The 70,303-nt window shown below is 35.5% G+C and overlaps 6 protein-coding genes and 1 pseudogene across 6 annotated transcripts; 5 read left to right on the top strand and 2 right to left on the bottom strand.

The window, feature by feature from the left end:
• The first annotated feature begins 552 nt into the window (after nt 1-552).
• On the top strand, nt 553-1,721 carry or92a1 (odorant receptor, family 92, subfamily A, member 1). The gene is made up of 2 exons (XM_056447071.1): nt 553-648; nt 747-1,721. Exon 2 carries the CDS (start codon nt 750-752, stop codon nt 1,719-1,721), a length of 972 nt encoding a protein of 323 aa, XP_056303046.1. The 5' UTR covers nt 553-648; nt 747-749.
• A 4,847-nt stretch (nt 1,722-6,568) lies between these two features.
• On the top strand, nt 6,569-7,536 carry LOC130215192 (odorant receptor 131-2-like; annotated as a pseudogene).
• Nucleotides 7,537-10,419: 2,883 nt separating this feature from the next.
• On the top strand, nt 10,420-11,388 carry LOC130215200 (odorant receptor 131-2-like). The gene has a single exon (XM_056447109.1). The coding sequence runs from the start codon at nt 10,420-10,422 to the stop codon at nt 11,386-11,388; it is 969 nt and encodes a 322-aa protein (XP_056303084.1).
• Nucleotides 11,389-18,166: 6,778 nt separating this feature from the next.
• LOC130215199 (odorant receptor 131-2-like) lies at nt 18,167-19,135 on the top strand. Its single transcript, XM_056447108.1, has one exon. The coding sequence runs from the start codon at nt 18,167-18,169 to the stop codon at nt 19,133-19,135; it is 969 nt and encodes a 322-aa protein (XP_056303083.1).
• An 8,397-nt stretch (nt 19,136-27,532) lies between these two features.
• or92a7 (odorant receptor, family 92, subfamily A, member 7) lies at nt 27,533-28,689 on the top strand. Its single transcript, XM_056446954.1, has 2 exons — nt 27,533-27,589; nt 27,718-28,689. The coding sequence occupies exon 2, from the start codon at nt 27,721-27,723 to the stop codon at nt 28,687-28,689; it is 969 nt and encodes a 322-aa protein (XP_056302929.1). The 5' UTR covers nt 27,533-27,589; nt 27,718-27,720.
• Nucleotides 28,690-32,980: 4,291 nt separating this feature from the next.
• Nucleotides 32,981-47,641, bottom strand: ppme1 (protein phosphatase methylesterase 1). Its single transcript, XM_056447025.1, has 14 exons — nt 47,382-47,641; nt 43,748-43,839; nt 43,558-43,652; nt 42,072-42,129; nt 40,593-40,644; nt 40,356-40,510; nt 40,154-40,244; nt 36,891-36,956; nt 36,653-36,779; nt 36,272-36,401; nt 36,153-36,197; nt 36,000-36,064; nt 35,834-35,901; nt 32,981-33,382 (listed from the first exon to the last, which is right to left on the bottom strand). Coding segments are annotated over exons 1-14 (1,128 nt in total). The 5' UTR covers nt 47,465-47,641; the 3' UTR covers nt 32,981-33,381.
• A 4,159-nt stretch (nt 47,642-51,800) lies between these two features.
• On the bottom strand, nt 51,801-68,735 carry sms (spermine synthase). Its single transcript, XM_056446880.1, has 11 exons — nt 68,560-68,735; nt 63,739-63,859; nt 63,058-63,145; nt 61,547-61,611; nt 60,563-60,738; nt 60,317-60,471; nt 60,142-60,231; nt 55,221-55,335; nt 54,784-54,863; nt 54,586-54,701; nt 51,801-52,647 (listed from the first exon to the last, which is right to left on the bottom strand). Exons 1-11 carry the CDS (start codon nt 68,603-68,605, stop codon nt 52,617-52,619), a joined length of 1,083 nt encoding a protein of 360 aa, XP_056302855.1. The 5' UTR covers nt 68,606-68,735; the 3' UTR covers nt 51,801-52,616.
• Nucleotides 68,736-70,303: the final 1,568 nt, after the last annotated feature.

Genomic DNA, 70,303 nt, shown 5'->3' with positions numbered 1-70,303 from the left:
TTATCCAGCATTTGTTTTACAAAGCGGATGCCCTTCCAGCTGCAACTCAGTACTGGGAAACACCCATACACTCTCATTCACACACATACACTACGGTCAATTTAGTTTATTCAATTGACCTATAGCGCATGTCTTTAGACTGTGGGGGAAACCGAAGCACCTGGAGGAAACCCAAGCGAAAATGGGGAGAACATACAGAGAAATACCAACTGACCCAGCCGGGACTCGAACCAGCGACCTTCTTGCTGTGAGGCGACAGTGCTAACCACTGAGCCACCATGTCGCCCCGTCATGTATACACTTTAAAATATTATTCCTATCATTCAGGCCTCCTTATTTTTTGACCCAATGTATGGGTCATAGAATGGAATTTAATACCCCTTACACTTAAAAATAGATAATATTTTCCTGCAAATGCAAATTTAGTAATCTGTAAAAGTTTGTATCTAAATCAAGGTGAACCAATTCAAACCTAATGAATTAGTAAAGTTGTATACAGTTTTGGTCTCAGAATGACACATCCTGATGCCCACCCACAAGTGCTTTTTGCCTCTTTCTGATCCATCCCTCCTATACGCTCATAACTATATAAATGAGGACCTGGAATAGACCCAGTCAAGTCAGAAAAGGAATACATTGGTGTCTGAGGTTTGTTATGTCTTGCATACTTTAACTCAGTTGTTAATTAACAAAAATACATTGCATGCAGATTTCAATAGCTTTGTTTCTCTGTTTTTGTCTTTCAGCTTATGGCGGGGTCCAATGGCACAAATGGTGATTTGCCTTTCACTCACCAGCAAGTCTTTAAGCTTGATATGGATGCTGGAACCAGCACTAAAACTGCAGTGGCTGTGTTAACATCTCTGTTTTTCTTTTCTGTAAATTGTATGATGCTCTCTGTTCTAAAAAGCAAGCGCATGTTCTATGAGACGCCACGCTATATACTGTTTGGTCACATGCTTATGAATGACTCTGTGCTTTTGCTGGTCACAACTGTAATGTACACTCTTGCACTCTGTTTTCTTCCAATACATAAATCCATATGTACTCTGTTAGTCTTGATTTCATACTGTACATTCTTTAATGCTCCTCTGACCCTAGCACTGATGTCTCTGGAGCGGTATGTGGCAATCTGCTTCCCTCTGAGACACTGCACCATCGCCACACCTAAAAGAACTGGAATCGCCATTGGAATCATCTGGTTTCTTAGTTCTGTAAATGTTGTGATTGATATTATTATTGCTTTAATTAATAACCCAAATTATTTAGCAGAAATTGCATTTTGCACACTAGAGAAATTGTTTATAGGCAAATGGCAGATAGATAAATCCCAAGGGTTTGATGTGCTTTATTTTGTGTCTGTTGCAGTGATCATTATATTCACATATATCAGCATTATGATCACAGCCAGGTCTGTTTCCGCTGATAAAGAATCTGCTAAAAAAGCCCTCAGAACAGTGATGTTGCACTTGATTCAGCTGGGACTGTGTCTCACCTCTTTTCTATATGCCACGATAGAGAGAACGCTATACATGGTGATAGGAAGTGGTTCTCCTCTCTTCATAAATCTGAGATATTTAAATTATATTATTGTTCTTATTCTACCACGTTGTTTGAGTCCTCTGATCTACGGCATGAGAGATGAAGCCGTGTGGCCCTTGTTCAAATATTTTGTATGCTATCGTTCAAGCAAAGTAAAGCCCTCTGTTAATGTACACTAACTGTAAAGTATGGAACGAAACAGTAATTTGATAAGCATATGGTAGTACTGATAAGATTTGAAAGTAAATATAAGTATTATTTATATTTCTGCAATTTTATTGTATGATGTTTTGTAATGTTATTGCAAACATAACTAATTCACCAAGTTCAAAGATTATAAACTATTGTACCCATATGTGTCCATTTGGTTCATAAACAGTTGCTGCAGAATGTTGCAGAATCACTATGAACTAATGCTTGACTCTAATGCATTAAAGCCCTGCTCTGTATAAAATATGACATGAGATGATAAACATGTTTTGAATACTCTGGAGTTCATATATACTATGATTTTGACTTGACAGAACACATGACTAAAACATGAGAGTACACAGTCTGGGCAGATCTGAAGCCAAACTGAAGCCAGATCTGGGCAAACCCCTACAAAGTGCATCATGACAAGTACAGTACAATAATGAATGATAGAGCTCTGTCACCAGAACATAAATAAACTAGACAAGATTTTTCAAGAGTCATCTGAACCGAAAATGCAGTGGATTGAGCAGCACTTGCAGGGTAAAGAGCTCAGTCAGAGCTGACAAATGGTTAAGTTCAAGACTTATTAATGGCTAGATTCAGATCCTGGAGTCAACACTGAACTGTGTTCAGGGGCTTGAGCCTCTATTGGACTGAAAGAGAAAGTGAGTGTGAGGATAGAGAGTAAGAACAATAGAGAAGATAGTGAGAAGATATAAGAGCATGTGGTCAAGATGGACCTTAAAATACTGCTAAGATTTTTCCATTTTTTTTTTCTTCAGAACAACCTCTTTCCCAACAATTTGATCTCTTACAAATGAGGGAACAAAACAATTATGATAATGCAAAAAATGAAAAATAAAATAAGAAAAATAATACAAAATAAATAAATAAAAAGTACTGACATTTTTAGGGGATACATTTGTTTAAGTTACATTATAGTTAGCTCAGATTACATTGGTAATTAATAGGTTAATTAACCTCTAAATGTACATATCTAAATATGATGTACTACTTTTCTACCTCTTCAACAAAATATTAGTTTTCCTTTGTAGACATGCAGTCATTTTTTTCCATTTCATACTGTAGACCTGCTTAAGTCTCTGAATCCACTGAGCCACCTTTGGAATACCTTCTTCCATCCAATGTACTGTTATCATTTTTTGCAACCAGTAATAATATCCTTAGAATAAAACCTATATTGTTTCTTTATTAAACATTTCTTTGAACAGTGCCCCTAATAAGCACACAGATATAGGGTAGGGTAATTCTATATCTAATATCTTATCTATTTCTTTTTTTAAACATTTTTCCAAAATTCTTAAATCTTAGGGCAGTCCCAAGAAATGTGGGTATGATCTCCTATTTTACCACATTTTCTCCAACACAAAGCAACAGATTGCCCTTTTACATATGTAGAAATTACAAAAGGAGTAATAAAGTACCTCATTTTTACTTCCCAATCAAATTCTTTCTATAATTGACTATTAATTACTTTATGACATCCTTCGCATAACTCAATCCAAACCCCATCCTCAATTATTGCATTTAGTTCTAGCTCCCATTTTTCTTTAACATCAGCTGTATTTTTGTACAGTGTTAGTTATTCATCTTTTTTATAAATGGGAGATGTGTCTTGTAGCTTGAATGAAACTTTGTGCTCTTACAAGAATTTGACTGCAAAAGGTACACATCCTAGGACCCCCAAAGGCATGCCCTACTAGTCTTCTGGTTCTTGAGTCATTCGTTCATCACGTGACAGAATGACTCAAACCCGAGGACTCAAAATCTCTTTCCAGCTCTAAATGCAGATGATTGGCCCGTGACGAACGAATGACTCGAATGACTGATTGGCTAGGCTTTAGTCTTTACTCAGACCCGATAGAGGACTCGAAAAATTAACTGATCTTCTCCCGCACTACACAACGTGCGCATGAGCGAATGAATGAATCACTTAGTTCATTCGAGTCATTTGTTCTTTTGTCCCATAACGTGAAAGAAAGCATAAGAGATGAGTAATTTAATAAATCAAATTGTCTTTGTGAACCGTTTTGTAACATATGATGCTGCAGGCATTAGAAACTTAAACGGTGTTTAATGGTTGTGTATTGTGTTATTATTATTATTATATATATATATATATATATATATATATATATATATATATATATATATATATATATATATATATATATATATATATATATATATATATATTTTTTTTTTTTTTTTTTTTTTTTTTTTTTACCAGAAAAGCTTTATAACAAAACAGATTACTTTAAAATCACAATAATAAAATCAAAAGAAAAGCAAAATAGTGCACATAAAGTTAGGCTTTTTAATAAATAAAAACAAGTAAGCTTTAAATTAAATAACACATTTGTGCCATAAAAGCTTTATATCAAATTGGTCAACTCTTCCCAATAGATTTTTTTATGAAACAGCAATTTAAGTGAAAGATAATACAAATAAAAAAATACAAAAGCCACAGAGCCTAATGAGCTTAACAAATTGACTTTAGATTATTAAAACAACAGTGCACAACAAGCTTGGCTTTTTTTAAATAATTAGAATTGAATAAGCTTTAAAACAACACTCTGTGGCTTTACTTGTTGGACTTGGCTAAAGGTTTGTTAGCATTCAAAAACACAAGCTCTGAACCTTTGATAGGCCGAGTCTGTTTCTTCTTTCTGATGATTTGAAGTGCTTCTTTTGTCATTACTTGTTGGTCTCAGGATAAAAGCTTCTGCTAAATGAGTAAATGCAAATGCAACCTTTCTTTATACAAATATTAGACCAATAGATAAAGTCTGCATAGAAAAACAATATTAAACAAAAAATGGGGTAAAAATGAACAAATTACAAATCACTTGTAATTGTAGAATTTGATTAATTTATTATTTATTAATTAGCCTAGTTTAGTGTTTGTTTTCTGATGGCTAGGCAGTGAATAGACAAACAATATATTTTTTAAAGCATGTTTCCATTTATTTGTAGAATAAAAAATAAATAAAACCTCATGACCAGCAGAAAAAAAAGTAACACAACTCAGTGCTAATAGGACAGACCTTTTTATTTCTAAGAAAATGCTTTTTAGGTGCATGCACATTGTTTGATGATTTTATGAAAAGTCTAAAATATGATCCATGATGCAACAAAAATTCTGTTTTACATATATATTACTGACTGAGGTTCTCGTTGCAGTGTACAGTGGAACTACAGTTTAAGATCAGAAATGCACATAATAATAATAATAGAATAATAATAGCAATAATAATAGAATAATTAATGATTATGACGCACCTGTCTTTAAAGAGGATTTGGAACCATTTACTAATTTCTACATCCAATTCTGCTGTAGTGTTAAGTCAAGTAAGAAAGACGAATGACTCTAACCCAACAGAGGACTCTAGAGATGAACGGATCAATTCTCTTTCCGGCTCTAAATGCATAAGATTGGCCCGTGATGAACGAATGACTCAAACCCGATAGAGGACTTGAGAGATGAACAAATCAATTCTCTTTCCGGCTCTAAATGCATATGATTGGCCCGTGATGAACGAATGACTCAAACCCAATAGAGGACTCGAGAGATGAATGGATCAATTCTCTTTCCGGCTCCAAATGCATATGATTGGCCCGTGATGAACGAATGACTTAAACCCGATAGAGGACTCGAGAGATGAACGGATCAATTCTCTTTCCGGCTCTAAACGCAAATGATTGGCTTCTGCCTTTCCGCGATGAACGACTCAAAAGACTTGAAATGAACGATACCACCTGCACAAATGTGCGCAGTCTGCGCACGTGCAGATGAACGAATCACTCCCTGAGAGGACTCGTAGTTCCCGAGTCATATTGAAGATTCGTTCAAAATGAACGAATCGTTCAAGAATGACCCATCACTATTGACCACCTGAACGGAGATTTGGGGGAGGTTAAGGCAGTCAGAGGTGCAGAGTGCTGGCAGAAATTGCGAATAAAACACTGGTAAAAATTGGCAAAGGCCAGAAACCTCTGCAGGGCCTTGTAGGAATCTGGGATTGGCCAATTTACCACAGCCTGAATCTTCTCTGGATACATATGCACCCCCCCAACTGACACAATGTGCCCTAGAAAAGGAACAGACTGTGCATAAAAAATGTATTTCTCAGCCTTGACATAAACTCCATTCTCTAGCAGCCTCTGAAGCACTTGCCTGACGTGTTGCACATGTTCCTGGAGAGAACGGGAAAATATTCAAATGTCATCCATCGCATGGAAGCGTTGGTAAGCCCGAAGGGAAGAACGCTATATTCAAAGTGCCCCCTGGGGGTATTAAAAGCAGTTTTCCATTCATCTCCTGCTCTTATGCCGACCAAATGATAAGCGTTGCGGAGATCTAATTTTGTGAAGGACGCCCCCTGCAGACGCTTAAAAGCTGAAGACATTAATGAAGGATAAGTATGCTTTACCCTAATGTTATTCAGCCCCTGATAATCAATGCATGGGCGAATTGAACGATCCTTCTTCTTCATGAAAAAGAACACCGCCCTCGCCGGTAAAAAAGAGAGACGGATGATCTTGTCTGCCATTTCCTCTGTAGAATTGTACTATACGTCAAAATTCAGACTGCACAGCACCTCCCATTTTTTCTTTTCTACCCTTGTTCCAGCCCTCACAGCTATATAAAGAGATAATCTTACAGAAATTCAAACCATAAAGGCTAACAAATGCCAAGTCAATATCTGCCAACAAAGCTGCTAAGCAGAAACATTTCTTTTGCAAGGATCATCAGTATAATTGCTTTATTTATCACTGTCTTGTTTGTCTGTTTCTTATTTTTCAGCTTATGGACTCCAATGGCACAAGTGGTGATGTGTCTTTCCTTTATCAGCAAGTATTTCAGCTGGATTGGGATCCTCTCACCATTTGTGAAACTATATTGGCTGTGTTAACATCTCTGTTTTCTTTTTTGTAAACTGCGTGATGTTCTTGGCTCTAAAAAGCAAGCACATATTCTTTGAGACGCCACGCTATATACTATTTGGCCACATGCTTATGAATGACTCTGTGCTTTTGCTGCTAACAACTGTCATGTTCATGTTAGCTCTGTGTTTTTATCCAATACCTAAATCCATATGCACTCTGTTAGTCTTCATCTCAACTCTTGCTTTCAATAACGCTCCTCTGACTTTAGCACTGATGTCTCTGGAGCGATATGTGGCAATCTGCTTCCCTCTGAGACACTGCACCATCGCCACACCTAAAAGAACTGGAATCGCCATTGGAATCATCTGGTTTCTAAGTACTATCAATGTTATCATAGATATTATTATTGCTTTAATTAATAACCCAAATTATTTAGCAGATATTGCATTTTGCACACTAGAGCAATTGTATATAGCTAAATGGCAGATGGATAAAGCTCAATGGTTTTCTGTGTTTTATTTTGTGTCTGTTGCAGTGATCATTATATTCACATATATCATGATTATGATCACAGCCAGGTCTGTTTCCTCTGATAAAGAATCTGCTAAAAAAGCCCTCAGGACAGTGATGTTGCACTTGATTCAGCTGGGACTGTGTCTCACCTCTTTTCTATATGCCACGATAGAGAGAACACTATACATAATGATAGGAAGTGGTTCTCCTCTCTTCATAAATCTGAGATATTTAAATTATTTTGTTGTTCTGATTCTACCACGTTGTTTGAGTCCTCTGATCTACGGCATGAGAGATGAAGCTGTGTGGCCCTTGTTCAAATATTTCTTTTGCTATCGTTCAGGCAGGGTAAAACCATCTGTTAATGTACATTAACTATATTGTATGAGACGATATGAAATAATTTGATAAATTTGATAAATAGTAATAACAATAAGATTTGAATTTAAATTGATAAAAAATAAGTATTATGTCATAGCTGTTATTTTTTGTTATATTTGATGTTATATAATAATACACTACCTGACAAAAGTCTTGTGTTCCATCCCAGTTGTAAGAGCAACAAATAATAACCTGACTTCTAGTTGATCATTTGGAAAAATGGCAGAAGGTTGATTTTCTGATGAATCATCTCTTGAACTGCATCCCAATCATAGCAAATACTGCAGAAGACCTACTGGAACCAGCATGGAGCCAAGAATCTCAAAGAAATCAGTCAAGTTTGGTGAAGGAAAAAAATCATGGTTTGGGGTTACATTCAGAATTGGGGTGCGCGAGAGATCTGCAGAGTGGATGGCAACATAAACAGCCTGAGGAATCAAGACATTTATGCTGCCCATTACATTACAAAACACAGGAGATGCTAATTTTTCAGCGGGATAGCACTGAAAGGATGAAGGAAGAGACATGAACATGAATCCAAAGAATTTTGATGAACTCTGTGAGTCCTGTAAGAACACTTTCTTTGCCATTACAGATGACTTTATTACAGGGGCTCCAGGACCATGTTTGCCCACCCTTGCTTTATTAGTAAGTTATTTGAGCCATTGCAGAGATGTATGGATGCAGTCCTACAGTCATACACACAATATTATTTTTTTTCCCACAGCACCATGACTTTATATTCTTTCCTGTACATTATTTCTGTCAAATGACAAAACTTTACTCTAGGCAAAGTCAGACCTTACTGTCCTAATTAAATAATTAAAAATCAAAGCATGTTCATATTTTATTTCTGTCACCAGTCTTGCTGTGTATATTGGTTCATAATCATCCTGATACATTGCACCACCTTCAGGATACAATGTTTTAACCATTGGATACACATGGTCTTTTAGTCTTTTAGAATAGTTTGGTAATCCTTGGCAGTGACACACCCAAGAAGTGCCATCGCAGCTTGTTCCAACTTTTGTATTTTCCATAAACATACAACCAATAGCGCAGCCACTGCACACAAACTCATAGAAAAAATGTTGCTCAACGAGGAATGCTTCTCATATATTGTGTGCCTCCCCTACAAGTCTTTAAAATCCTTCCTCAAGCAATCATACAGGAGCAGATGCATCTATACCAGATCTGCTACTCGACTCTCTAGTGCAGAGATGCCCAAAGTAGGGCTCGCGGGCCAAAGTTGACCCATTGTAACCTTTGATTTGGCCCACCATCCCATTTGAGAGGAGAGTGGGAATGATGGAGAGGGTTGGGGCGAATTCCTGTAACACAGAGATCATCATTTCTAATTTGACGTAGCCTTTGTTGTTTGTTTTATCGCTGAACTACAAAGTAAGCAAACTAAAATTAAATGCTTTAATTAGTGATGTTTTCTAAACAAATTTCGGGAGGAGCATGCACAGATGTTTCAGCAAATTCAAATACATCATTGACAATCATTCTATTATCTAATTAGAATTAGACCCTATAAATACCAAAAGTCATTCTACCTGCATTATCTCACAACTTTAGCATCCCTCCACCACCCCGATACCTCACCTCTTAAACATTATCTACATGGGGGGAGTGTTCTGGGCCCGGGTTAGAGACTTTGCTCAAACCCCAACTTCTCTTTCTTCTCCGTTAAGGGGAATAACACAAGTTGGTGTGTTTTCCCTGAGCTCAGAGCCCTCTCCCTGGACAGCACGCCAAATACGCTTTATTCTTAAAACATCTGTAAATGTCAACCTGTGAAAATGTTGTAAATACTGTCACTCGACGGATCGAGGACGAGAGCAAATCAAGGCAAACCCTAGTGTAATTGTGTTTTAAATGAGATAAGTTCATAATAAAATGTAAAAAAACAATACTGTATTGGTTAATATAAAGCAATCTTTTCTAGTCATCTTTAAATATTAATAAATAAATCAAGAAATTACCCATAGCAACTATATTTATCTTCGGCCCACAAGCCTCAATCAAGTTTGATTTTTGGTCATTCATAAGAAAATGTTTAGGCACTCCTACTCTAGTGTATACATGTGGCTAGTGTGTTCTCCTGTCTGAAGCTCTCAAAAGTTCACTTTGGTGAGGCATTTCAAATGACTAAATCAAACTCAAAAGTAACATTGTTTTGACCCAGTTTTGTTTGAAATGACATCATTTCGGTTTGTTCTATAAGTGTTGTCCACTTAGTGCTGGCCCTGCATAGGCAGCTCTCACCTAGCCCTCAAGAATCCCTCACTAGACCAACACTGGCCCTACATGGGCAGCCCACACTTAAGGACCAGCACAGGTGACCTGTTCTGGCTCACATTAGGCCTTCAAGGGATTAAGGCTGTCTTCAAGTGTGGGCTACTTACACAGAGCATGTGGTGAGCCTGCAAATGGGTCATATAACTAGATTTGGTGTGGACTGTCTGCAGGCCGCAAAAAGCCAGTATTCCGCAAAAACAAAGCCAGCATGGGCCCTGCAGGAGCATGTTTGCTGGAGCGATTCATCCTAGTCAGATGGAAAAACAAGCTTTTTTTTTTTACCTTTGGGCTAGGTCTTAATTATTTTAGGTAATATTTAGTCTGTAGAATTTCACTACACGTCAATATTCAGACTGCACAGCACCTCCCATTTTTTCTTTTCTACCCTTGTTCCAGCCCTCACAGCTATATAAAGAGATAATCTTACAGAAATTCAAACTATAAAGGCTAACAAATGCCAAGTCAATATCTGCCAACAAAGCTGCTAAGCAGAAACATTTCTTTTGCAAGGATCATCAGTATAATTGCTTTATTTATTACTGTATTGTTTGTCTGTTTCTTATTTTTCAGCTTATGGACTCCAATGGCACAAGTGGTGATGTGCCTTTCCTTCATCAGCAAGTATTTCAGCTGGATTGGGATCCTCTCACCATTTGTGAAACTATATTGGCTGTGTTAACATCTCTGTTTTTCTTTTTTGTAAACTGCGTTATGTTCTATGCTCTAAAAAGCAAGCACATATTCTTTGAGACGCCACGCTATATACTTTTTGGCCACATGCTTATGAATGACTCTGTGCTTTTGCTGCTAACAACTGTCATGTTCATGTTAGCTCTGTGTTTTTATCCAATACATAAATCCATATGCACTCTATTAGTCTTCATCTCAACTCTTGCTTTCAATAACGCTCCTCTGACTTTAGCACTGATGTCTCTGGAGCGATATGTGGCAATCTGCTTCCCTCTGAGACACTGCACCATCGCCACACCTAAAAGAACTGGAATCGCCATTGGAATCATCTGGTTTCTAAGTACTATCAATGTTATCATAGATATTATTATTGCTTTAATTAATAACCCAAATTATTTAGCAGATATTGCTTTTTGCACACTAGAGCAATTGTATATAGCCAAATGGCAGGTGGATAAAGCTCAATGGTTTTCTGTGTTTTATTTTGTGTCTGTTGCAGTGATCATTATATCGACATATATCAGCATTATGATCACAGCCAGATCTGTTTCCTCTGATAAAGATTCTGCTAAAAAAGCCCTCAGAACAGTGATGTTGCACTTGATTCAGCTGGGACTGTGTCTCACCTCTTTTTTATTTGCCACAATAGAGATAATACTATACATAATGATAGGAAGCACATCACCACTCTTCATTAATCTGAGATATTTAAATTATTTTGTTGTTCTGATTCTACCACGTTGTTTGAGTCCTCTGATCTACGGCATGAGAGATGAAGCCGTGTGGCCCTTGTTCAAATATTACTTCTGCTATCGTTCAGGCAAAGTAAAACCCTCAGTTAATGTGCATTAAATATTTGGTATGAGAGGATTTGAAATAACAATTTCAAATGTCAAATAAAACTAAATATATGTAAATAAGTATTATATGATATTTTATATTATATATGATGTTATATAATTACTTAATTCATTGTCAATCTTCAAAAATAATGAAATGATTAACTTAATATTATTTAATAATTAAATTGTTAACTAAGTTTAATATTTACACTTGAAATGTGGTAATAAACAGGTTAAGTTCTCTGTAGATCATATGTTTTCATAACTGCTTTTCAGGCTTAATTTGTGATGTGTCTTGAACATTTTAAAGCCCCCAGGAAAGTTTTTGAAAACATACAGTATTCTTTACCAAAACAATATTGGTTTACATTTTGAAAGGGCCGGTGATATACACATGCAAAAAATGATATTAGCTAAATGTTTTTTTTTATTATTTAGACTGTTCAATTTTCATGCTTTGATTTCATTTTTTTTTGTCATTTTTGTCATAGATGCTTTTAATGAAAAAATTCATTTTGCCCTGCTGCTAAAATTCAATTTGGCTTCCTTATACATTAGATAAGTGACAGACAGTTAAAGATTGCCGTGTTTTATTTTGTGTCTGTTGCATTTGTTGCATTGATCATTATATTTCCATATTTCAGCATTAAGATCACAGCCAGGTCTGTGTCCTCTGTTAATATATTGCTAAAAGCAATGATATTGCACTTGATTTAGCTGAGACCTTGTCGCACCTCTTATCTATTTGCCACAATAAAGTGAAGACTTTTCATAGTGATTGGAAGCACATCTCCAATCTTCATAAATATATTTAAATTATATTGTTGTTTTCATTCTACCACATTGTTTGTGTCCTCTGATCTACGGCATGAGAGATGAAGCCGTTTTTCCATAATCCTGGACCAGGCCGCATTCTGAGCAGCTGGTTATGGAGGAGTGGAGAGCATGAGACTGATTCCTGTAAGACCCCAGTGACAAACAAGTCTTCACATTAATCTTGAAGGGCCAGCCTGTACACCAAGCGGTGTTGAGCTCTGCACAAGAAATTTGGACATAGGAGAAATGGTCGTGCCCAACTGAGCCTGAATGAAAATGAATGAATGAATGTTTTATAAAATGCTGTAGAAAAATAAGATAATAATAGTATAAGCAAAAGAAATGTTTTGCTAATAAATAAAGGTTAAAAATAAGCATTTTCTCTAGACAATCATTCATTCAGTGAAATAGGTTGAGAACCCCTGCCCTAAATAATGCAGACTAACAATCCCTCAGATGATTTGAATTTCAAAAGCATTTGTGTTTTATATTGATGCTAATGCAAAGAGATGTGTCTTTAAACAACTTTTAAACTGACACAGTGTGTCTGCTTCCCGACTGTGCAAGGAAGGCTGTTCTAGAGTTTTGATGCCAGATATGAGAAAGATCTACCGCCTTCAGTTGATTTTGATATTCTGGAAATAATCAATTGTCCAGAATTAATTGAGCCCAGTGGAAGTGAGGGGCTATAATAAACTAGGAGCTCCCTCAAATACTGGGGAGCTAAGCTGTTCAGGGCTTTGTAGATAGTCAATAAAATGTACAAATTTATACAATATTTAATAGGGAGCCAATGCAATGATGAATGAACTGGAGTAATATGATCATATTTCTTTGTTCTAGAAAGCACTAGCAGCTGCATTTTGAACTAGCTGAAATTTGTTAATTAGGCAAACCGTCTAGTAATGCATTACAATAGTCTAACTGAGAGGTCATGGAAGCATGAATAAGCTTTTCTGCATCAGACATTGATAGCATATGTCAAAGTTTGGCAACATTTTTAAGATGAAAAATGCAGTTTTACAGATGATTGAAATCTGGCCTTTAAATGACAGGTTGCTATTAAAAATCACTCCCAAATTTTTGACTGCCAATGAGGACTGAACTAAGAATCCATCAAGGGTTAGACGATGTTCTAGGTTTTTGCGTGTGAGGTTTTTGGGTTCAATAAGCAAGTCCTCAGTTTTATCTGAATTTAGTAATAAGAAGTTATTAATCATCCAATTTTTCATATCAGCTATACAATCTGTTAATTTCATAAATTCATATGTATGATATGAGAGGATTTGAAATAATTTGAAAATTTTATTTTACATTTGATATAATATTATATATGATGTTAATGTCAAATTATGCATATACACATTCGTTCATTTTCTTTTCGACTCAGTCCCTCTATTAATCCAGGGTCGCCACAGCGGAATGAACTGCCAACTTATCCAGCACATGTTTTACGCAGCGGATGCCCTCATACACACTACAGACAATTTAGCCTACCCAATTCACCTGTACCGCATGATTTGGATTGTGGGGGAAACCGGAGCACCCGAAGGAAACCCACGTCAACGTAGAGAGACCATGCAAACTCCAGCATATGCACATAATTAAATATATTTTTATTTATGATTTATTGTGGCATGTTTACTTTTCATGCTTTGATTATTTGAATTCTAAAATGTAGAAGCTATTATTGACAATTTACATATTGCCTTGTGGCTTATATTACACACTGGGCCCTATCATACACCCAGTGCAATAAGGCGCTAGACGTATGTGCCCCGACGTGTTGCTATTTTCAGACCAATGCAACCCTAATTTTTCCAGTGTTCTGCAAAGTTGTTTAAATAGCAAATCCATTTGGTGTTCCGGTCCAGAAAAGAGGTGTGTTAAGGCTCATTGTTGGCGCGTTGCTATTTTGAGGAACTAAAATAGACTGTGCAATAGACCAGCTGAAAGCAGTTATATACTCTCTGCCTTGTGTTGGACGCAGTTTTCTTTTGTTCTGCGTCCTGTTACTAGTTTATTTTCATGATGACTAATTTATTTGCTCTGTTCCCTGTCTACCATGCCTTCTTCATCTCGGAGGCTTTTTCAGTTTATTCATGACAACTTGCTTTTGTATGTTTTTATTATTACTATTTATTATATGCATCTTTATATTTGTTTTATTAAAAACAAGCTTGTCCACCTGTCAGCTTTGTGTTTTGAGCCATATAGGATGTGCGTTTGGATAAAAATCCACTTTTTTGACCACACTTCGTTACTAATGTTCATTTATTAGTTTGCTGGAAATTAGAACTGAATGTAGAAATAGTTTTGAAACAAATCTGTGCATTTAACAAACAAAATTAATTATGTAAGCTAATGGATGTCTTCAGTGGAGTGCATACAACACCATTTCCTTATCCACGAAAGAGAGAAAGTGAAAGTAAAGGTTGATTGAAGGAGGCTGATTCTTTATCCTTGCACTGCAGATTAATTATTTTCTCGCTAGTGAAGAGTTCAGTTTTTACACGTACAAAGTTTGCCATGTAAATAGCAAATGTGCCATGGCACGATGCAACTGACTCTTGAAGGGAATAGGAGATGACACACCCATGATGCATTAAGTGAATAAGGTCAACCCTGTTAGACCATGTGCCACGGTGCAGTGTATTTTTCCATCCTTAAAATAGCAAAAGTGGATTCGGACACACCTTTAATGCTTTTGCGCCTAGATCGTTAAAATAGAGCCCACTTTGAATCTGTTGATTTATTAAAATGATCTAGTTTCCAACAGTATAATATGCATCACTTAGTACACAGTTACATGACAGCCTGTTGCACGAAGAAAGATGACAAACAATCAACATTGTCAGTGGTGAGGGATGCAAACAAATGTGACATTACTTGAGCCAGGCTGCAGTGCTGTCAGAGGTGAAAAAGTCATGCACGCCAACGCAACCAAGTTCAACTCAACGAACCAATTTGTCCTCAAGGAAATAAGTTGTACAACACTCAGCTTTACAACTGAAATATGGACCTCTAACCAGATGGAAGCTTACATGACCATCACTGCACATTTAATTTCTGAAGACTGAATTTATTTGTGTTGGAAGTAAAAGTGTTGGAGGTGTGCCACACAGCTGACAACATATCAGAGTGTCTTGATCATATAAAAACACTTGTCATATCAAGTGTTTTGATGAAGCAATACGAAACACCAGGAGGAAAGATGGTAGTAGTTGTCCGCAACAATGTCGCTAATAAGATCTAATTTCTGATAACTCATGCTGTCAAAGGTGTTCATTGTGCAGGACACACGTTGCAGTTGTGCATTAATGTGGCTCTGAAAACTGATCCGTCCTGTCCATTGCTGCCAGTAGACACCTTGTGGGACATTTTATGAAAAGTGTCAATAGCTTGGACAGATAAGTAGAAGAACTCATTCAAGATGTCTAGACATGAGAACTGCACAACATATGACTTCAGGATTGATCTCGCAATGTGTTCATCTTCAATAGTCACATCGCCGGATATGCAATGTTGAGTTTGAATTATAATTGATCAGCAAAAGAATGCAGATTTGTTTTGTATGTGTTTTAAAGGGATTTCAAGAGAGTTTAAAGTATTCAGACACAAAAATAACAACATCTGTAATGTTAATAAAGGATAATTTTATTTAATTATTAATACAATGAAGACTATACTGCATTATTTTACATTACATTTGATTATTCAAATTTTGTATCTGAATACTGTTTGACTCTACATAAAGCTGTTTATTTTACTTTTTTCTTTGCTCTCTTCAATTAATTTTGCTTGCAATTTGTTTATTATTTCTACATGACTGACTCTCCTACAAAACATCATCCCAATCAGTCTAAATGAATGATTTCTTTCCAAATAACGCCATATTCAAACCATCTAGTGAAATTGTATTTATATCGCAATATGTAGATGCAGAAAAACAAAGTATCGCGATGTCAGAATTTTTCAATATCGTGCAGGTCTATATGTACCTGATGCTGGAGTGCTTTCTGGAACAGAGATTGCCTGTTAAAGCTGAGCTTTCAGATGCTACCGAACAGTCAGAGCAAGATTTAGATCTCACAACTGCACAATAGCAGACAGCCCAGGACACTGTCTGTACTGAAACTTATGATTACTCTCACTGAACTGCTGTTGCAGGAAGACAATCCATGTCGTTCAGCCACACCGCCCATGTTAACAAATATGAACAAACTGTGCGATGACAGCCCAAGCAGTAAAACATTGAAAAATAAACTAAGAGAAGAAATAGGAATTGATACGGGAATATTACGAGCAGCTTACTGTATTATAACCATGCTGCCGTTTTAGACCCATGTTTTAAGAGCTTGTCATTGAGAAATAGCAACAATTTTGGATCTGGCTGAAAGTTTATCAGCAGATGCTGTACCAAAGAAGTATTTTGCTATTAGTAAGCCTACAAAGAAAAGTGAGACCACATGAAAAGGGAAAAAAATGGGAAAGCAGGTGGAGATATCGATATTAATGGCCACTGACATGAAGGAGGAGAGTAGACAAACTTGCATTCCCAACAATGCAGACAAACTCTTATTCATTCATTCATTTTCTTTTCGGCCTAGTCGAATTATTACTCTGGGGTCACCTGAGCGGAATGAACAGCCTTACCCAGCATTTGTTTTATGCAGTGGATGCCTTTCTAGCTGCAACCCATCCCTACGGACAATTTTAGCTTACCCAATTCCCCTATAGAGCATGTCTTTGGATTATGGGGGAAACCAGAGCACCCGGAGGAAACCCATGCGAACACAGGGAGAACTTGCAAACTCCACACAGAGAAATGCCAACTGACCCAGCCGAGGCTCGAACCAGCGACCTTCTTGCTGTGAGGCGATCGTGTAACTCTCATGATATGAAAAAAAATTTGATCAGAGGGAAAACATTTTCAACATTTCTCTTCAGCCTTTACAGTTTGATTTATATTTGCTGTGTTAATTTAAATAGCTAAATTTAGCTATTTATAGGCCTTTATTTAATTACAGAAATGTTTAATTGCTAATCATAGGCTGTTTTTGTTTTCACAAAAGAAGGTTTTCATGGGACTTTGTATGTTGGCCCACTATCAGAATTGCACTTTATATTTATTTCTTTTAGTTTCTTTACCAAACTGTGCTTTTTTATTGTTAGCAAGTTCGTAACTTGTGATTTGTGTGTTATCATTTATAATTAATTAATATTCTGGAATATTCCATGCTGTTTTTTTTTTCAAACACATTAAAATCATATCAATTGTTTTATCCATGCGCAAGCTCTTATAGTGACTATTTGAACCCATATTATTATGATTTAGTATTTCCGTACAAAACAATGTTACAAATGACATTCTTTCTCGGTTCTTAAACTCAAACCGTTTTTCCTCATATTTGCTTAGGTTATAGGTCTCAAACTGTATTTCTGGAGGGCCGCAGCTCTGCATAATTTTGCTCCAACCCTAATCAAACACAGCTGATCTAACTAGTCAAGGTGTTCAAGACCACTAGAAACTATTAAGCAGGTGTGAGATGGAGGTGGTATTGAGTTTTAGGCCATTGGATAATTTGATAATTAAGATAACATAATAAAATGAAAGAATACTGGTTGACTAGGAAAATTCAGAATCTGGGCAGCCCTAAAAATAAATATATTAGAAAAAGAGGAATAATGTGCAACATGTGACGCTTGGGGACTGGGCCTACAGTGCACTCTCTCCTCCTCTTTAGACTATCAGGCTTGAGAACCCATGAGACGCCATTTTTTATCTCTCTCACAGCTATATAAAGAGAGAATCTGGAGCAGAATTCACAGCAGAAAGACTTACTGCACAAATGTCACATTAATATCTAACTAACTAAACTGTGAAGCAGATACATTTCTTTAGGCAGGATCATCAGTATAACTGCTTAATTTATTACTGTCTTGCTTGTCTGTTTCTTGTTTTTCAGCTTATGGACTCCAATGGCACAAGTGGTGATGTGTCCTTCCTTCACCAGCAAGTATTTCAGCTGGATTGGGATCCTCTCACCATTAGTAAAACTATGTTGGCTGTGTTAACATCTCTGTTTTTCTTTTTTGTAAACTGCGTGATGTTCTATGCTCTAAAAAGCAAGCACATATTCTTTGAGACGCCACGCTATATACTATTTGGTCACATGCTTATGAATGACTCTGTGCTTTTGCTGCTAACAACTGTCACGTTCATGTTGGCTCTGTGTTTTTATCCAATACAAAAATCCATATGCACTCTGTTAGTCTTCATTACTCACTGTGCTTTCCGTAACGCTCCTCTGACTCTAGCACTGATGTCTCTGGAGCGATATGTGGCAATCTGCTTCCCTCTGAGACACTGCACCATCGCCACACCTAAAAGAACTGGAATCGCCATTGGAATCATCTGGTTTCTTAGTTCTATCAATGTTATCATAGATATTATTATTGCTTTAATTAATAACCCAAAATATTTAGCAGATATTGCATTTTGCACACTTGAGAAATTGTATATAGCTAAATGGCAGGTGGATAAAGCTCAGTGGTTTGATGTGCTTTATTTTGTGTCTGTTGCAGTGATCATTATATTCACATATATCATGATTATGATCACAGCCAGGTCTGTTTCATCTGATAAAGAATCTGCTAAAAAAGCCCTCAAAACAGTGATGTTGCACTTGATTCAGCTGGGACTGTGTCTCACCTCTTTTTTATTTGCCACAATAGAGATAATAATATACAAGATGATAGGAAGCACATCACCACTCTTCATTAATCTGAGATATTTAAATTTCTTTGTTGTTCTTATTATTCCACGATGTATGAGTCCTCTGATCTACGGCATGAGAGATGAAGCCGTGTGGCCCTTGTTCAAATATTACTTCTGCTATCGTTCAGGCAAAGTAAAGCCCTCTGTTAATGTGCATTAATCACATGCTCTGAGAAGATTAGAAATAATAATGTTAAATAAAATGACAGATACTTTATGTAACTTTATACTTTATGTAAGTATTATTTGACATTTAATATTAAGTTTGACTTTATAGAATATTATAATGTAAATGATTAATTGAGTCTTCAAATACATTCATTATTAACTTATGTGAATATTTTAATTTTGAATGTGGTTTTAAACATGTTTTGAGTTATCTGGAGTTCATAAATATCACAATTGTTTTTCAGGCTCAATTTATTTTTTGTCTTAAACATGTAAAGCACACAGGAAAGTGTTTGAAAGCATACAGTATTCTCTGCCAAAATATTTGTTTCAAAGCCAGTGATACATATGCAAATAATTGCGTATATTATTTTATTAATATTTTAATTTGGTCTGCTTACTTTTCATGTCTGTATTTCTCATTTTTGTCTTGTATAATATAGAGGCTGTTATTGAAAAAATAAAATAAAATTGTCTTGCTGCTAAAATAACATATTGTCTCTCTATAAGTACATTAGCCAGATGCCAGATTGTTGTTTTATTTTGTGTCTGTTAAATTGATCATTATATTCACATATATCAGCATTATGATCACAGCCAGATCTGTTTCTGCTTTAAAAAAGGCCTCAGAACTATGAGCTGGCCTATATTACACACTGTCCTTATGTGCGGCCTATTCACTCTGCCTTGTGTTTGACACCCTTTTCATTTTGTTCTGCATCCTGCCACTAGTACGTTTTCATGATGACTAATTTAGTTTGCTCTGTTTATTGTCTACTATTGTTTATACTTCGTGGACAGTTACCTTCACCACTGTTGATTTATTAAAATGATCTTGTTTTCTACTATTTAGTATAGTATGCATCACTTAGTACACAGTTACATGACAGCCTGTTGCACGAAGAAAGATTGTACACAAAAATGAATAATACATGTACAGGCCTTTGCCCTAAATTAATTCAGCAAAAGGTTATTTTTCCAGATACAATTTATGTTGTTTCTTAAACTTGAAGACCCAGAAAAAATGTCTTTGAGATTACAGTTTATTTTTGCTTGGGTATAATTATGTTTTTTATTCTGTAATTTAAAATCTGTTAATGGAAACCTTTGCATTGCCTTAGTGCTGAAACCATTGTGCCTCTATAAATGAATATCTATTAAATACTTCTATGTATAAACTGTTAACACAGTTTAAATAAAAGGATAAATAACCCAATAAGTTAAAAGGATGGATAACCCAAATATTAAAATACCCTGTTCATTTACTCACCCTCAGGTAACCCAACATATAATGTAGGTGACTTATTTTCTTGAGTAGAGCATTAAAGAATATTTTTTTTAATTGAATATGTGAGCTTTGGTGATTCATGGTAGTAAATGGCTCTCATTTTTTAAAGTTTAGCTAAAATAAATACATACAACAAGCTCAAATCAATAGCCATGGCTCCTGGTGACATGCACATGTCTTGTGAATCAAAACGATCAATTTGTGTAGGATATAGAAAATAATTGACTACTATTACATATTATTATTCACATATTAGTAAGGCTGTCCCTTAATAGTCGACTAATTGGTGGTCGACCAGAACAAGCTTTGTCGACTGAGGGTGTACTCACACTATGCTATCCGAACCTTGCCCAGGCCTGTTTCCCGGATCGTTTGAGAAGTGTGAGTGCTCTGAATCGGGTTCAAGCATGGTTCAGTTGGCCGGCCCTGGCCTGGTTGGAAGAGGTATACCAGAGCGCAGTTCACTTTGGCCAAAACTGAAGACGAGAAGTGACTTTTACAGGACTGTTTCATATGTATTTATTATCATTCTTATTGTTTAATGAACACAAACTGTCGTAGTTTATTAAAAACGCAAACCCCTCACTGCATGACAGCTGCACCTTTAGCAAACCTCATAATTCCGGCAGTGCGAGGACTTTATAATTGTTTATGAGCATCAAAAGTGGCTGATCTGTTCGGCGAAATATTTAACTGCGTGTCACTGCATATCTAATAACTAAAACGATATAACTAAAGTACTGAAGTCCACTGTAAAGTACTAAAGTCCACTGTGCTGAGCAAAAGCGCTTCTCTTCTGTTAAACTGAACAGCGCATCATTGATGACGTAAGCGTGCCTAGACGCAAATGCAATGTCAGTGCGGGCCGTCAGAGGAGACGGGAGGAGTGACAAGCGTGCTTCGACCCGGTTCAATGTAACTGTAGTGTGAGTACATTTTGTAATTAGAAAATTACAAAAAATCCACAGGAAGTGGCAAGGTCTGTGAGAGCTTGTTAAGCAGACCTGGCAAATCATTTAAACATCAGACATTAACACATGAAAAAAATTCTACATCATTCGTCAATACTGATCATGACTTAACATTTAAGACATATGAGTAGAATGGTTAGCCACTTATGTTTACATAGGCACTCATGTCAATAGTAGCTTAATTTGCGCCAGTATGCTGGCCGTGTATCCAAGTATTTGTACACAGCGAGTAAAATTTTAATGTTAAAACTTAAAAACATTTCTTTAAGCTCATCCAATATACTGCAAAGATGATGCATCATAAGATTCAACATCACGGCCGACCCTGACTCAGCAAAAAAACACTAAAACACTGAAAAGTAAGCTAACAGAAGAAATTGACAAAAGATGGGAATTGATGGGAAAATGGTTTTGGATCTGGCAGAGTTTATCTGCATATGCTGTTTCAGAAAGTGACTCTGCCATTATAGGCCTACAAAGGAACGTGAGCCCGCACCAAAAATGAAAAAAAGGAAAAGCAGACACTGAAAACTGACGGAAAGTAGCATAAAGAAGGAAAGAAGGATGAAATGTACTTGGAAGACATATCAAAACATAATTCGGGCTACTGACATGATGGCAAAAAAATAAAAAATTAGGTGCAGTCTCCCAAAGTCTCTAGATAAGCTATGCACCTGCACTCCATCCCTTCCACATTTACTTCTTCGAAGCATATTTTCTCTGAGGGCAGGTTCATTGTGAATAAGACATCGAACCCACTTGTTCAAAACAGTGTAGACACATTTGCGTTTATTCACATAGTATAAAAAAAATGAGAATTGAGGGATATCCTTTTCAACATTATTTCTCTTAAGCCTTTATATACAGGGGTTGGACAATGAAACTAAAACACTGGCCTCATAAAGCGCTTAAATTCTACTGGTGTTCAGGGACAGGCTCTACAATGGTTTAAGTAATACTTAATTGACCATTACCAGTTTGTAAATATAAAAGGACAGCTTTCACCGGTCAGACCAGGAAAGTATGGGGTGCTTCAAGGATAAGTTTTAGGTCCTTTGCTGTTTACAATATACATTCTACCCCTGGGAGACATTATAAGACACAGGATCAGCTTTCACTGCTATGCAGATGATACTCAATTATATTTTTCAACAAAACCTGATGAGACATCTGAACTAAGCTAACTGAATGTATTAAAGATGCTAAAGACTGGATGACCAACAATTTTCTTCTCTTAAACAAAACAGAATTATTACTTATTGGGCCTAAATCCTGTACACTGCAGATCTCACAACTTGATCTGCAATTAGAAAGACACACAGTTCTGGGTATTACATTAAAAGATCTGGGTATTATATTAGACAGCAACTTAACATTTGAAAATCATTTCACGAGTTCACACCACAATATTTGACTGAATAGAATATGCGTATTTGGCGTGCTGTCCGGGAGAGGGCTCTGAGCTCTGGAAGACACGCTAACTCGTATCAGGATAAAGAGAGATAGGGTCAGAGCGCAGTGTCTAGCCCGGCTCTAGAACGCTTCCCCCCAGATTTAAATAGGTATCTGGTTTAATAGTGTGGATTGGGGTGGTGGATGGACGCTGAAGTCAAGAAAAAACGGAGGTATGACTATTGACTATTTAGGGTTTTTCTTGAGCTGATTGGAGAATAGAATGATTGTGTGCGTGATGAATTAGCCTCGTCAAAGACTGATCGTACTCCTCCAGAAATTTGTTTAGAAAACATCACATCTCACATCAAAAAATCCGCATTCTTTCATATGAGAAATATTGCAAAGTTACGAAGCATGCTATCCATCTCAGATGCAGAAAAGCTAGTTCATGCTTTTTATGACTTTTTCAACGGGGTTTTAGAAATTAATGAGAAAATAAAGAGTTAACCAGATACAGTACAAATGGATACAAGTAATAAACACAATCAAATACATATTTGCAAGCTAGAGAAAACAAGGAGGCAACCATTTTAATCGCACTTACTTACACTTACTGAAATAGAGGTAGAAACTGATTCATGAACTGTGTATTGTAAAGTTCCTGTCAAGCTCTGACAAAGTCCCATATAGTCTTTTCTGATCCTTCCTTTAAAAAACGGCAGATGAATCCCCTGTTGTAAGCGTCTAGATTGCTGAAGCACTTGTCGGAAAAATGACGGGAACACAGCACAAGGCTGGGGCTATAATGCGGAGGTACTTTTGCAAAAATAAACTTCGACCACTGACTCTTCACAGCCTCATCTTTGGGTAGGGAAAGTAACATTAAATTTCCCTCACACTTCAGAGCACAGAGTCTTTGCAACTTGATTCAACCAGGATCTGCTACAGTGTTTGTGCTTTTTTTTGTTCTACAATGTTTGTGGGCAGGGCCGGGGGTTTCAATTTTCCCGGGTCTGCATGTGCAACAATGGCGGGGCTTGTTTCCATATCAACGTCACTGTTAAACTGTTAACACCTCAAACATTCTATTGTAACAGATGAGGCATGACAATAGGCCTGGAGATCAAAATGAAGCTTTATTAAAAGCATAGATAACCCAAACATAACCTAAACCCGCTAAAGACTCGTTACCGTGACGATTCGTTTTTTGTATATATATTATATATCAACAAATACTGTAAGCCTAACACCCTTACTAACATAAACATGAGAAAAACAAGTGCAAAAAGAAAATGGTCCGCCCTCTCTACCATCCTAATTGCAAAAAGCAAAAGCACTTAAAGATTCGATAACAATTAAAGCTGCAAGCATCAATAAACAATAATATTTGAGCTGATCTATACCCTCACCGGACACTTTATTAGGTACACCTTACTAGTATCCGTGTGGTTTTTCTGCTGCTGTAGTCCATCCGCCTAAAAGTTCAACATGCGATCAGAGATGCTCTTTTGGATACCTCGGTTGTAACGAGTGATTATTTGAGTTACAGTTGCCTTTCTATAAGCTCGAACCAGTCTGACCATTGGTCACTGGATATTTTCTCTTTTTCGGAGCATTCTCTTGTAAACTCTAGAGATGGTTGTGTGTGAAAATCCCAGTAGAAATCAGCAGTTTCTGAAATATTCAAACCAGCCTGTCTGGCATCAACAACCATGCCACATTCAAAGTCACTTAAATCACCTATCATCGCCATTCTGATGCTCGGTTTGAACTGCAGCAGATCGTCTTGACCATGTCTACATGCCTAAATGCATTGAGTTGATGCTATGTGATTGGCTAATTAGAAATTTGCATTAATGAGCTGTTGGACAGGTGTACCTAATAAACCAGTAAGTGTATGTATATAAACAAAAACTGAGAAAATCAGTTTTATGCCAAAATTCCTTCTGTCAGCAGGTGGCACTATGACTGAGTGTGACTCGATATTGACATGTTGATGTCTTTAGGAGAGGAATCTCATCGAAGCTCTGAATTTTTAGGCAAATCAGACATTGTGTGGCTGAGTTATAAGTACTTCCTCTTCCATGGCAAAACACTGAACTTTGTCAGTCACCACAGACACGCCCTTTGGCTAAAACTTTGGATCCTTCACAATTTCACATCACAAAGGCCTTGGATTATACTGAGAAAACTTGTAATCAATCTGATAACATTTCTAGGAGGAGTTTGTTACACTGTATTTCCTGTTACCAGCAGGTGGCGCTATAATTGTAACTGGATATTGGCATGTAAACGTGTTCAGGTCAGAACTGTTAATAAACGTGGATTTAAAACACACAGAAAGAGAGAGAGAGAAACAGAGAGAGAGAGAAAGAGAGAGAGAGAGAGAGAGAGAGAGAGAGAGAGAGAGAGAGAGAGAGAGAGAGAGAGAGAGAGAGAGAGAGAGAGAATATAACAGCGACAGTGGATAATCTCAGTCAGTTTAACCATGCAGTTGAAATTGATCACCCCGTCACCAGTCTGAACAGGGTAAAAATCTGTATATCTTGACATACATGGTGCTTTCCAAACAGGATATATTGCCCTCCAAAAGGCACATCAGAGTAAGAAAAATCATAGCCGCCGAATTAAAGTCTTGTTCCAAATTATTTTTAAATTGAATATACAGCAACATTCACATCTTAAAATAGAGAATGACAACAGATATATGTATAAACAATATGCCAAAAGACAGAACATTTTGCCAGGTGTATATAAAACTTTGGTTTATTACACCTGAGTTCAACTTCACTAGGGCTGGGACCTGATTACCGCCACACCTGTTCACAATCAAGAAGTCACTTAAATAGACCTGCCTGACAAAGTGAAGTAGACGAATGATCCTCAAAATATAAACCTCAAAAGCCTTAGTTAAGGTGAGTGTTCGTGATTCTACCATAAAAAGGAGACTGGACAAAAATGGTTTGCATGGCAGAGTTCCAAGATGAAAACCTCTGCTGAGAAAAAAGAACATCATCCCAGTTTTGCCAGCAATCATCTCAATGATCTTTTGAAAAATACTCTGTGGACTGACAAAACCAACGTTGAAACTTTTGGAAGGTGTGTGTCTCATTCTGTGTGATGAAGGTAACACAACATTTCAGAAAAAGAACACCAGAACCAAAAGTAAAATGTGGTGGTGTTGGTGTCATGGTCTGAGTTTTTTTTTTTTTCTTGCTTCGGGAGCTGGAAGACTTGCTGTGATAAATGGAACCATTAATTCTTTATGTACCAAAAATCCTGAAGGAGAATGTCCAGTCCTCTGTTACTGACCAGAAGCTGAAGCAAACTTGGTTCTGCAGGACAATGATCCAAAGCATACCACAAATCTATTTATAAATGGCTGAAGAAAAACAAAATGGAATGTCCTAGTTAAAGTCCTGACCTGAATCCAATTGAGAATCTGTACCCTCCAATGTGACTAAATTACAACAATTCTGCAAAGATGAGTGGGCAAAAGTCCTAAAAAAAAGTCCTAAAATTATTGAAAACACTTGATTGCAGTTGTTGCTGCTATTGACCCAACCAATTTTTAGGTTTGGAGGGAAACACTTTTCCACACAGGGCTTTGTAGTTTTTTATTTTGTTTTCCCTTAATAATAATAATGAAAACCTTCATTACAAAACTGCATGATGAGTTCACTTGTCTAATTGTTGACTAATATTTAAATTAGTTTGATGGTCTGAAACATTCAAGTGTGACAAAGAAATCACTAAGGGGCAAACACTTTTTCACACCACTGTATATATAACTATATACATATACAGTTGAAATCAGAATTATTAGACCCCCCCCCCCCCCCCCCCCCCCCCTGAATTATTAGCCCTCGTTTATTTTTTCCCTAGCTTAATGGAGAGAAGATTTTTTTTTCAGTGCATTTCTAAACATAATAGTTTTAATAACTTCTCTCATAACTGATTTATTTCATCTTTGCCATGATACAACAGTAAATAATATTTTACTAGATATTTTTCAAGACACTTCTATACAGTTTAAAGTGACATTTAAAGGCTTAGCTAGGTTAATTAGGTTAACTAGGCAGGTTAGGTTAATTAGGCAAGTTATTGTATAATTATGTTTTGTTCTGTAGACTACAGAAAAAATATCGCTTAAAGGGGCTAATAATTTTGACCTTAAAATGATTTATGAAAAATTAAAAGCTGCTTTTATTCTAGCCGAAATAAAACAAATAAGACTTTCTCCAGAGGAAAAAATAATATCAGACGTACTGTGAAAATGTCCTTGCTCTGTTAAACATAATTTGGGGAATATTTAAACAAGAAAAATAAATTCAAAGGGAGGGGAGGGGGTCTAATAATTCTGACTTCAACTGTAACTATGCTTGAGACAGTCCCACCATAAGACAGTTTTGAGATTTAGCACAACAGTTTTTTTATTATAAGTGGTCCATGGAATACAAAACAATGTTTAACCATTTACTGATTTTTAATTGATGTCAATACTAATTATTATTACAACCCATATTCATCTAAATGTTCCTCTCAGCAGTGAGATTCCATTTACTTCTAATCAAAGAGCAAAAAAAAAGCATTTTAATGATATAGGAGTAAATGAGAAGAAGCTCCCACCCACCGAGTGATGCACATGATGCAACTACGTGGTTTTGTCAGCCACTGTAATTGTTATAAAAGCTCAGGAGCACAAAGATTTGTGGATTATTGCAGCTGGAGCATACGAAAAGCTGATGTCTTGACTTATTCACTTTTGAATGTCAAAGCTTTGTGAAAAGAGGTCTGTTCTGTCTTTTGCAAACTTTTAATAATCTTTATTTCATCTAATGAAAAAACAGCGTAAGATTAAACTGGGTGTGTTTTTTTTGTAACATATTGCTCAAATCTGTCCTGTTTCTTGTCTTTCAGCTTATGGCAGGATCCAATGGCACAGCAGAGGACTCATCCTTCACTTATCAGCAAATCTTTAAATTAGACATGGATGTTGTCACCAGCACGAAAACTGCAGTGGCTGTGTTAACATCTCTGTTTTTCTTTTTTGTAAACTGCGTGATGTTCTTTGCTCTAAAAAGCAAGCACATATTCTTTGAGACACCGCGATATATACTTTTTGGTCACATGTTAATGAACGACTCTGTGCTTTTGCTGGTCACAACTGTTATGTATGTGGTGGCTCTGTGTTTCCTTCCAATACCTAAATCCATATGCACTCTGTTAGTCTTCATATCTCACTGCACTTTCCGTAACGCTCCTCTGACTCTAGCACTGATGTCTCTGGAGCGGTACGTGGCAGTCTGCTTCCCTCTGAGACACTGCACCATCGCCACACCTAAAAGGACTGGAATTGCCATTGGAATCATCTGGTTTCTAAGTACTATCAATATTATAACAGATATTATTTTGGTTTTAATTTTAAACCCCAATTTTGCTGACTTTATATTTTGCACCTTAGAAAAATTGTTTGTATTCAAATGGCAGATAGATAAAAATCAATGGTTTGATGTGCTCTATTTTGCGTCGGTTGCATTGATCATTATATTCACATATATCAGCATTATGATCACAGCCAGGTCTGTTTCCTCTGATAAAGAATCTGCTAAAAAAGCCCTCAGAACAGTGATGTTGCACTTGGTTCAGCTGGGACTGTGTCTTACCTCTTTTCTATATGTCACAATAGAAAGAGCACTATACATGATGACTGGAAGTGACTCTTCTCTTTTTATTAATCTGAGATACTTAAATTATATTATTGTTCTGATTCTACCACGTTGTTTGAGTCCTCTGATCTACGGCATGAGAGATGAAGCCGTGTGGCCCTTGTTCAAATATTTCTTCTGCTATCATTCAGGCAAAGTAAAGCCCATAGTTAATGTGCATTAACTGTAGATTTATTTAATAATATTGTGGCTAGTAAGTCGGGAGAGGTCGAAACAGTTTAAACTATAACAATTAAAATGTTTAACTTGTTTACAGAATTTTTATCAATTTATTACCTAACAAAATATTCAAAACTGTTACAACTTATAATATATTCTCTAATCAAACCTGTGCAATGTCTATTAATGCTCTTTTCAAGGTATATTTTTTATTTATGACCTGTTTCTTTTATTATTAGATGTATATATTAGTAAGAAATGAAACTTCTCCTCCCATTTAAGGAAAAATGAAAAAATTTGTAGTAGCATAATGAAGGAATTACATTGCTGTTGTACTGTATATGTTTACGCACAGATAATATACCAGAGTGAAAAGCCTTGGATGCATTTTCATTACTGATCTCAGGTCTTTGGGTGTCATGTTGCATTTTTAGAATGATCTTCTATCTCTGTGTAATGGTCCCACTCAAATTAATTGCTTGATTTACACTTTAGACACTAGTACTATTTCTCTGTTCCTTTTCTATCAGCTTATGGCTGGGCTAACAGACATCTCAGAATGTGTCTTTAATTTATTTACGGTGGACATGGATGCTGAATCAACACTAAAATTGCAGTGATTATGTTTGCTCTGAAAAGCAAGCACATATTTTATGAGACACTGCAGTGTATTCTTTTTTGGTTACATACTTTTGAATGTACTTATGTTGCTAACAACTACATGTATGCATTCTATCTGTACATTTTACCTTCAAGTAACCAGAACCGGTGCACTCTTTTAGTCTCATCTCAACTCTTGCGTTCAATAACGCTCCTCTGAATTTAGCACTGATGTCTCTGGAGCGGTACGTGGCAATCTGCTTCCCTCTGAGACACTACACCATCGCCACACCTTAAAGAACTGGAATCACCATTGGAATCATCTGGTTCCTTAGTAAAATATGTATTGAAAGTCATTACTTTTGTGTTAACTGCCAATATCAGTGTATTTGTATGATTTTTATTTTGTACTCAAGAGACGTAAAAAATACAGATCAAAATGCAAAGATAATATTGGTGAAAATAGACAATTAACAAAATATGTCAGTGGTTATACATAATGTCTTAGTTTAATTTTGTCCAATTTCAATTTTAGGGCCAGTAATCAAATTTAACAGGGTAGATAATAATTTGAGGAACAAGCCAAAAACCTTTATGTTTTCTTTTTAAAAGATGATAGAAAGTCACAGACAAACAGGAACTTGCTGTAACATGCTGTAAAATGTTTTACTAGACTATTATTTGAAACAAACATGAACTTTAAACGTCCTTAAGATTGAAAATATCACATTTACCATTTCGTAGCCAGAGGGTGATTCGAAAGACTAACCCCCCGCCAACCCAACACTGGGAAACATACATACAAACTCTTAAACACACATTCACTATTTTAGCATATTCAGCTCACCTATACAGCATGTCTTTGGACTGTGGGGGAAGGCAGAGCACCTGGAGGAAACCCACGCCAACATGCAAACTCAACATGCCAACGGACCCAGCTGAGGCTCGAACCAGTGAGATTCTTGCTGTGAGGCGATCATGCTACCCACAGCACACCGTAACGCCTGTCAATGCAAACAATTATTTTTCATAAGTCCAATATGACGCAAGAAGTCATCTTTCACTGATGACCTACTGTATTGTTAAATAGAGAAAACATTTTACAAGTGACTTTTATTCTAAATCTTGTACCTTAGTCTTAAAAGAAAAAAATGTAAAGCACCAAAAGTGGCCCATATAAAACTTAATTTTATTATTAATTAGTCTATTTATCCATTAATTTTCAAATGTACTTTTTTTTACAAGGTTAGGAAAAATCGTGAAGCTCTGCATTAATGTCATCATTATTTAATTTTTATTATTCAAATGGACTAATTCTGACTGAGGAAAGTTGAACGCGCTGGCCAGTTTGTTATTAACTTAATAAATGCTAGTTTTTAATTGAAAACTTTAACAGGTTCTTATATTTTTTCTAATGATATATGATGTAATACATTTGCATCTGACAAGCCAATCCAGTAATAAATAGCGTTTAAAATGTCACTAAAAGCAGTATTTAAACTTCATTTTAAAAACTCTTGCAAAAAGGTCCAAATTTTTGAGAGAACATATAACCATGGCTACGTGCCTAATTTATGTCAAAGTCAAATTTTAGCTAACGTTAATGCTAATGAAAATGTTAAGGTCTTCTTTACTTTCCTGTAGGCTACCAAATCTCAAGCATGATTTTGATGAGTTTAGAAAACCTAAAAAAATTGAGTGAAAAACACATCTCTAACATTGTTCAGTCACTGTTAAATTGCAAATTCTAACAGAATGACTTCATTTAAAACAAGAATAGTTAGTGTGTCACTACCTTGAAACCAGCAAAGGTGTGTTTTGATAATCATCCATGTTTCTTTGAGCCGAGGCGTTGAACGGTCGAACCACAGAATCAGCGTGGGTTGCAGCGCCCTCTGCTGGTAAATATAAAACTATACATGATCTTGAGTCCTTGAGTAAAACCACCAGCAGCAACTCGATAGATGAAGTATTTGCTCATTTCTAATAGTTTAAAACCTATTTCGGAAACACAGAGGTCGGTCGGGTAACTCTTATATGGTTATTAAAAATGACCATTGACTCACCACATGGTTCCATATAGCCTATACCTTTATGAGTTTCCTTTTTCTGTTGAACACAATATGTAACCATTGACTTCCATAGTAGATTAAACAAATATTATTAAGTAAATGTTACAGGTTCCCAACATTTTTCTAAATAACTTCGCTTGTGTGGAAAAAAAGAGAAACTTAAACAGGTTTGTTACTAGTAAAGGTTGGGTAAATGATGACAAAATTATCAGCTTTGGGTGAACTATGCCTTTAACAATTTGTAATGCTGTAAATTAGCTTCAGCAATCATAAGTCTGGTTTCAATAGCATATCAATAGCCATATTAAAGGGACATCCTCATTGACTCTCCCTCATGTCATGTGGTTTTAAACCTCTGAGTTTCTTTCTTCTGTTGAAAAACACACACGTAAAAGATATATTGAAGAACGCTTGTTGCTGGGACCCATTAACTTCTATATGTAACAGAGGCCAGCAAGTGAAGGGTTGCTGCTAGATCGGATATGGTTGCGGCTGGAAGTTAACAAGAATTATTTATATTTTTTATTAAATTTCCCATTTATTGTAATTTATTAACGTCTACCCCCACCCCAACCCCAACCGTTCACATAAAAACAGTAGTTGAACCGAGAATTATTTATATCTATTAAATTACCCAATAAATTGTATTTTTTAATGCCTACCCCCACCCCAACGTCACAGTACTGTAAAAATATAAATTATTGTTATACAGTGTCATTATAAAAAAAATGCTGCTATATTGATGTGCGCACTTCTGGTCAGCCGCGTATCCGATATAGACTTTACCATAGTAAAGTGTTATGCAGATAAACCTCACTCATTTGACCTCTAAAAGGGTGCTTCACCGACAAACACTAGGGGCCATGGTCTGTAGCCTCCTTGGTGGAGCAACCGACTCCCATGAAAAAAAATTGCCAGTTCAATCAAACTTGGAGCGGGTTGAGTGGTGTAGGACTGGCAGGGTTGCATTGGTGCCGTGACCTGGATGGGAGTGAGGTTTAGGGGGGGTGAGTATAGCGGAGGCCAGCTAAGTGCTGTGCAGGTAAACCTCACTCCTCTGACTTCTAAAAAGGTGCTCTAGCAAAAGACACTAGAGGCTATGGTCTTTAACCTTCTTGTTAGAGCAACCGACTCCCGTACAAAGACTCGCTGGTTTGATCCCAGCTCGGAGCAGGTTGGGTGGTGTAGGATCGGCGGGGATACACATAGTAAGGAAAAAAAACATCAGTGGTTGCCATCTTACAACATTTTTCAAAATATTTTCTTTTGTGTTCCACAATAGAAAGAAACACTAATAGGTTTTGTACAAGTGAAGGGTGAGAAAATATTAGAATTTTCATTTTGGGGTAACTTATAAACACGTTAAAAGTCATATTTGGTGAAAATAGGGGACAGTATGAAAAATATATCATGGTAGCACAAATAAAAAAAATATATTGTAAATCCTGTTTTTTTGCTACATTACCCATATTGTTTGTAGTAAAGCTGGCTATACAAAGAGCAATCAATGTGCATAAAACATGGTTACTGTGTAAAACTAAAACTATGGTTATTTTCCATAAACAGAGAAAAAGATTGATATTAAGACCATGTTAAAACAGAACAGAATGAATGAATGCAGACTGCTGAAACCTCACTTTATTATTTCCCTTGAAATCAGCAACGACCAACACTTTAAACACAACATAATGCAATCATCCTAATTACAACGACAAACAAGCAAAGGCATCAGAGGAAATGCAAAAGAAACCAATTCAGGGGAAAATAAAAATTTAAATATACATAATTTGAAATCATGAGTATTATTGTATTAATTATTTCCTGCCAAAATAGCCATATGACTTGTGATGACTACAGCAAACATACATAAAGTCATAGAAAACTGAATATAATTTAAGAATGAAGTGCTAAGAATGAGTTTGGCAGAAGGCGTCATCATGGTTTTGATTGTATTGTAGTCTCTGGTGGAGAGCAGAGAGGGATGACAGCGCTGGATGAAGACTACGAGTGGAGGCTACACATTGTCTGGTCAAGCAAACAAACACAGAAAAAAGACAAAAAATAACACAACATTAGAAAAAAAAACTAACATATTTTTTTAGCAGGAAATGAATGCATGATTTCAGGGGTCATATCAGCTTCAATTCCATGGCAAAAGAGGTCAAATGTCAATAACAATAATATTCATTCATTCATTTTACTTTGACTTGGTCCCTTTATAATCGGGAGTCGCCACAGCGGAATGAACCGCCAACTTATCCAGCATATATTTTACACAGCAGATGCCCTTCCAGCTGCAGCCTAGTACTGGGTAACACTCATACGCTCTCACATTCACACACACTGCAGCCAATTTAGTTTATTCAATTCACCTATAGCGCATGTGTTTGGATTGTGGGGGAAACCAGTATAGAGTCAATCTAGGGTCACATATACTTGCTAAATAAAAATTTTTGCAAAGAAAAAAAAAATATATATATATATATAAATAAATAAATAAATCAATCAATGCAAATCTACAAAAATTGCTAAGTGAAAACTGAATTTTTGAGAAATAAAAATGAAATTTGCAAACAAAAAAACAACGGCAATTTAAAAAAAATAAATAAATAAATAAATCAAGCAGTGCAAAAAAAATGTATAAATAAAATAAAATAAAAATATCTGCAATAAAAAAACTATATATATTTGCTAAATATTTTTTATAGCGTTGCCTTTACAAAACCCATCCAATCAATTGCAATGGCCCAGATTTGACAAGGGGGCGGACTTTCAAAGTTTTATGGTGGTTGGCAAGCAAATGATGACATTGCTTAAATGGAGGCAGGTCCAGGCCTACCGTAAACGCCCAAGTTTTGACTTCGCCCCCTTGTCAAATCAGGACCACAATGTGAAATGTGCAGAAATGTAAAGTGCAATATGAAAACAGAATCGCAAACTCAAGGTTGCCTAAAAAGCTAATCAAAATGAGCATTGCAATTGACTGGATGGGTTTTGTTAAGGCAATGCTATAAAAATGTTTAGCAAATATATTGTTTATATATATATATATATATATATATATATATATATATATATATATATATATATATATATATATATATATATATATATATATATATATATATATATAGAGCAAATATATTGTTTTTTGCAGTTCTTTTTTTGTTTGCGAATTCAATTTTTATTTCTCAAAACTTAATTTTCCCTTTGCAGTTCTTTATTTTTGTTAACAAAAAATATTTTTATTTCTCTAATTTTTGGAGATTTGCATTTATTTATTTTTTTGCTCAATAATTTATTTTTTTGTTTGCAAAACTTTCTTTTATATTTTAAGTATATATAGCCCTAGATTGACTCCATAAAACTATAACACCACGGAGCAACCGGAGAAAACCCACATGAACATGGGCAGAACATGCAAACTCCACACAAAAATTCCAACTGAAAAAATTTGTGTTTAGTTTCCTTTTGATAGAAACTGTACAATTTTTAATGGATCCACGTGTAAAAATATCCATATAAAAAGCATTTTAATCGAGCTACAATGCTTATTTTTACTGCTATTGAATTAAAATTAGGTTGATATAATTGAACCTGCTTTATACTAGAAGACAAACTAATCATGAGAGGAAAAACAACTTCAAAATTTAAATAAAAAAATTTTCATTGCTGTTTAAGGGTCAGTTCACCTAAAATGAAAAATTACTCACTTATTTACTCTCTCCCTCAAGTAAATCTTGAGTTTCTTTCTTCTGTTCGACACTAAAGAAGATATTTTGAAGAAAAAATCTTAAAACCCGCAACCAACCTGATTTCCGTAGTATATAAAAAAAAACAAATGCTAAAGAACTCAATGGTTACAGGTTTTCAGCTTTCTTCAAAATATCTTCTTTTCAGCTCAACAGAAAAAGAAAGTCAATCTGGTTTGGGACAACTAAAGGGTGAGTAAATGATGAGTTTTGGGTGAACAATTCATTTACTTACTCCCAGGGCTGTTTACATTGAAGTTGATATTTAGCCGCACCATGTTGGTGTTTCGTAACATCTCATTTTTTATGAGTTGGGTCATTAGGCCAACGCTCAACCTCAACCTGGAGGACCAGGACATACACTACAGACAATTTAGCTTACCCAATTCACCTACAGCACATGTCTTTGGACTGTTGGGGAAAACCGGAGCACCCGTGGAAATCCATGTAAACACGGAAAAAACATGCAAGCTCAGAAATGCTCAAACCAGCGACCTTCTTGCTGTGGGGCAACATTGCTACCCACTGTGCCACCATGCCGCCCAAACTATCCCTTTAAGGTTCTTAAATTACATCAATATCCACTGGATTTTTTTTTATTCTGACTTTTGTAATCAGGGTCAGGGAATTTAATATCGAGATGTGCATTTATCAGCCTCTATATCAGTTTTCAGCTTCCAAACATCAAGAGTTATCTGAATGTGCCAAAATTTCCATTTCTTACCAGGGGAAACCTTCCTTTAATTCAGTGAACCTGTGACGAACCATGAAGGTGGCTAAAGCATCAGCTACCTGAAAAAAAAAATATATATATATATATAGGGGATCAGAAACAAATGCATCAGACTGGATAATGTCCAAGCTTTGTTGAAAGTAGATGATAGAGATACTTTTTCTGGGGCATCTTCATGAACGGCATGGCCACATTGTGGCAGAACCTGCATCTGGAACTTTCCTATACAGAATTAAAAGAAAAAATAAATAAATTCATGATGGACGTTTTATAAAGTCTGTGTTGAATAGCAGGAATACCAACGCCTAACCTTGCATTTGTCCAATGGTAAGATCTTTGTCAAGCCTGTCAATACCTATGGGGCAAATATTACATATCAAGAGCTGTTTTTCACAGTAAGACTTGAACAAAATGTCCAAACATTCATACCAGCCAGCAGAAGTAGTTTTGGCACAGAGCAGCTGAGAAAGAGGAAAGACAGTCCTTTAAACCAGCCCTCCCAGTACTTCTCTGTCTTTGAGAGTTCAATACGCCAAGTGTACAGAGATTCCTTCTTAACCTGCCAAATGGATCAAAATCAAGAAACATCTGTACATAAAAAAGCTGTTCTCCTTAAAATGTGTGTGGAAAATGTAAGGAATTTTGGATTAATAAAAAAAGATACAAGCTTGCAAATGTATTTACTTCCACCTTTGAACAATTTAATATGTATTTGCTGATTATGTCTTCCAAACTTTGCGAACATCTCTTTTAAACAAAATAAATGTACAGACTTCCAGCTTTTAAACAGTACTGTACTGTCAGCATCACCTCTTGGTCATCTTCTTTCTTCCTTTTATGGTTGGATTCTCCTCCTTCTTCATCCTCCTCTTCTTCTTCAATGATGCCTTCACTGATGCTCTTGGAAACCCCTGGACTACTTAGTGGCTCCTCGCATCTAAACATCCAAACACATGCGATCAATGTAATATATACACACAACAGTCAATTATTTCTGCAATTCCTGGTGTCAGTGCTGTAGGGTAAACCAAACCTGGGAAAGACTTACTTTTTCACCTGTCCAACCATAGACACTCGTGCAGATTCAATATTCCTGATCTGGCCACTTTTCACACTGTTAAAAAAAAAAAAAAAATTAATTAATTAAATATATATATATATATATATATATATATATATATATATATATATATATATATATATATATATATATATATATATATATATATATCACACACATACACATCTTAAAAATAAAGATGCATACTGGTCTCAATTGAATTAATTATTTGAATTTTACAGCTTGGCGGTTCATTCCACTGTGGTGACCCCTGTTAAATAAAGGGACTAAGCCAAAGGAAAATGAATGAATGAATTTTACGGTTGGGAACAATGACAGTCATTTCAGTGATTAATTGTTCCAGCCTAAAGTGGCATTTTTAACTAATTGATTTATTACTTATAGTATTAAGTTAACGTACATTATAATATATCTAATGTTCTGTAAGTGTTCAAAAATTATTTCATAAAAAAAGCATGCTGTTTAGCTTGGTAACATTGAATGGATACATTTACTGATTTTATGATTTACTGATTCAGGGTATATACTGATTCAGGAATCAGAATATGTCAAAATCAATAGTTCTTAAGACCTTTTTAAGGACTCCTTCCATACATTTAAAGACCTCATTGCTATTTTAGGTTTCAACAGTAATATTAGAGACATTTTAACTTGCAGTATATTTACTAAATACTGATTGTAATTAACTAAAACATTATTCATTAAATAGATGAATATATATGCTAATCCAGCAGGTGGCGCCTATAGAACAGTTGTCTTGGTTACTGCAGTAAACAAAGCAGCGTGAAGTCAAATCTAGCATATTAGGATTGGATATTATACTAGGATATTATTGATTCTATAAACTACACAGCATGCCAATATTTGCTGATTAAATCCAGACTATTAAATCCAAACTATTGCATACAACTATACACTGCACACTCAAAAACAATACAAAATTTATTGTCAAGTAAAATAGCATTTAAGGAGGCACTCACACTAGGCTATCCGAACTGTGCCCGTTCGCAATTCAGTTGGCCGGTTGGAAGTGGTGTGCCAGAGTTGCCATGGTTCAATTGGGCTTTGGCGGTATGTTTGAGTGCAAAGCGTGCCTGAGCACGAAATTGAAGACGCAATTTCACTTTTAAGGGACCGTTTCATATGGATTTATTAATCATTTTTACTTTGCAATGAACACGATCTGTCATAGTTTATTAAAGATGCAAACCCATCGGCTGCCACCTTCAGTAAACCACCTAATACCTGCAGCACGATGACTTTCATTTATGACATTTATGAGCGTCAAAAGTGGTAGATCTGTTTAGCAAAATATTTGACTGTGTGTCATCGCATGCCAAATGTATTAAAATAATACAAAACAATATAACTAAAGCAATCTCCACTGTGCTTCCCTTCAATATTGAATAGTAGCATCATCGATGACCCAAACGTGCTCAGGACTCGAAAGGTAAAATTGCAGTGAGAGTGCAGTCTGAGGGGAGGGGGAGGTGGACAATCACGCTTGGGCATGGTTCAAGACAACCATGCCTAGTGTGAGTACACCCTAAGACTTTTTAATACATTTTAAGGGCCTTAAGTTATTCTAAATTGATTTATCAACGTTATACTTTTTAAGACCCCACGGCAAGGGTGTAGATTTGCACTTGACATTGGTGGGGACAGGTGAATCAAACAACTCCCAGCCCCCACCCCCAAAGAATGAATATCATTTTATATAGATGTATAAAGCTGCTATTAAATATGTAACTGCTATTACAATATATTATTAATTAATCCTCGCTTTATACAATTTATTAAGCTAAATTAAATAATCTAGCCCGTAGCCAAGGGGGGTTCGGGTGGTTTTAAAGACCAAAAGTTGAATTATTATTAATATTATGTTTGAAATTTTCTTATTATTTAAATGGCCAAATTCTGACTGAGGAAAGTTGAATGTACTGGCCAGTTTGTTATTTGCCTATAGGCTCCAGTTTTTAATTTAAAATAAGTTTTAAAAGATTTCTAAAAAAAAAATTAAAAAGTAATAATAGATGACAATAAATTTGTATTTTAAAATTAAGTATCTTTTCAGATATTTTTTTTAATAAATGTTTATTATTTTTATAAAACTGTAATATAAAACGCACAGTTTAAATGCACATTTGTAAATAAACCCTTAAATATTATGGTAAGCAATATGACAAAATGATTGGAAATATTTTTTGGTACATCAAAAAGTGTGGTTATAACCATCCGACAAGATAATCCAGGAAAAATTAAAATGTTACTAAAATGCAATATTTATACCTCATAGTTAAATAGAAAATCAGGCGAATAACTGCAAAACAAATAACCACACCTTTCAATAAGCTGGCCTGATAGTATAATGTTAAAAAAATGTTTATTACCTGATAAAGAGAAAGTTTAATAAAGACTTCGGTTTATTTTAGCCATAGTGCAAATGACAGTCATTGATCAGTATTAATAAAAGATGAAGGCTGTAGTTTTTCTGACAAATAGTTTCAACAGAAATTGGACATGCTACTCTGAGAGATCAGGAGAACTGGCAGGGATCATACACTTTTACATGTAGCTGTTTATTCTGCAGTTAGTTCTCAGAGCATATTATGCATAGACTATATCAGTCTGCTATATCGTTAGACTTTGCGTTAAACCGGGGGGGAGCCACAAGCATTAACAGCATTATCATGATGGACTCATTCACTAGCGAATTTTTCATTAAAAAAAAGCTCCTTATGTCCACATTTTTTTGCTGCCACTGTCCTCACTTGTGTGTGTCACACACCTCACACCTTATTCTTGCACAAGACATTCTCCTTCGCTGTTTTGGCACTGCTACATCTGAACGCAGCTACAGCCTCTCACACGACAGCAGGGAAAGGCACAGCTAATCACAATGTTCATTTGTGTTTGGGGGGTGGTGCGACTTGAGGACAGATGAGATTTAACCCTTTCTGCATGTCGAGGTTAATGTTGACAGCGTGATTTTTTTTTAAAGTGAATTAAATTATTGAGGGGGACATTTGAATAGTTGGTGTATACTGATGGGGACACAGGGCACCCTGTGATTGTGAAAATATTTTTATTAATTATTATTATTATTATTATTTAAATGGAATAATGTTAGAGATAAAGAAATAAAGACATCTGTGCGATAAACAAACACATTTTTTAAAGATGCCCCTAGTTATTATTGTCAACAAAACACTCAATGCTGTGTACTGTACCTCCATTCAATTGCATTCTCCACTGATTTAAATGTTTTTGGCCGACTTCTCAGAAAGTTCTGCATGCTGTTCAAGGCATCCATTGCTGTGCCTGAGAAATGAGCAATAAACATCAATACATGCATACACATAATCAACAGTCACATCCAAACTCAATGGAAATCAGTGACAAGCATACACTGTTGATAGCAGAAAAACATACCTTCCACAACATCGATAACACAAAGACCAAGCAGAGATGGCACATGATTGGACGCAGCTGTGTGAACTGCTATAGCTCCACCCATGCTGTGACCAATAATCATGATTGGAGGTGGATTTTCACCATACAGTGCCTCCACCACTTTTCCAATATCCCTGAAGAAAAGGTAACATTTATGTTAAATACTGAAAAAAAAAATCTCTATTATGCAGATTTTGAAAAGGAGCATGTACTCACTTGGCCATTGTTTCAGCAGAGAGGTCGTCCGGGTTCTTTACTTTACTATCACCTGAATTCAATGAGAAGATGTGACATTTGAAATCTGGTATATTTAGCTATATTATATTAATGATGTAGGCATGGGATGATAACTGTTTTCAAGGTATACCGCAGTTTGGAAAAGTAAAGGTTTACTTCTGATATACCGTTCCTAAGGTATGTGTAAGATTTTTTTTATTAATTAATTAATTTATTTATTTAGGACAACAGTATCTCCAACAGAAAAGATATCTAAAGATGCCGTTTTAAATTGTACAGAAGTCTGTGTTTTTGAAACTAATAAAGACAGCAGAAGTCAATGATTCATTTGAATTATTTAGCCTGACATGTTTACTGCTAATAATATATAACATTTGCTCTGATCATTAATATTCGTCATGCTTTAATCTAGTCATTAATGTGTAACATCTGATTAGTAATATCAGAAGACTCATCTGTAATGTGTCACTTTTAATTATTAAAAATGGACACATGTTGATCTGATTTGTAATGACATATAATCCGATCAGTGGTATCAGACACGTTTTAGTCTTTATATTAATAACATCTGTTTCTGTTCTAATCAATAATATTGGTCATTAATCCATAACATCTGATCAGTAATATCAAAAACACTCTGATCTGTAATGTATAAGTTTTAAATAATAAAACTAAATACACATTGATCTGATTTATAAGCTTTAATTAGACCAGCGATATCAGACACGTTGTAGTCTTATTTTGAATAACATCTGTACTAATCAATAATATTGGTTATTAATGTATAACATCTGATCAGTAATATCAGAAACACTCTGTGTCTGATATGTAACAAGTAACTTTAAATTATTAAAAATAGACACACATTGATCTGATTTGTAATGACATAATCCGAGCAGCAATTTCAGACAGGTTTCAGGCTTGTCTTTATTTGAATAACATCTGTACTAATCAATAATATTGGTTCTTAATGTATAACATCTGATCAGTAATATCAGAAACACTCTGTGTCTGATATGTAACGTGTAACTTTATATTATTAAAAAAAGACACACATTGATCTGATTTGTAATGACATAATCCGATCAGCAATTTCAGACAGGTTTCAGGCTTGTCTTTATTTGAATAACATCTGTACTAATCAATAATATTGGTTATTAATGTATAACATCTGAACAATAATATCTGTCAAATAATATATATAAAGTGTTCTTCAAAATAAAATATATTGTGTTCAAAACGGAAAAAATAGTTTTTTTACCCAGACTTTTATAACTAATATATTTTAGAGCAGTAATCACAATACCATGAAACCGTGATATTTTTATCCAAGGTTATCATACCGTCAGAATCTTATACCGGCCCATGCCTAGAATGATGTTGACATATGATACACACATGATATTTTCAGCTAATTAAGTGATGATTTCTAAAATAAAGGGTTTAAAAATCAACTACCATGTCCTCTGAGGTCCATCGCTACAACTCTGCAAGTGATCCTGCTGCAAATAACAGACTGAAAATACAAACATTGCACAATATCAGACAACATAAACTAGCATCAATTTTATGAATGAAATGTAATATTATTATCCAGCTCTGAAAATTATGACGAGACTATGTTTAGATTATTGCCACTTTTCTGGATTTGTTATTAATATGTATGCATTTCAATTAAAATGTGTATTTGTGTTTTATTTTATAAAGCATGAATATTAGGTCTACCAACTTTAAAATAGGAATATTATCACTTAGTGTTTACTTGCATGAAATGTCAATAGGTCAATATAATATGTTCAATGTTTACAGACCTTAAAAATTGGACATAGAAAAATGTACTACAAATACATTTTTCTATTATAAAAAAGCTTTAAATAATAATATTAATATTTTAATTTTAATTAATATTTTTAAGCATAGATTAACATTAATTTTCACATTTGTTTTAACTCAAAACACATTGTATATACATACATGCACATGTAAAAACACATATAAATACACACTATAGCATACTTTATTTGATTAAAAAAGCAAAAATAGTATTTTATTGTTATTATATTTTTATTAATAATATAACAGATTTTTATCTACAGCAAAATAAAAATAAAATATCCCCTGCAAAAAAGTAGAATGTTTAGCATCATTATTTTGATCTTCAATGTCACTTGATCCTTCAGATGTCATTTAAATATCCTGATTATCAATACTGAATCGCTGCTTTGTGGAAACTGTCAGGTTTGATCAGGTTCTTTTCTTTACCCTCTCATTCGATAAACTTAATGCTTTATAGCTAAATAAAGCTTTTAAAAAGTAAATAATAAAATGTTAAATAAAAAAATAACTGATTTTAAAATATTTGAACAACAATATACAGTTAAAGTCATTGCAATGATTAGCCCTCCTGTGTATTTTGCTTTCTTTATCAAATATTTCACAAACGCTGTTTATCAGAGCATCAAAAATTTCACAGTATGTCTGATAATATTTTTTCTTCTGGAGAAAGTCTTATTTGTTTTATTTCGGCTAGAGTAAAAGCAGCTTTGAATTTTTTAAAACCATTTTAAGGTCAAAACTATTGTCTACAGAATAAACCACTGTTATACAATGATTTGCCTAATTACCTTAACCTGTCTATTTAACCTAATTAACCTACTGTAGTTAAGCCTTTAAATGGCACTTTAAGCTGAAGACTAGTGTCTTGAAAAATACCTAGTAAAATATGTACTGTCATCATGGCAAAATTAAAAGACATCAATTATTAGAAATGAGTTATTAAAACTATTATGTTTATAGATGTGTTGAAAATAAATTTTTCAATTAAATAGAAATTTGGCAAAAAAATATACAGGGGGCTAATAATTCAGGAGGGCTAATATTTCTGACTACAACTGTATATTATGGTTGTATTAATGTGCGGCTTTGAGAGACGTATTAAACTCACAGTAAAGACGGCCCAGGACAGTGCAGAGTGACCTCCTCCATGCAGAAGCAACAGGACTGGACCATGAGAGCCGCTGCTGTAAATTCTGAATGTGTACACAGGAGTTAAGGGATGCTTCACAAAACAAAATGGAAACATCTGAATAATAAATAGCATAATTTGCTAATAGTCAATAAAACAAAGGATATGTCTTTGCTGTTGTCATTTTCCACCTCCACGTCCTCCATGGTTTCAAAGTAATGACTCCAGGGAAGGGGAGAAAAATCTCGTTTTCTTCCTGGTCTGCATTGAAAAAAAATGTAGTCATTACCATCTGAGTGCTCCTGTGGATATTATATGTACTGTATATCCTTGTATCGATGCAGTTTAAATGACTGACCAACTGGATATAAAGCACAAGCAAAATTGTAGAACAAATTGGAGAAGCAATTTCAAACAAAATCTGGCCTAAATGAAGATGACATCAAGTTGATTTTAGAGGAAACAGCTTGCCATTGCAAATTTTTCTAAAGTACTGGCTTCTGCTGGTGAACAATCTTCTAACTCCCATTAGTCTGCGGCGGTAATAAAACAGGTAGATGTTGGTTTGATATTAACAACAGGGAGTCTTTAACCTAAACTTTTTCACATACCGTTTTTGTTAAACTTATTAATCCAATATTTTGCATCATGATTAACTTTTTAATCGTCTCAAGTCAAGTTTTAGAGGTGTAACAATACATTGATATTGAGATTGATCAACCAAATGCCTATTATTATGTGTCAAATGTTAAAATATCAACATCATTTTTTAATGGTTTTATTTTTGTGCTACACCTCTCATCTTTCATTTGCAGCAAACTAATGTTATATATATATATTATTTTTATTTTTAATTTTTTTTTGACTTAGTCATTAATAGGCATGGGACGATAACAGTTTTCAAGGTATACCATGGTTCAGAAAAGTAAAGGTTTTAAAACCACCAAAATTTTCTGTAATACCATAGCTATGGAATGTGTAATATTTTTATTTATGTTTTTTTTTTTAGGACAACAGTGTCCCCAGCAGAAAAGATGCCACTTTAAATTCAAATGATTCATTTGAATTATTTAGCCTGACACGTTTACAAAATATATTAAATGTTTCTCAAAATAAAATATATTGAAGTTTTCAGTTTTTACCCATACATTTAAAAAGAATATATTTTAGAGCAGTAATCACAATATCGTGAAACTGTGATATTTTTATCCAACGTTATCATACCATCACAATGCTATACTGGCCCATGCCTAGTGGCAATAATATAACAGGTAGATGTTGGTTTGATATTAACAACAGAGAGTCTTTACTCTCTACTTTTCCCCTTACTGTTTGTGTTAAACTGATTAATCTAATATTTGCATCATGATGCAAGATTAAAATGTTTTTTTTAACTATCTTGGTCAAGTATTAGAGGTATAACAATACATTGACATTGATCAGTACATCAACCAAATTACTATTATTATGTGTCACTGTTAAAATTTCAACAACATAAACATTTTCAGAGACACCTTTATTTGGTGATATAGGCATGGGCCAGTATGACCATATGATAACCTTGGATAAAAACATCACAATTTCCCGGTATTGTGATTACTGCTCTAAAATATATTCTTTTTAAATTTCTGGGTAAAAAAAACACAACTTTTTTTACTTTGAACACAATGGCTGCTTCCCAAATCACATACTTACATACTGTATAGTACGCTAAAAACAGTATGCGAGCCAAGTTGTATGTCCGAATTCATAGAATTTGAGAAAAAAAAAACTGTATAGTCAAGTATGAATATAGTCAAGTAATATATTCAAATTCAAATGCAATACCTACTGACTAGTAGGCGATTTTGGACACAGCCAATATATTTTATTTTGAGAAACATTTAAAATGTTTTGGAACAGTAAACATTCATACAATCATCCATTCATTCATTTTCTTTTCAGCTCAGTCCCTTTAATAATCTGGGGTCGCCACAGCAGAATGAACCACCAACTTATCCAGCACATGTTTTTTTTATGCAGCGGATGCCCTTCCAGCTGCAGCCCATCTCTGGGAAACATCCATACACACTCATACACTCCAGACAATTTAGCCTACCCAATTCACCTGTACCACATGTCTTTGGACTGTGGGGGAAACCAGAGCACCCGGAGGAAACCCACGCGAACGCGGGGAGAACATGCAAACTCCACAGAGTCCACACAGAAACGCCAACTGACCCAGCCGAGGCTCGAACCAGCGCCTTCTTGCTGTGAGGCGACAGCACTACCTACTGCGCCACTGTGTCGCCAACAGTAAACATGTCAGGCAAAATAATTCTAAACAATCATTGACTTCTGCTGTCTTCATTAGTTTCAAAAACACAAAATGGCATATTTGGATATCTTTTCTGCTGGAGATACTGTTGTCCTAAAAAACCTAACATATACCGTAGGAACGGTATAACAGAAAATTTTGGTGGTTTTAAAACCTTGACTTTTCCAAACCGCGGTATACCTTGAAAATGGATATCGTCCCATGCCTAGTCACATATGTTAGTTTGCATTTGGAAGTGAAATCTAAATTTCTGTGTACGATACAAATATACACAAGTAAGGTGTGAGGTTTTATTATTGTGCTCTCATCTTTCATTTGTAGCAAACTAATGGTTGGAGGGGCGTGGCTAAACATATTTTGTCCTAGACGTCATACTAACGTCATCAGAGACGAACTACCATTCCAGACCAGAAGGAAATATTTAGATTTTTTCTGTGGAATAATTTAGCACAAATTAATTTCTTGCTTTAAGACTAACAATGCGCACTAATAAAACAAGCATTGTACATTTTGATTTCACACTTAGTATAATGATATACCACTAAATACCACTAAATCGTATCTTAATCACATAACAGAACTTTGTGAGACATCGGCACAAACCGAATCAATTTCAGATCATATCTGCTTGTTAAGTTGTGACGTATCAGTGACATGAAATACTGTTTCCAGGTCCAAGCCGCTACTCATTTGAATTGTGAAAATTGTTTTTATGACTATTTTTTTTGTCATATCACACATTAAAGTAAATTTTATATAAAATCATGCAGTACACAACAGCCTCGGGAATTTCTGCATGTATATATATATATATATATATATATATATATATATATATATATATATATATATATATATATATATATATATATATATATATATATATATATAGATATAGATATAGATATAGATTTTCACTGACAGACCAAACTTAGCCTTGTTTTAGCCAAGACGACTTTGTTTAGACGTCTATTAGACATCTATTAAAAATAAAAAAAATGCTTGCTGGGAGGCCATGGGACAGGGTTTGTGAATGGCTATAAAGCGACGATACCGACGCTAGTAGGTCAGGTGACAATCACAACACAGTGAACGTACTTCCAAATAACATTAATAGTGGAACGCACTAGTGCCCAATCGAGCATTAGAAAAGATCCGGTTCAGGAGAATGACTCGATCATCGCAATCAAGTGAGTCGTGATCGTGCTAGTTGGATGAGAAACAGGACGCAGAAGGAGACACACAGATTCAGAGGGGCAAAATTAAACCGCACACTGCTTTTAGTACAACCAAGAGAGGATTGAGAGATATCGAAGCAGTTACACATGAAAATAATCAACAGATCTTTAGAACTGTTACGACTCGTGACTCACGAATGTAGATCGTGACAGCAATCGGCCATCAGCGATATTGGGTCGCTCTAACACCCTGATTAATATGTAAGAATTACATTATGGTTAAACATGATATTAAAGTGTAAACTCACCCCATTCTTAATTTAGATCCCGACTGCAAACCTGCCATTGGGGGCTTGGAGGCTAGCAAATTCAAATGCAACTGTTTCTCCATGATGTGAGGAAAACAAAATCCTTTGAGCACCTAAATCGTCTAGCTTTCTTTGCACCATACGAGTCGCCTTCTATACACACTGCAATTGCACACTTAATACAAATGAACGATAAATCGGACTAGCTCAGCAGACAGGTACAGAAATCTATGTTCGCACGAGAAGTCTCCGCCCACCAACACTTTTGCCCGGAGTGCATTATGGTAAATGTAGTCATGTAACTGGTTTTCAATGCTGGCACTGACGTCAGAGCGCATGGAAAGAACTACAACTAACAGCAAACACCAGTTTGGGCTTCTCGGCACGTAAACCAGCCTAAAAACTATGACGTAATGTAATACAAAGGATGATGGATTGATTATCGCCAGTCTCCTGAGTGTCTGAATGTGTTAACATGTATTGTAATGTTGTTGTAATCTTTTTATTGCATACAAAAAAACATCGTAAGTTTCAGCTTATTTAATAATATCAAACGATACGTACATCCTTTTCTAAAACATTTGACCACATCTGCACAATGGTTATTTCGACTAAATTAAATATATAATTAATGAATAGATAATTGATTAATAATAAATGAATACTTTTCACCCCAATTCCATATTCTTTATCAGATTAATACACACACACACACGCACACACGCACGCACAGAATTATTAGCCCTTTTTTGATTTTCTTTCTTTTTTAAATATTTCCCAAATGATGTTTAACAGAGCAAAGAAATTTTCACAGTATGTCTGATAATATTTTTTCTTCTGGATAAAGTCTTATTTGTTTTATTTTGGCTAGAATGAAAGCAGTTTTTAGGTTTTTAAATACCATTTTAAGGTCAACATTTTTTAGCCCCTTTAAGCGATATTTTTTTCAATTGTCTACAGAACAAACCATCATTATACAATAACTTGCCTAATTGTCCTAACCTGCCTAGTTAACCTAATTAACCTAGTTAAGCTTTTAAATGTCACTTTAAGCTGTATAGAAGTGACTTAAAATATCTAGTCAAATATTATTTACTGTCATCATGGCAAAGATAAAAGAAATCAGTTATTAGAAATGAGTTATTAAAACTATTCTGTTTAGAAATGTGTTGTAAAAATCTTCTATCCGTTAAACAGAAATAAACAGGGGGGGGGGGGCTTATAACTCAGAGGGGCTAATAATTCTGACTTCAACTGTATATATATGTGTTATAGTGAAGTATGGTGTAATGTAAAATATGCAGTGAGCAAAAAGGTAAATATAACATTTACTATTGTAAACCTCAGGCTTGTGTTGAGAATAATTTCTAAAAGGTGCATGAGGTACTGTTTATAAAATAATGCTGTTACTTTTTGTTTCAGCAAGTTGCCAAGAAAGTGTTTTGTATTAAACTAATTTAACTTAAACTTATATAAATACAAATAAAAATAAATAAAAATAAAACAATAAAAAATTATATCACTAATATATTTTATAAATAATAAAAAATGTATTCAAACTTCAGTAGCTACTCAGTACTACCCGATAATAATATAACTTTGAAATGAAATACAATGTTAACATTTTACAGTTATTATCAATTTTATTTATATAACGCTATAATATATAAAAATTATCATTCCAAAGCAGCTTTACACATTATTACAATACAATCAAAAGAGAGTTAAGAGAGAGAGACAGATGGCATGTATAGATAAATGTGTTATCTTTATATTACTGGATTAAATATTTATATATTTAATGGGTATAACTGTTTATTTTAACTTTTGCTTAAACACACCAAATAATAATAATAATATATATATATATATATATATATATATATATATATATATATATATATATATATATATATATATATATATATATATATATATATATATTATATTAACTGAGAAATGGATTAAATATTCATTTTCAAAAGGGGTGTACTCATTTATCATTTATAATCTTTAATTATTTTTGTTTTTGAAGACAAATAATGAATATACACTCACTCATTATGTACACCTGTCCAGCTTGTTAACGCAAATTTCTAATCAGCCAATCACATGGCAGCAACTCAATGCTTTTGATGGCTACTTCCAGCTGGAGAACACGCCATGTCATAAAGCAAGAATCATCTCAGACTGGTTTCTTGAACATGACAATGAGTTTACTGACTGTACTCAAATGGCCTCCACAGTCACCAGAACTCAATCCAATAGAGCACCTTTGGGATGTGGTGGAATGGGAGATTCGAGTCATGGATGTGCAGTCGACCAATGAATCTGTAGCAACTGCGTGATGTTATCATCTTAATATGGACCAAAATCTCTGTGGAGTATTTCCAGTACCTTACTGACATTGAATCCATGCTATTAGGAATTAAGGCTGCTCTGAAGGCAAAAGGGGGTCCAATAGTTAGATGTACCTAATAAAGTGGCCAATTAAGGGAACAAGCGTCAATACATTCCCAAATAACAATATTTAACAGTTTCCCCTTTTGACCAATAGGTGATGCTGTTGCTAAACTGATTTTGTGAGGTGATGACGCACCAAGTTAAGTGTCAGATTTAAAGAGATACAACCTGAGATGGAGTTTAGCATCGGGTATCAAATTTGTTGAAAACAAAAACTCACCCATCAATAGTAAGTTCATAACTTTATGCTGAATGACAATCTGAGTAAATTAGGAGAATCAAAAATGAGGGATTTGGAGAACAAATAAGTCAGACAAAAAGTTCAGCCAATAATGGCATTACTAGTATCAATGTTCAAGGCAAACAAGACCAGTTTCATGATAATAGGCAAAACTAAACAAACATAATTAGCATATTTAAAAATATATATATAATTTAACAACCAGTTGCTGCTATGAAAGTTTTGAGTATCTTCAGGGCATGGTGTTTACATTTTGTATCGTTATGTCAATGTGTTTGAAAAATATAGCATTTTACAGCAATTTTCAAAATGAGTAAAAATTACATATCAACCAACTCTGTATTCTTCCCCTTAAACCAGTCTTGTGATTTTAGAAGTCAAAAGCAAAAAGAGAAATGTTCATACTTCCTGACCACTAGGTGGCACTGTGAAAAAGAAAACTGTAACTTTAACACAAAGTGTGTCATAACCATAATCACAGCACACACCCATTTTCTAAATACACAAAAGTGTATATTTCACTTCAGCAAGCTTTTTGTTAAATTAATTTGAATGTTACTCAATCCGGATTCTAAGAGTTCAAAGAAAAGTAATTACAAATAAGTACTTCAAAATGGCTGAACATTTTGAAAATAAACCAATCATTTAGCCTTTACAGTTTAATAATTAATAGGATCAACATAAATACATATTTGGACAGGTTGGGATAGTTAGACAATACACTGACTGGCCACTTTATTAGGTACACCTTACTAGTAAAGCGTCTGCTAAATGACTAAATGTAAATGTAGTACCATGTTGGACTACCTTTCGCCTTCAGAACTGCCTTTATCCTTCATGGCATAGATTCAACAAGGTACTGGAAATATTCCTTGCAGTTGCTGCAGATTTGTCTCGTTCCACCACATCCCAAAGCTGCTCTATTGGATTGATTTCTGGTGACTGTAGAGGCCATTTGAGTACATTGAACTCATTGTCATGTTCAACAAACTAGTCTGAGGTGAGTCGCACTTTGACAAGGTGCACTATTCTGCAGGAAGTGGACATCAGAAGATGATACTCTGTGGTCATAAAGGGATGGACATGGTCAGCAACAATACTCAGGTAGGTTGTGGCCTTGACACGATGCTCAATTGGTAATAATGGGCCCTAAGTGTGCAGAGAAAATATCCCCCACACCATTACACCACTAACAACCACCCGAACCACTGATAGGATCCATGCTTTTATGTTGTTGATGCCAAATTCTGACCATACCATCTGAATGTCACAGCAGAAATTGACTCATCAGACCAGGCAACATTTTTCATATCTTCTATTGTCCAATTTTGGTGAGCCTGTGTGAATTGTAGCCTCAGTTTCCTGTTCTTAGCTAACAGGAGTGACACCTGGTGTGGTCTTCTGCTGCTGTAGTCCATCCATGTCTACATGCCAAAATGTATTAAGTTGCTGTCATGTGATTGGCTGATTAGAAATGTGTCATGAGCAGTGGACAGGTGTACCTAATAAAGTGGCAATTGAATGTAAATGTTGTGGTTAATCTGTGGGGCAAAATTCACATCTTATTACCGTACAGTCCACTAGGCTGCCATAGACTTCAGGAGAGGGAAAAAAATAAAGACTACCTTTTGTGCTTGACCCCTAATAATAAAAACAATAATAATGGTGTACAGTATTTTTATAGAACGATATCAGACACAAGACCAAACATAGACTTATCATTTTCTCCTCGTATGCTTTAATAGATGATTCTCACTCTCATTAACAGGAGTTACTTTTCAGGGCAGGATCAATGGCATAAGGTGAAATAAAATCAAATAAATAATATCAACGAAGCACCACAATATGAATAAAAGGCATGAATCTAAGTGGCCTACATTCAGTAAAACCTTCTTTCTTTATATTTATATATATATAAAAAATGATGCAAAAACATCAAGCAGGGAAACCTACTCTGGACCTAATTATAAAATAAAAAAAGTTAACATTCACAGTTCAGCGAAAAATAAAACAAAAATGAAAATTGCCACAGCAAGGACTTTGTTTTCCCTTTTAAGACATATTTGGGGGCTTCAATTATAGACTATTCGGTGAACTCCCAGAATGCAACACTGCCTGTGAACTCCCTGTGAAGCACCATAAATCAAATCACGCTCAAGCCACATTTACAATATGTTGCAAAAAAAAAAAAGCAGAGCTACACTAAAACACAAAGAGCAATGTAAAATCTGAATCATAAGAGCAAATCTTCAAAGGCCAGGGTCAGAAAATGCGTCTGGATGCTTCGTCGTCCTCCAGGCTTCAGTATCATCACACACGGCACCACAGCGCTCTCTGGAGGAGCCCACTCAAAACAACATCGGACCAACAAAACCGAGAGCTCGGGAAACTTCAAACACAACAAAAACAAAGAGCCGAACGAAGGGAAGGCTGATTTGTGGACGTGGAGGGACAGCAGAAACGGAGAGATATGTGCACGTCTCCCCTCAGTGCATCAGGGGGTCTTCACATTGCGGCAGGAGGAAGAGACATTACTTCTTCCAGATGGTGTAAAACACCCATCTGAGGCAGCAGGTTAAGGAGATGATGTTAATTCAGGTGAGGTCAATCCAGATTTCAGTCGACAACAGAAAATTCATACATTTTAAGTTCATGTATGATCAAAACTGTTGACGTGGGGGAAAACTAACTGCTATTTATAATTTCATAATTCTCCATCAAGTGTTTATTGCATTATGGTTTCTTAATTTCTTTCTTTCTTTTAAGCTTAGTCCCTTTATTGATGTGGGGTCACCACAGCGAGATGAACCGCCGACTTATCAAGCACATGTTTTATGCAGCTGCAACCCAGCACTGGGAAACATCCATACACAATCACACACATACACTACGGCCAATTTAGCTTACCCAATTCACCTACTGTATAGCGTATGTCTTTGGACTGTGAGGGAAACCGGAGCACCCAGAGGAATATTATGGTTTCCTACATGATTCTAATAATTTTATAAGTATTACAATTTAACGAATAAGAAAAATAAATGTTCACAAATTAAAAAACAAAGTGATTTTATAATCATTTTAAACAATAATAAATGCACTTTATATAAAATTCAATACCATTTTAACTTAAAAATAATTATTAATGGGATGGTGGTTATGAGCATTTCTGTATTTCCTCAACAATGATAACTGTTAAAATATATTTGTTTATTTGGTTTGTTTATATTTAATTAAACTATTAACTAGGGCTGCACAATATACTGTTTCAGCATCGATATTGCAATGTGCGCATTCACAATAGTCACATCGCAAAGATATGCAATGTCCAGTCTATATTATAGATGACCAGGAGCCACAGAATTGTATTTATCACTGTATTTATATGTAATTTATATGATTTATGCAAAAAACATTTCTCACTTAAAATTTTTTGCTTGTTTCTAGTCTAAATATCTACATTTCAAAGCAAAAACTTATCCCATTTTACTTACCCCACTGGCAGATCATTTCCTCAAAACAAGCAAATAAAAAACCTTAATTTACACTCATTTCTTCTGACAGTGAAAACTAAACAAAAAACTAACATTTTACTTGGTCTAAGATGTTTTTTTATATTTAAACTAGAAAACAAAAAGTAAGAAAAGCTTTTTTTTTTGCATTGTGATTATTCAATTTCTGTACCTGAATACTGTTCGACTCCCCTGAAAACCGTCAAATAGAGCTATTCATCTTCTGAAACTGTAGTCGCAATATTTATCGCAGAAAAATAAAATATCGCAATATCAGATTTTTTCCAATATCGTGCAGCCCTACTATTAACCATTTAACATTTTAAATAATTAGTAACATGATAACAGCTGTGTTTTAGGGTTGGGTTGATAGACGATGCTATCTGACAATGACATCATGATGCTGAGCCGGCATCGCGATCCTCCGCCTCGCGCCCGCTCGCGAAAATGCACACTTAGATCCCGTTTACACTAATATGTCTTTTTAATGGAATTTTAGAACTAAAACTATCCACACTGGCGTAAATATATCTGTGTGTGTATATATATATATATATATATATATATATATATATATATATATATGGCTATTTCATGGCAAGATTGATACACATAAAAACATTAGATAAGAACAACTTCATATTTCAATAAGAGATGATGCACAAACAAATATATAAATAAATAAATTAATTAATTAATTAATTTCACCAAAAATTATTTTAAAAGTTAAATAAATTTTTTTAGTTCAAATTCTAGCTGATAATACCTTTATAAAAACATCTAAGTGTTCTTATTATAATAATCTTGTCCAATGTTACTTAAACTTTCACATTCTAATAAAATGTTTTATGGTGACAGCAGCTTGGTCAAACAAACAAATTAAAAAAAATAATTTAGAATAAGCTAAAAAAACAGATATTTATGCTTTCGCTGACATATTTCTTCTAAAAAATTATTTCACAATAAGAGAGAATCATTTCAAAAAGGATACAGCTCCATATAGGAGGGAACACACACCACCTCTTTGGAAAAGTCGACTTTGCACGAAAGTCTCCCCAAAAGCTTTTCATATTCGCTGAGCGCATCAGTCAGGTTCACACAGTTACCCTGCAGGCAGAAAACATCATGAACACAATAAACAAATACACAATTACAACATTCCCAAACAAATATAAAACGGCCCTCTCACCTGTGTGAAATACTTCCCACCCGGCCGCAAAACTCTGATCGAGAGGTCAAGGATGAGTCTCAGGAACTCCCAAGTTGAATCTACAGAAGCAAACAAGTCAACAATTTAACTGATTTAAAGGGACAGTGCACCCACAAAAAAAGAAAACTCTCAAATCATCTACTCACCATCCATTTCCAAACTAGTTTTAATTTATTTCTTCTGTTGAACACAAAAGAAGATATTCTGAAGAATGCTGGAAACCTGTAACCGATAACTTCCATAGTATTTGTTTTTTCATACTATGAAAGTTAACGGTTCCCTGTTTCCCAACATTGTTCAAAATATCTTTGTGTTCAACAGAAAAAACAAACAAACACTTGGAATCCCTTGAGGGGAAGCAAACGGTGAGTAAATGTGTATTTATGTGTGTGGCTTGTAAAGACATACACACTAACCCTCCTCAGGTGCTGTGGAAATAGGGACTGCTGTCAAGTCATTGATGACATAGTCAAACGTCCTCCCCTGCTCGGCAAACTTTTTCAGTACAGGAACGCAATCTTGTACCAAAATCTGAAAGAAGAGGAGGAAACATAAAGGTGATATTCATGATGAGAAACAAAGCGTCATATTGTTAGACATAAAAACTGGCAGTTGCCCAGAATTTGGGTAATTTCCCTCAACTGTCTGCATAGCACTCATTTCAAAAGCAGGAAAGGGGCCGCATTGTAACGTCAAGCTAAAAAAAATTAAGTAACTGATTACGAGACAAAACAGGATAAAGAAATGTGAATGTATAATACAGTGTTATGTACCATGCAGTTTAAAAGTTCCCAGCCAGTTAAAAATGATCATAAAGATAATTCTTTCATATAGCAAGATATTAATTATAGTAGACACATTACAAGTGGATTTTCAAAAAATAACCGCTGTAATTCTGACCTTTACATTCATCCTGAAAATCCACACAAAGATTAAGCAGCAAAACTGGTTTTCAACAGCGATTCTCAGAAATGTTTGAGCAGCAAATCAACATATTAAAATGATTTCTGATGGATCATGTGATATTGAAGACTGGAGTAATCCATTTTGGGGAAAATAAGTCACAGCAATATTGCATTGTTGAGAGAGAAAATAAAAAAGACGTATGTCTGGTCCATAACTGGTCACATTTTATCATTACCTCCAGTAATAATAGACCAGTCCTAAATAAAACCAAAAACAAACCCAAACATGTATTTTAGCTAGCCCTCACACCATGAGAAACATTTCAATGTGCAAGTCATATGGATATCCCTATTGGCACAGGACATCAACATGACATCAGATTGACGTTGTACCCCATCATCGTAGGATGTCGCATTTTGGGTGGAAATGAAAATCGGGTTGACGTGAGAACCCAATGTCAAACCAACGTCAGTATCCAATGTTTGGTCACTTTCCAACGCAACCTAAAATCAACATCTAATTATGTTACAGCTTGACGTTGTGTGGACGTTACCACTATGTCTATCTGACGTTGGATTTTGGTTGCCATACCTGACGAATAAATGTCAGTATCTGACGTCAATAAGACGTTGGTTTAAGATGTTGGCTCGACGTTGGATTCTGGTAATTTTCCAACACAACCTAAAATCGACCAAATATCCCCGTAATTGGAAATCGTAAGTGGACATCAAAATAACGTTGTCACCCAACATCAGGACCTAAATATAACCTAATAATAACATCTTATGACGTTGTGTGCCTGCTAGGATGGGACAACATGAGTGAAGTTTTACATTCAGACAAACAATTTTTTTTATGTAACATTCCTAAGATACTGCACGTTGAGCTAAATCGATCTTTAATCTGAGTAAACTAAAGCCTAGTTCCCACTACAGGATTTTAATGTAGTGTAGTGTCAATGTAGTGACGAGCTGCAGTCAATGAGAGAGCATATCAGCATGAGCTGAATGGCCGTTGTGCTCAAGAGTTCAACAGAAACGTTTGTGATAGGCCAGAATGGGCATCGATGCACTTGCTTCATTCTGCGTTAACACGGACATGAGAGTCGGCTATATTAACAGTGGAAATAGATTTCTGTAACTATTAGAATTACCATACTGGTCATTCTGACCATTCTCATTTAAACATCATATTCTCACGTCATATTTACATTCAAAGCATCTATTGAGATATTAAAATTCAGCTTTGAATGTCTGTCATCATATTTTATGACACCATTACCCTGAAAAATATTATCATTTTGGTAATACTTAAGATACTAGAACACGCACAGACACAGACGATGCCTGGGCACAGAATATGCTGTTTTGAAAGATATATCTGAAGTAAATGTATGTTTTGCTATCAGAAAGTTATGTTTATGTGAGGAGGAAGTTGCTAGGCATAAAAAGCATGCATATTTAAAGTCACAGCGAAAAGTAGCAGACATCCATGCAGTCATTTTTGACCAATATGATAATTAAAGGTAGAAATACTCAGCTCTTTACTGTTTTGTAATAATAATAATTAAAAAAAAAACAATGTTAAAAAGAAATACACAGATATTTAGAAAACGTCAGGGTGTTATAGATGTTAGTTTTATTTCAGAGTTATTAAATTCAAAAAATTAAAAACACTCTGTCTCGGTAGTAATACTGTTAAAGTCACATCTCTCCACTTGAACCTTACAGATGAGCGATTGATCCGCTGATGTCTCCGCTGACTGACAATGTTTTTAAATGCTCACTTGAAAGCTTAAAACGCTGTCAGTGACGTCAGCACACAAGCAGCCAATAGTGTTCAGCTTTTTTGACAGTTCCTCCCTCAAAATTTCATTGGCTGTAGTTTGGTAGCTTGACTGAGCTGTTGGGGAACGAGTTGTTATCAGATCATGTAGTGTGTGACCCCCTCTTGTGGATCGTTTACGTTGTGTCGCGTAGTGTGAACACAGCGATTAAAAGACACAAAAAATCAAGTCATGTATTGTGAACGGCACAGCGATCTGCCGATGTTTAAAGTCATGCAGTGTGAACTTGCATATATGTTTATGTGAATGTGTATAGGTGTGTTTACATGCAGCGAGTTTTTATGTATGTGTGTGTGTGTGTTAATGTGGGTGTTTATGCAAGAATCGAGTTTACATGTATGTGCATGTGTTAATGTGGGTGTTTATGCAAGGATCAAAATTATATGCATGTTAGTGTGTATTGTTTTAAACACCCAATATTATAGAGCAGTGGTTCTCAAACTGTGGTATGTACGCAGGCTTCCTTCTAGTGGTACATAAAGGAATACTGAATGAAAAAAAAAATTTAATACACTTTGACTCGAATGATTACACTCATGTGATCAGCACCAGCTTTTCCCTGAAGCGTACAATCACAATGGTGTGTTTAGAATGTTTGCTTTATTTCATCGTGTCATCAGATGCTAAAAATCAACCTGCTTTGGCGCAGAGCCAGAGAAAGCGGTGCACGGCAGTGGCGCTTGCGGAGCAGATACGCGCTAGAGACACGCTTCTCAAGACTAGTGCTGTTGTGATGGCATTTCGGTTACTGCATGCTGCATCATTGGTAAAATAATTATCACAAATGTGTGTGTAAAAAATGCGTGTTGTCAATATATAAAGTTAGTTGTTTTGTAAAGCAGCGTGGCTTTCGATTAATTTGTTATCTCAGATTTAGGCTAATATTTTTCTGGATGTGACTCAAATGTCGCGGGACACTAAACATAGACTCAAGCAACTTTGCCATGCTTGAAGCTTGCAGCTTGAATATAGCCTAATTAGTCTCTGTGTGCGGTTAACACAAACTCCACGGTCCACGTAAGATGAGATCTCAAAACATGGATATTCCGCATGTATGAATGGATAAATCACGTATGAATTGGTCAAGCAGTGTATTTATGCATGCAATCAATCATTTTTCTGACACACGTACTGTAAAGGGTGTGCAATAAGCAGATCTAATTTCTAATTTAAATATGTAATTCAAATCATTTATTTAAAATACAAGTTAATGTTTCGATTTTAAAGATATACAAGTATGTCACGTGTACATGCAACATATTTTAAAATTGATCAAAAATTTTTACTTTAAGAACAGTAGCCTACCATTTTTAATTAACTTTTAAAAGCACATTTTAAACGTTGACTTTTTATTTATTAATTTTTTTTACTTAATAGCACAGTACAGTGTTAATGTTCAAACTATTTATAATGATTAAAGTGGCTGACAATAATAAACATTCTTAATACTAGGAATTAATCTGCATCGTTATTATGGTGGTACTTGGAGAGACTATGTTTTTCTGAGGTGGTACTTGATGAAAAAAGTTTGAGAATCACTGGTATAGATATATATGTGAGTAATTTATAGGTGTATATGCATGTGTTTTATGTATGTGTTAATAAGCAAAGTTTCTATCCTACACAGCGCCCCACACAAGTTGTTTTTTTGCATTCACAGTCATAAAAAGACAATTAACATTATTTTGCTCTACACTATTGAGCTAATTTATAGCAGAAAATCAAGTTGTAATTCAAATTGAGTCCATCAATGATGCTGTTTTTCATGTATAATACAAAAAAATGTATAACTTTAAAGCAATCTAATGTATAAAGTATATGCACGATTAAAGTGCTGTATTGCTTATTTTCTCACCACTTTCATTTTTGTTGTGTTTATTTTGATATTAAGAGGAAAGAGTACAGCACATTTTATATAATCCTTCAAACAGTTCCCTCATCAGCGTTGAGTTGTTTGCTAATAATAAACCACTGCTTCTGCATTTATTTATATTCTGAACCACCAAGCAAATAACAAAAAAGATTGAACTTTCCCACACTCTGCTGGATAGGCTTTATTTACACTCTGGCATTCTTGTAATAATGCTATTTTTTGTGCTAGCTTAGCTAAATTAGTTTTGCGGTACAGTGCCTGCATTACCACAGGCTCTTTCAAGTCATCGAATTGAATTATTTAACTTTCTTTGAGATATTTTGTCAGCCATACAAGTACATAAGGCCAAAAATAGCAAAATTGTTCAATAAATGTCTCCTTTTGGCAGTGTAGGAGTTTTCACCATAAAAATGGAGGACTTCAGAATTAAAACTTGTATATGATTTCACAAAAAAAGAGAGATCTAGATGAGTGGTCTCAAACTAAATTATTTGATATTGGTATAGTCACTTTGCAAATAAAGACACAGCATGTTTCAGCTTAACATCTGGAAAAATACTGTTAAAATATGGCTTCTCAATATTTAGACTTGACAGTTATGAACTTAAACTAAGCTGGTAATGTTAAGCAACCACAGCTGACATAAATAAAACCTTCAAGCTTCTTCTAATATCATGTAATAACACAAATAATTACCTCAGTCAATCCTTACCTCGTAACAATCTCCCTTCAAGTTATCTAAAACATTCCCGCACGTCTTCCTCATGTGTTTCCGACATCCATCGATCACCAGCTCATCAATGTTAATACTTAATTAAGGAAAAACCTAAAACCAGTCAGACATTTATAAAGTACTTCACTATTTAGGTGCTTAGCATAAAGGATATCTCAACCATGGTGATCATCTTTGGTTTGAGCTTCACTGCCTCGTGGAGAATCCCACCATCTCCTCCTCCAAGAATAAGTACCTCCTTTCCAGCATAGTGCTCTTTGCCGTTGCCCATAATGGCCTGAGTGTAAGGCAGATCACTTTCTGCCAAATCTGACATTCGATCACAAATGATTACTACACACAGACGCACACGTGATACAACAACCTGAAAATCTGAAAGTTGTAAATAAGCCCAACTTACTGACATCCCCATTAAGGATGAGCATATTGCCAAACTGTCGCGAGTGCAAGATTTTGATGTTCTGGTAGGCAGAATCCTTCTCGTACACAACTTCATCAATGTCGTACTCCATCAGCCTGCCGTCTGCCGTGGGCCAGTACCGGTCCACATCACTGCCTCGAATCAGCGCAGGGAGTCTGAAGGGATATATTCAGTTAAATAAACTATTATATTTTGGTGACCAAATACTGAAAAAGCATAATGCTGCGTTCACACAAGACGCAGATGAAGCATCATGCGCGAGTGATTTACATGTTAAGTCAATGCAAAGATGTGAATAGACATCCTGTGGCGCGATATGCGAAAATGAAGTGGCGCAAGTTGAATGTTTGACATGCTTTATCGCTCGAGTTGGAAAATCTGAACTTCAGCAGACATTTGTGCCACGTTAACCAATCTTGAGCTTGCTCTTGTAGGGGAGTGATTATGACGTAGCGCCTGTTGTTGGTGTCCCGAGGGGAAATCCTCCTGCCGACACCGAACAACAGTTCGTCTAACTGGCTTCAGCTCAGTCTGAAGCACTGCTGAAAGCCTTCATCATCCAGGTAGTTTTGGGAGGAGTTGATAAACTGAGCTGGGTGCATCTCTAAAAGAATCTAGTCGACTCAAGACATGGCGCCAAATGAATATACAATGTTTTTCAGCCTTCCTAAAGCACATAAGCTATTATTTTAATAAAATCCATGTTAGTCATTTAGCAACGAAGCTAGTCTCCGGGCAAACAGACGCCCCGCTCATAATGCAAACCTGTGTCTATTGTGAAGTGAATTTGATGCGGGAATGAAGCGAGTAAACTCAAAATGTTCGCGCATCTACTTATGTGCAAATAGCCTGATTTAATTATGCATGCCATGTCTGGTGTGAACAGAATAAGAATAAATTAACAAATGTGAGAAGATTGTTTTTATGGCAACCGATTCACGGTAAATATGATGCTAGTTTCACCTCTTGATCCTTTGGATATTTCCATCTAGGAGAGCCTTTAATTTCTTCTCCAGTGCATTCAGTAGCTGCAAAGGAAAAACAAACGTCTTAATCGTGACTTTCTGAATCAAAAACAGGATGAAATAACATTCAAGAGCAATAATATTTATATCGTAAATAAAAAGAAAATGTGAAAGACAAACTAAAAATAAAAAGTCTGAATTGCAAAATGCGAGAACCATCCACTCAGAGGTGCAAGATATTAACTTGAAAAAGAAGTCTGAATTAGTTTACAGGCCCATAGCCAGCCTATTTAATGGGGTGTTTCGTTTTTCTAAAAAGTGGATCTTTTTGCAGTTTTCACCTTATTTTCTATTCAATTATGGGCTTTTGCAGTCATTTTAGTGATATTTTAAGCACTAAGCTTTGCTGAATCAGCTTGTCGGACGGTGACCACACTCTTTGATGTACCAAATTTTTTTTATACAATTTTGTCAAAGTGCTTACAATACTATTTTACTACAAGGTATATATACACTGACAGTTTTACAGTTACAGTTTTATAAATAATGTTATGAATTAGCATTTTAAATAAAAAAATTAAGAAATATGAAAATGAAAATTTTTTATCATCAATTATTAGAAAATAAAAAACTATTGGGAATCTGTTAAAACTTTTTTTAAATAAAAGAATTGTATGCTATAAGCAAATAATAAACTGGCTCATCCAACTTTCCTCAATCTGAATTTGGCCATTTGAATAATTAAAAATTTAATTTGTCTCAAAAGCCTTTTTCTACTGATTATTTTCACAATTTATGATGGCATAGCATTCAAAAATAGGACAGATGAGCTCATGTAGGGACCAATTCTAGACTTTTTCAGTGTTTTAAACCACCCGAACCCCTCTGACTATGGGCCTGCTTTATATGTGAATATGACAATGGTGTTTTGGGAGTCACTACAAAATACTACACTGCAAACTCACAATGTTGTGATATAATATGCACATTCATATTCATGTTCAGTCTATCTTGAATGGATTACAGAACCATCCATATGAGTACAGGAGCATAGCGTTTCATTACAGAGTGATATTGCCATTTACTGGCCTGGCATGAATAATAGAAGACATTTAGTAATTTTTGAGGATCCAAGTCAATAGAAATCACTTGATCTAATAATGTACAACACAAAATATGTATATTCAGTTAAGGACTGCTAAAGATTAGTGTTTTCAAATTATCAGTGTATTTAAATATTAACTCTCTGTGCAAAAAGAAATAACATTCATATACTAATATGACCTACTGCAGTGTTTCCCAACCCCGTTCCTGAAGGCACGCCAACAGTGCACATTTTCAACCTTTCCCTATTCAAACACACCTGAATCAACTCATCAGAACATTAGAAGACACTCAAAAACCTGAAATGAATGGATCAGATAAAGGAGACATCCAAAATATGTACTGTTGGTGTGCCTCGAGCAACAGTGTTGGGAAACACTGGCCTACCGCATTCCATTAACTCACATTGTCCACTTGCGCTGCATCGTCTCCTTCAAGACACTGCAGGTCAAAGGTCACCAGACCATGGGAGTGCATTCGTAAGATGGCAAACCTGATTTGAGGAAAAAACAAAACTCAATTAAAACAATCGTGGTCCAAAAATGTACCAAAAAGTCATAAGCAGCACGGGCCAGATTCATCCCAGCTTAAGCTTAAACAAAGCCCCAACAGCTGTGTTTACAGCAAGCCACACACAAAACAGGAAGTGACTACTAAAGCCTTTAGATCAGATGCACAAAGCCACCCAAATGACCCCACGCTCTTCTAAATGCTGCCCTTTGTTGCGCAGAGGATGCACTTAACTGGCCAATCAATGGTCATCCTAAAAAGAGTCTGGACGCAGGAGCACACCTGGTGTTTTCAGCGGTCAGTCATCAGTATTGTCAGTTAGCGTCAACATTATGCTTAGCTGTTACAGAGACAAAATGGAAACACTCCATGGAATGGCCCGATGGAGGGGAAAGCGAGTCTCTTTCCTACAGAATTCCAGTATGAGTCATGGCAAACAAATTAGCCATAATGAAAGGGCAGTTACAGCATCATCATCCATAATTCAAATTCAGGTCCCTCCCCCTTTCAGCAAAACAAAACCTGTTTTGCATGCTGTGAAGGACTCTGATGTCCTACGAAAGGCATTTCGCTCACCTGCTATTCTTGCCGATGAAGGTTGCCAGATATCCGTGTCCCTCAGAGTCGTGGACATTCTCTGTCATTTCCTGCTCTTGAAATATAGACTGCAGGCCACGCACAGTCGCAGAGACATCAGCTGAACAGAAAAAGGGGAAAAACAGAAGGATTATATTTTACTCCATTTAAAAAAGCCATCGAAGGCCTTTCTGATCACTAATTACGCCAATAACAGCCAATCAGGCTCCTATATCAGGAAGATATTTTAAGGATATGTTCTCACCTAAAAAAAGCTAATTCTGTTATCACTTATTGACAAATAAAAGATGTTGAGGTCTAATTATTAAAGAGACATTGGGTTCATTTACCCAGTTTCTTGCACAGACCAAATGATTTGCTTTAAATGCCCCAAAGAATCTTCTGGAGCCACAGGTAAAGATTTGGTTTGGGGAGTCACAGGGCTGGGCGATTAATCAAGGATATTTTTCAGGCGTATTTTGTCTATAAAGCCAATTTAGATCTTCGCAAAATTGAGTTCAACATGGATATTGATTCAATTAGATGATAATGAAATCAAGAAAACAGTTTTATGGCTCTGTGTAGGAAATGCCTCATGTGAAAATACCACATTTAATAACTTTTTACTAAAAACTCACTTCATAACTTTAATCGAGTGTTTGAAATAATCCTTCTGTGAGATGATTCCATAGTTGTGTGATTATTAGTCACGTAAAACTAGATATTATATCGAATCACAATAAAATTTATGTCAATTACAATGATAATCTCTGGACTTTTTTTTTACTCTATATTGATCTAAAAGCCAACCACACAGCAGAAATGTGCAACAATGGGAATCTAAAAGTGTGATGATATTAAAGATTTTAGATAGAAAAATTTATCAACTGAAAATGTTACGCCATTAATGGATCTTCTCATTTTTGTGGCTTCAGTCATTGTTACTCTTTTAAATCTGGAAGCATTAACAATTTATATCAGAATATATATCATTATCAATCAATAAGAAAAATATTTATCGAGACTGCATATTGCCATATCGCCCAGCCCAACGCAGAACTAAAGAAAGTTGTTAAATCTTCAGTTTATAATGTGAGGCTATGGGAGTTTCTTCTTCCTGGCTATATGTCGTTTCTGCACAAGAGCACCCTCTGGAGGAGATTTACTGCTGATCGCACAACCATGCTTCTCTGACAAGATGTGTACGACAATCACAGCTTTGCACGATTGGCTTTTGATTAATCAGCCAGCCCTATTAGACGGCGTGTACAATATTTATTAGGGCTGCACAATAAATCGTTTGAGCATCACTATCGCAATGTGTGTCCGCATCAGTCACATCGCAGGATATGCAATGTTAAGTTATGAAGATGACCAGAATCCACAAGCCAAAACACATGCGATTTGTGGAGACACTGCAGAATTTAACTATTATAGAGTTGAATTTAAAAATTTCCATGTGTTTTTAAGGCCCACGTGAACATTTTAAGAGTTTAGAGCATTTTAAAAGAACATAAAGAGCATAAAAAAGTAGTAAAACTTTGATTTTATTGAATTATTTATTTGATGAATGCCCTTTTACATTTGATTACTAAACTTTTGTTCCAGAATACCATGAATCACTGTTTATTTCACTTAAACATTTGCTCCATTGTGTTTATTTAAGACTGAAGCTTGTTTATTATATGTATATAATAAATTACATATATTTATATTCACTCCCATACAAATCATCCAATCAATTAAAAGTAATGACTTTCCACATAGAGCTATTTAAGTCATGTGGTGAAATTGTATTTATATCACAATATATATTCTGCAGGGAAAAAAAAACATCGCTATGTCAAAAGTTTCCAGTATCGTGCAGCCCTAATATATATCAATATATTTTTTACTGAACGATATGGTTGAAGCAATAAACTGTATATCAACATATAATTGTCTAATACTAGCGCATTCGAAAAATAATGGAGACGGTGAGTCAATTTGATTTAAACATGAGCCACGCTTTATATTTAGGGCTTCAAAATCTTGTAAAATGTAGTTAACATCCAGTCTGAAGTGGTTTGGCCTGTCAGATACTAGACTAGACATGTGTTGCTGACAGATTGACCACGTCCGCTGTTTGATGTGTTTGAGGTGAGGTGTTTTCTTAAGTGCATAGTTTACATTTCACAGGTATATTCTTCATCTGTTAGAAAGTCATATAAAACACCTGCTGAACATCATAAATTTTAGTGAACGAGCACCATTGTATTTGCGTGCAGTAATCCACTAAATACACATTTTGCTAACAACGTTTGCTGTTATAATACCTATAAATGAATGTAATTATAATATGGCAGTAACTGTGAGGTGACTATTATAATGGAGTAATCAAAAAAGTTCTTTGGATTTAAATTCTGCTTAAAAAAAGATATTTTTGGCTTTGATATTGTAATGCTAGCATGTTAGCATGTCATGTGATTTTAACCCTTTTGTAACGTGTAACATTAACGTGTAACAATATTAGACCAGGAAAATAGTAATACATATTTTACACCAACATAAAAACACAAAATACGCAGGTTCTCGAATTTGATAATATCAGCACGCGTACAGCGTCTTCACCCTTGTGTATTACTCCGCTCACACGAGTGGCAAGCAGAGGACTACAGATTGGCAAATATTGCAGCTGTTGGACAACAATGTACTTTTGAGGCTTTTTTATTAGAGAATATAGATGTTTAGATTGCAACTATGCAGTTTATTTTTAAGGACGGTGCCTTTTTAAAATATTTATAATTTCAGAGATACAGCACGCCAGCATCCATCAGCCTGTCATACTGAGCAGAGCAAAGACGGTTGACGTTGTTCATCCATAAGATGGCGACAGAAACCACATAATAAGCCCTTAGAGGAGAAAAAAACACATGTCATTTCAAACTACAGCTGATCAAATCATTATAAAACTGGTAAGTGACTTTTTAAGTCGAGCTCTTTCTTTTGTATGTTGTAGTGCTGTATTTATACAATAGTTAATTAGTGTACTGAGTGTGATATGGGACTCATATATTTGGGATGCATGTATTTTTTGTTGGCCACTCTTTGTATAAGCCTGAGTTTAGCATTTTTCCTTATCACACACACAACAATAATCTGGTAGTGTTAGCTTTACTTTGGCTTTTTGTGATCTCCCGATTGCAACAGTGAAATACTGGGAAATATCTCTAGACTGATGTCATTTCATGCTGTTCAGCCTTATAATCTTAAAACGTCAGCAAAATCACTTGTTTTGTCATCACTTTACACTAGAGAATCATTCAAATACTAGCTCTAAAGTGACGTGTGTGAAGTAGCAATGGTTTCTGTTGTTCTGACGTCAGCTGCAGATGTGAAGGAACGGCGGAAAAAATAGTTCCTCATACTAAAGGATTTTGAGAATCTCTGTTTTTTATTATCTTATTTATATACACGATTATGCCGTCGAACTGTTGTATAAACACAATATCACACTCAGTCCTAATGTTTTCGGATGATATGTAATGTATATCGTCACTAGTGGGACACTAAGGCACACCTCCCACCAGTATCGATATAGAGCCATATCGCACTGCTACTCGTGTAATATTGCTATATACTTTATATTGCAATTCAGCCAAAAAATACAGAGTTATGATTTTGGCCTACATCGCCCAAACTCCATATGTTGCATTTTTCAAATTACCAAGAACCAGTTTCAGCTAAAGATCTTCCACTGCAAAAAAAAAAAAATCTCGAAAAACCTGTAAATTAGTAAACCACAACTGCTAATTTTCATTCTGGGATGAACTATCCCTTTAACAGTGTCTGCGTCCGTCATTATGCTTAACTTCACCTTTTGTTTTCCATGGAGAACAGAAAGTCAAACTGGTTTTGAACAGCATGAGAGCCAATAAATAATCAACATTTTTGGGTCAGCTGTCCCTTTAAAATGCACAAATCACAAAGAAGGCTCTGCCTTTGTGCATTCACATGATGACAATTTAATTGTGGCCTTCGGATTTATCCACAATAAAAGGATATGCTGCAAAACAATCGATTTCAACCTAGTTACACACATAAACCCAAACAAGCCAATCCATATTGATTCCTGTCCGTTTTACACTGCAAACAGTCAGAGCTGCTGACCTAAATTTGTCCTAAAATCAAAATACAGGATACTTGCACCTGTCACGCTTCTCACAATTTGTGTAGCGAGTTCACCATATCAAAATATGATCGCTCCAAAATACAAGGCTTGTGATATTATTAGCCAGTGAAATAGAGGCACTGGAAATGAAGGTGAGAGACTTTCAAAGCCTGTCAGCGTACAGCAAATCTAAATGTGTCATATGCGCACCTACTACTAGCTAGCTATAACGGGTATAACGGGTAGTATGAGCATTCTTATTAGGAGTATACAAGGAAATGTGTGTTATGGTACGCATTGCGGCTAACTAGTGAACATTATTTATTTATATGAGCTCCATTCAAACGTATGAGTCCGAGCCGACGCCAGTCCCGAGGACAACCTAACGTTACTGTACGCTAGCCTCTGCTAACACCGCTATGCTACCCTCCAGAAGGTCATTTATCAGAGCAAACGTCAGGAGAATCTGCACGACAAAAGCAGCTTTAAGCTCGATTGCAGTGACACGCAGACATCCCGCGGCCGTCTAGCAATGCAGCAGCACGGGGCCACGGGAGACAATAAATCGCTTACGGAGCAGTTGCGAAGAGGGAGGCCCGTGTATCTGCAGTGCAACACGAGCCCCCTCTCCGCTTCTGCGAGCCCCCTTCATTCATTTCGCGGACATTTACCTGGCGCGCGGAGCTTGAAGTCGAGGGTGTAATGTAGCACTGCCATGATGGGGTAAAGCCGTCTGCCATGCCTGGATGAGGCAGCCGGAGGTGAATCGGTGGAGAGTCTGTGGTGGTGTCAGAGAGAAGTGGCACGCCGGCGGGAGGAGGAGGTGTGCGTGTGTTTGTGTGTGCGCGCTGTGCTGGGGTTGCGTTGTGCCTGCCCCTCTCTCTCTCTCTCTCTCTCTCTCTCTCTCTCTCTCTCTCTCTCTCTCTCTCTCTCTCTCTCTCAATTCAATTCAGTCCGTATACATACACAAGAAAAAGACTGATTATTAAAAGAAGAATGAAAGAAAAAAAATTAAAATAAAATAAAGTGGTTAGCACGGTCGCCTCACAGCAAGAAGGTCGCCGGTTCGAGTCCTGGCTGGGTCACTTGGCATTTCTGTGTGGAGGTTTCATGTTCTCCCCGCGTTCGCGTCGGTTTCCTCCATGTGTGTGAATGAGAGTGTATGGGTGCTTTCCAGTAGTGGGTTGCAGCTGGAAGGGCATCCGCTGTGTAAAACACATGCTGTAATAGTTGGTGGTTCATTCCGCTGTTGTTACCCCTGATAAATAAAGGGACTAAACCGAAGAAAAATGAATGAATGAACAATAAAATACATTTGTTCAGTTTCGTAATGTTTCTGACTCCAATTCAAGTGAGTTTTATTGGTATGACTTGTCAAGTAGTCAAAAACAATAAAAAAAATCAATACACAAATCGAAACACATACACAAACAAGAAAATTACTAATATGTTTATCAAAAAAGATAATGAAAGAAAAAAATCATTTAAAAATCTAATAAAATGCACAACAGTACATCCAATCAGATGATTTGTCTGAATAATGTCTGTTTCTGTCTCTCTTAAATCAATAAATTCAGTTCATATTAGCTTTATTGTCATGACTTGACAAAGCATTGCAAAATACAAAAACACCAAACAATATACATAATAAAAAAAATCAGAACTTAGTCTAAATACATACGCAAACAAGAAAGAGACTCGTCTACTACACAATGTATATCTTTTCAGATGATATGTAATATTTCTGACCAGTTTTGTCCACTGGCTGACTCTTTGTGTTGATATGTATTTTACTGCTTGTGATATTAAACTGGAGTTATCTCCCAGGTTATGCCTTGAACTTTCTGAACATGTAAGTTGGTGTTATTTGCTGGAATTTGTTGAAATATGTGGATCTAAGGTTGTGGTAATGTTCATCGTGCTGCAGGAAATGTTCCTTAGTTTCCACCATTTTCCACTATTTTCTCAGGGTCTGTTTCATTTTGGCATTTCTCTCTTTCCCTGTCTGTCTTTGGAAGTGCCAGACAGTGCTGAGATGAGTTTGATTTATCCAAGAGAATCAATTCTTTTGAACCTTTCTATACTGTTTCTGTAAATTGAGGAAACTATGTGCAAATATAGAAAGTTATTAGAAAGTTTGATTAAATTTTTATTTCTAAAAATTGGGGTCAAACAATACTCTTCTGGAACCTTGAGTGCTGGTTAATTTCATGACCTTTTCTATAAAGTTAATTGCTAGAATGTTTTGTGTGAACATAAAATTGTCAATTGGGTTAACATAAGGGATGTATGTTTTGTTACAATAAGAAAACCTAAAACAAGAATATTTCATATAGAGGGAATATTCTATTTATGCCAAAAAGATAAATAAACCTAAACATCAGAGCAGGCCTGGCCCTAACCAAATTTGGTGCC

Source organism: Danio aesculapii, chromosome 21 (genome assembly GCF_903798145.1).
Source record: "Danio aesculapii chromosome 21, fDanAes4.1, whole genome shotgun sequence".
NCBI lineage: Eukaryota > Metazoa > Chordata > Actinopteri > Cypriniformes > Danionidae > Danio > Danio aesculapii.
This window is presented reverse-complemented; position numbering and strand designations above follow the sequence as displayed.

Bases quoted from the DNA above. Each gene is read 5' to 3' on its own strand.
- LOC130215199 (XM_056447108.1), top strand. From the start codon at position 18,167: ATGGACTCCAATGGCACAAGTGGTGATGTGTCCTTCCTTCACCAGCAA.
- ppme1 (XM_056447025.1), bottom strand. From the start codon at position 47,464: ATGGAGAAACAGTTGCATTTGAATTTGCTAGCCTCCAAGCCCCCAATG. The intron at 36,957-40,153 runs GTACAGTACACA...TTTTTTTAACAG, and splicing joins GAGAATGCAATTGAATGGAG to TGTGAAAAGTGGCCAGATCA. The intron at 36,198-36,271 runs GTATGAATGTTT...TTTGCCCCATAG, and splicing joins AAAACTACTTCTGCTGGCTG to GTATTGACAGGCTTGACAAA.
- LOC130215200 (XM_056447109.1), top strand. From the start codon at position 10,420: ATGGACTCCAATGGCACAAGTGGTGATGTGCCTTTCCTTCATCAGCAA.
- sms (XM_056446880.1), bottom strand. From the start codon at position 68,605: ATGGCAGTGCTACATTACACCCTCGACTTCAAGCTCCGCGCGCCAG. The intron at 63,146-63,738 runs GTGAGCGAAATG...TCCTCAAATCAG, and splicing joins TTCATCGGCAAGAATAGCAG to GTTTGCCATCTTACGAATGC. The intron at 54,702-54,783 runs GTGAGAGGGCCG...TTCTGCCTGCAG, and splicing joins GTGGGAAGTATTTCACACAG to GGTAACTGTGTGAACCTGAC.
- or92a7 (XM_056446954.1), top strand. From the start codon at position 27,721: ATGGCAGGATCCAATGGCACAGCAGAGGACTCATCCTTCACTTATCAG.
- or92a1 (XM_056447071.1), top strand. From the start codon at position 750: ATGGCGGGGTCCAATGGCACAAATGGTGATTTGCCTTTCACTCACCAG.